Below are 60,948 nucleotides of genomic sequence, written 5' to 3'. Positions count from 1 at the left end.
TAAGATTTAGCCTTGAAGAGCCCAATAAAGATCACAAAATTATGCCCGCGCTACTGATATTGCCAGCAATATTGATGGTTCTGTGATAGGAATCTCTACGTACAGCCAAATAAGCTTCTTATTTTTATTACTCGTGTGACCTCAGTGGCACCGAGCGTTGCTGAACCAGCACTGTGTTTTTGTGGGTTTGTTTTTACAGAATGAAACGAGAGGAGGGGGAAAAAAAAAAAAAGATCACGTCAGGAAAAACTTCTGCCTGTAATTCTTGTTATAACACAAACAAGGATTCTTGTTACAGACCTTCCTCTGCCTCTGCACATTCTATTTGCAGAGGCTGGGAGCAGATGTGCAGTTTGCTGCCTGCCAACAAGAGGGAAGATGCTGAACTTTTACCTAGCAAGTTAGCTATAGCAGCCAGCACCTTAAAAGAAGGGCACTGAAATGCATGTTGGAGACCTTACCTCGAACTGTACTTACCCTAACACATTCCTGATAGCTTCTAAAACCAAGTGATGTATCGTAAGGGGGAAAAATAATTAAAAAAAAAAACACATAGAAACCCAACTTGGTTATCATCGCTGAATCAGAACAAAAACATTGCAGCAGAGTCAGTACAACCAGAATATTTCAAGTTGTGAACAACGCTGCCTAATCCCCCCCCCCCCCGTCAGTCTCTCTATCTTGTGATTTTCCAAAACCTGAGCAATTTTCTGTGCTATCTGATGCTCTTCTTGCTTACTGAGAACTGCAGCCACACATGGAACGCGTTACTCGGTTGCTCAGGCTCCACCCCAACAATTCCTGGATGCACATCCAACATTTCTTTCAGGAAAACTCCTCTGGGAAGCCAGCTTTGGCATTCTGCTCCAGCATTTTGTACGGAATATTCAGAGAGGCGAGCGTGACCAGGGCACGCTGCCCCGCTACACACCGCATACTGAACTACACCAGTGACAAGGCGGGGATGAAATATTTGTTGATAAAGCAGCTGAGGCTGCAAGCACTCCATTGCTTTGATGAAGCACATCTGAATAAACAGCCCTTCTGTCGCTTTCCAGAGATGCTGATTTCAGACGCAGACTGCAGCCCTTGCAGGCTCCCCGTGCTCTTGGCAGACCCATTCCTCCACGCACACCAGATCCTGCAGTAGCTTCCATCACAGCCACTAGCACTCACCAGGTTAGGAGTGCTAAACCAGCCACAAAGAGAACACAGCCAGAAGCTTTCTGAGGGTCTACCAGCAAGGAACTAGCCTAATAAGCATCTTATTTCAGATCTGAGTTCATCTTATTTCTGCCTTCTAGGCTGCAGGCCCGAAAGCTGTGGAGAACGGGCAAAATCCTCTCACAAGAAGCTGGTGAGGACAAAGCCACCCTTTGGATCGGTGCTACCCCACTGTCACAAGGAGCAGAGTGCTGAAAGTTTCCAGTAAACCATTCTGTTTGTTTCTGCAAGGTCCCATCCTGCAGCGTTCATTAGGTGCTTTTCTGCATTAGCAGCTTTAAAGCATCTCCTTTGCACAAAACCTGTTTCAGGTGATTATTCTGCCAAATATTGAGTTGTACTTCTTTAAGCTGCTTCTTTATACCCTGCCAATCCATAAGATTTTATCCCGCTGTCCTTTTATTTATGGAGAAAATACGTACTTGCTTGATCTCCGTTCTTTCCTCTGAATGAGCATTTGTATCAGAGGCAAGACTAATTAAGCAGAAACCAAGTTGTGTTTAGAGTTAAAGTACCTGCAGAGCAGCACGGAAAGCTTCAGCTCCTACGCAGGCGAAATACAAGAAAAGCAGCAGCAGAAATATCCTACTGATTTTCAACAGAACTCGTATGATGTGTTAGCACAAATCTCTCCACGTGCGCACATTACAAGGAGGGCAAAAAGGAATGGCACCGAGGAGGTCTGCAGACACCCTAAAAACACCGAAAAAAGCCGCAGAGCAGATGCTCAACATCAGGACTTCTTCGTTTTTGCCATCTTGCAGATTGTTTGGGCTCACAGATCATTAGACACACGGATGGGCTGGGCCTCCTGATGTAGGGCTGCATCCCTACGTGCCCTATCTCCCCCTTAAAGAGCAGCTGAGAAGAAACCCCTCTACAGAAGAGATCTAAGACACCGGGCATGCCCAAATTATTTCTTACGGCAAAGGCATAAGAAAGCGTTTAAGGCATCCACCATATTCCTCCCTGCTCAGCTGAAGATACGCACTTGAAAAGCTGAAAAACACCAACACCCCAAAGAAATAACAGAAACGTGGCTCGCCCTCAAATCTACATTTTTTTAGGAACACTGGAGTCTGAATATGCAAATGATAAGAGCATATTAATTCTCATTAGTCATTCCTTCACAAAGACTAGAACTAATTGGAGAAATAATTTGAGAAAATTGAAATACATGACAGAAAGCATTAAGATTCATTAAGTTCCAGTCCTCTGGTCTGGCAGCTTGTCAGAAGTAGATGTTTGCTATTTTGGCATTAATGGTAAAACACTACTTTCCTCATCTGTTACACAGTTTAACCCCTCCTGCAGTTTGCTTTGAGCTAACTGAAGTTGACGTGATACATTTTCTATCAAAGGCAAGATTACAAACTAGATGAAAGTTCCATCTCCATGTCTTTTAACTGATGAAACTGAACGTGCTGAGCAGGACAATGCCTGAGCCCCACGCTTCAGCAGCAGGCAGGTGGTTTGCTTTAACACGGCAAGACTCGATAAACTTAACACAGCTGGTTCAGAAAATCATATGTGCATAATAGATAACATTAATTTTACAGCTTGCAGAAAGCGATTAACTTAAAGAAAAAAAAAACTGAAGAGTCTACTTGGCAATTAAGGTTAGAACATGTTAGCCTGCAATTAAAACTTCTGTGCTTTAAGAAGTCGCGCTATTGGAATGCTTGGCATCCTCTCCAGAATTTACCTTTGCTAACGGACACGGCTCAGTCAGCTGTGCAGCCAGAGATGTGGGAAGGCAAGAACCACAGCTGCTTAAAATTCAGCACAAATTGCCTCCCTTCTGATTAGCAGCACAAAGTCTGACATGGTGATAGTCACGGAGAAGGTAAATTGCACTGGTAAAACACGAAACTTGCTTAAGATAGGCACAGCACGGACTTAAGCTCATTATATACGTGCCCCTGATTAAACTATAGGATCCGCACTGAAATATTGTTATGCTCCAAACTGCAGGGAGAATGCAACACCAAAACGGGAGCGCCAGGCAACGCCTGCACAGCAATGAGAACAGCCCCTCTGCTGTCCAGGATGGTCACCACACAGACCCGAGCTACAAGTCTGCTGTTCTGACTCAGAATACTCAAACAACCTTTGTAGTTGTTCCGTAAGCCAAGGCCAAGCAAACTCTGCAGAATTATTTTTCTCCAAGCGCAGAATTACGAGTTCACCTGTCATTTATCCTTATTAGAAACCCTAAATTTTACACTTAAAGCATCACCTGTGACTTGAAAATACACAGCCACAGGAACGACACCTCTATTCAAAAGCACTCCTGAATCCTCGGCTGCTTTTCTGTTTGCTCTGCCTAGATGCAGCAGCTCTAGCAGCAGCAGCTTCCATCAGAGCTCTGCACTCCTTCCTTCAGCTTCCACACGTGCATTTCTTCCAGCTTTCTCGGAGTGAACAGGGAGGAATCCTCAAAAAAGACGGCGTAAGGAAAAAAAATGTATTACTTGAGTGAAAAATCAGCAAAATTCGCAGAAATATCACTCAAAAATGCTGTAGTTTTAACAGTAATTAATAGTATCTCCTGTATTATCAGACCATCAGAAAGTATAAAGTTACTTCATGTATAACAGAAGTCGTTTTACCATTAATGTAATTTACTCAAATACAGAAAGTGAAGTTTGTAGCAGTGCGTGCAGTGCTCTTGTTTAAATACTGATTTTAACAAAAGCCACCTAAAACGTGGAAGAACACGAGTTTTATAAGGCCATATTCTTCCACACAAAACATACAGCATCCATGAACTTCAGCTAAGTCAAACAGGCAAGATCCTAGAAGAAACCTAAGCTTCTCATGGTAAAATTAAGAAGTTACTCAACAGCCCCAGCAGCACACAGCTGCAGCCTGGAGAAGCAGCCCATGCACACACCTTGGTTGGAACACGTCCCCCGGGGCTGCTCAGGCTGCACTCAGAAATGCTCATCTTCCAGTGGCAGTAACAGGGACTGAGCTGGCTCTACTCAGCAGGACATGAAGCCGAGCTTTCAGCAGAGCTGGCAGTGCTGCACAGTGAGAGACGCTCCTTGTCTTAGTATATTTTAAAGAAAGAGGATGCACGTGACACTTCAAATGAGAATTCTCAGAGCTGCCCAAGAAAAGCTTAGTGCTAATGTTTTAACTAAAACAAGACTGACTTGTATAGATTACACTGCTTGTATAGATTACACGCCACTGCCAGGAGCCCCACTTAAAGGTGAGTCACTGCAGAGCAACTATCAAGGGATGTAAGGCTGAGGCACACACTGAGAATCTTCCTAGAACCTACACACAGAGAAGTGGCATTCTATGCAGAGACACTCAAGACATCCCTGCAGCCCTATCTGTTACCCAAGCCATCTTGGGAAGAGCTGCAATTACCAACTGTGCTACATTCCTGGAACAGCCAGGTGACACAGGGCAGTTAATTGCATTTATCCCAATGGCCTGCGTTGCTGTATAAACAGTAACTTACCTTGGCTTCATCTTTCCCCAGAGTTCAGTGTTTCCAAATTCAAATGTGCATGCTAACAGTTCTGTGTACTTTATTAACAAAATATCTAAATGGATGAAAACCCGTGACCCCATCCATATGGATTATTCTTACATACCGCTTCATCCATATAAATGGGAGTTGCATTCCAGTGCATGTGGTCATTATAAACCTGCGTTCCATCAGCATAAAAAGGAACTGCAGGTAAAGAAAGAGTCGTCCTCTCAGAAACCACAAGCCTCATTTCATAGCACCAGCTCTCCTTCCCACTGAGCATCGGTTCTGACAGACCATGCAACGGCAGTCATTTCTCAGGCAGGCAAGTCATAAACCATCTCAAAGCGTCAACGTGGAAAAACAGTCAGTGGATTTCAGAACTAAACTGCACCAAAGACTTCCAAAAGGACAGCAGGACGTTTTACACCGGACTGATACGCAGTGCTGGTCAAATAGCTTCCCGAAAGGACAGAAAGGTCGGGAGCCATCAGGAACACGTACAGCAGGGGGAAAAAAATACAAGCCACACAGACACGTTCTGTATAAGTAACAACTTTATTGTAACTTGATGTGCTGAAATGCAAAAATATTTTCAGCAACAAGGTACAAAAAGTATTTCACCATTAACATCAGCTGATAAAAAAGGCTGGATGGTTCGATACAACTGTTTACATATCTGAATTCTCTGAATCATTTCCACCCCAAAACAGGTCCAAGTCATTTCACTGGCTTGATTTCTAAAATAGGACTCATTTATCTTAAGCCTTCAAAAAACAGGTTACAAATACAGTGAAGTTCCTTGCAAAACACTTGAAATAGTGAATTCCCTTTACAAACGTAGTCCATTTACTGTAAGCAGAAGCCAAGTTATGAAACTAAGTCAGTGTCTTGCCAGCTAACGAGCTAAGCTCTGTACTAACAGAAGCTACTAAAATCAGATAAAGAACATTCCATTTGTCAAAATAAAGTCAAGCTATTTTAACCAATTGGAAAATCCAGCATAACTCAACAATATTTCAGGCAGCAATACCTCACATTTGCAATTCACTGTCTTATGAAACACAGTTTCAAATACTGCACGTCATTTTATTCTCCCAAGGGAGAAGCCTTCCCACGAGGATTTAAAAGGAATAATCTCCACGCAGGTCTCCTACTGACCTGAAGAAAGGTGAATTTTGTACTCAACACCCACCGTTGATACAAACATCAGAACTAGAGCGACTTACAAAACTAACTTCATGTCCATGATTATCACATTTTGACACACACACTCAGCTTGTAACAGCAAATATTTTCACATTTTCACGAAATATACCATGATTCAACTTATTCCACGCTTTTTGCAGTTTCTACTGTGAAACAACAGTATCATTTCTCATGGAAACTTAACTGCAGAAGCAGGAGTCGACATGCAACACAGCTCAAAGGCATCACCTGTAACTTTTGTCTCAAGTCCCAACTGCGTATCAAATATTCTCCTTCACCTTTAAAAAATACCTTTTTAAGAAGATTTTGTTTCCTGTTAAATCTTCCCTTCACTGCAACAGTCTCCTAAAAAGGCACCACGTGTTTAATACTTCTGCATGCAGTAAATGGACTAGCAAATAAGGATTGTTTATTGAAGCCTCTTCCACCCAAAGCGTCTCCTTAGGAGAGGTTCAAATGGAAACAAAAATATATATAATACATAATAGCATCTTAACAGCAAATTGAGTCCTTGTTTTTAGAAAGTCATTCTTGACAAAAAAAAAACACCGCACAGTCATACATACACGCACGCACACGCACACAGGACACACATGCAGGGTTCTCCCCAGAAAAGTATGCAAGCGGTGGTTCACATATATCCGAGGGAGTAGTGTTGGCAAGCCAAAACGTGGCACCTTCATACAATATATTCCTTATCTGTATACAAAACTAAGAAAAAAAAATCCTAAGATTTCATCCTGGAAAAAAAAAAAAAACAACCCAAAAATCTGTCCATCGTATTACATAGTTCTCTATCTGCTGCACTTAGAACTGACAATTGATGCTTTGAAGGGCAAGTGTTTGAGATGCAGGGGATGAAAACAAGTCCGACCCCAAAGGAGAGGGTTGCAATTCACGGCCATCCCGTCCCAACAAGACAAGAGCACTGCATGGAGTTAGAGAACAGAAGAGGTGAATAATTAGTGCGCTCACTTAAGAACACAGCAACTGCTTTACCTTCTTCTTAAGAGCTGACCAAACTGAAAACTAGACACAATAAATAACCCCAATCCAAACAGATTGCTGCGTGGTTTGTTTTTCCTCTCCTGTCAGCATCATGTACGGTACGCGCTGCCTAACTTGAAAGTGGACACTTCACAACAGAGATAAGATCACAGCACGGTGTCTGACATTTTTTGGTACATGTGTGCTATTAAGCTTCCAAAAAAAAAAGTCTTCGTAAAATCCTTAAGCTTTCCATTAGATTACTGTACGTTGTTACCTTAGAACAGGCTGAAGCGGACAACCATTGCAGTCCACCTGGTGTGTTAGAGCTGCAAGTTTTCCTGGTGATGGGTACGAGGATATTTAGGTCTAACACGTTACACAGTGCAGCAAAAACGTCACTGTTTTGGAGGGAACAATTATCTTCACATCTTCGTTTGAAAAAATGCTTACGAGACCTTACTTTAGATAAATATTTAAAAATTGCTATAAGGATAAATCTCTGTAAATATATAATTTGACGCCTTACGTGCTATTAAAGTTTCTGGTTTTACACTTTCTCCATGATAAAAGATTTAGCTGGAAGGTAAGAAAACGCATGTTTGGAGATTATTTTGTTAAGAAATTGGCGTGGCCATTTTTTCCAATTTGCCTTTGCTAATGGCCAAAGTATACAAGTATACATTCTTTCCTCTAAAAACTTCATTTAGAGCAATTCCTAAGCAGCTTAATGAAATGAGGATGGGAACAGATTTTAAGGTAGTGAACCATCTGAAATTCCTCCTCTCTGCTCCCTGCATTACTTTTGTTTTTCTTTTTCAGTAGGCAAACTAAAGCCTTTATCCAAACACGATCATAAATTAGGTGAGATCTCCTCCCACTCCCCACTGCTAAACCCAAGCCTTCCCAAAGAAGAAATGCAACACGTCACTACTACGGTAAACTTAATGTAATAACTCAGGAAACGTTTTGAGTGTGCACTACTGCAAACTTCTCCTCTCAACTGTAAACAAAGCTATCAAACACTGAGGATGTTGGTATTAAAGCTAAGGTTCACGTCATAAAGAACTGGCCCGTGACAAGCGTTTTATAAACGTTTCATCCTTTTCACATTATGCAGAATTTCAATACCATCCACAATGCTAGTTCAGTAACTGAAATGCAAGACTGAGCAAGTCTCTGCTTGCCGACACATCCGACATTTCAGGGCGATATTCCTCCTGATGCGTACGAAGCTTCCCCAGGTACTAAGAGGAGCTGAGCACACACTGAGATGGGGAAAGCCTCTCCTCCCAAATGTAACCTTCCACGTGCCTTTTTCAAATAAGCCAAAATATTCTGGTGCTTCAATACGAAAGCTTGCAATAGTCACCTTCAACTGAGTCTTAAAGAGACATGCCTTTCTTTTCTAACAAAACTAAATCCCATGTGGCTGTGGGCATCTGAAAATGTATCTAAAAAGTTAAGCCACAATTACCTGTACCTCATTAAATTCATCAAAAGCAAAATATATATGTACCACACGACATACAAAAGTTACACGTTAAAAGTGCATATTAAGAATCCATTTGGCCCATTTTCTTCAATTTACATTTGGTCATTCTATGCAATCTTTACTTTTCCATGCAACCGTACACGTGGGATCTATTTTCTCCATATACAACACTTCTCTGTTTTCACATTGAACTCTTCGACTCTCGTTCAGTTCTGCATTAAATGTAAACTAGCGATGGACCACAAAGAAACACAAGCAAGAGGTTCATGTTCTGTGTTTCTTTTCACCGGTTGGACAGCTTTGACACACACACAATAAGCATTACAAACTGTAATGAAAATACATTTTCGGGCCAAACCATTGCATATTTGCCCCCACAATGAAAAATAAATTATGTTCAAAGCAGTATATTGCCATAAATAGCCTGCAGGCGTTCGCTGAAGGTAAACAGGCTCTCCCTATACATAGCACCTGTCCAGGGTACATTCGTGCCTCTGGTTCAAGCGCTTTCAACGAGAGGCTAGTTAAAACCTTCCAGTTAGCACAGGACCAAACTATAATAATCTTTTTTTTCTTCTGAAAATAATGGAAGATCCCTTTCAAAAAAATTAATCTTCAGTTATCAGCTTTACTGCATTATGGAGCTAGTGCAATCCTGCAGAGCCTAGTCAAAAAGACAAGGCACGTTAAAAAATAATAATAATAAAAAAATCAAGATACATTAAACTATATGGACTAGAGTCATTGAAGATAATTTAAGGCCTTTCAGTGAATTAATCAGTCTAATTTAAAGCTGAGGATTAAACCATAAATTATCCCTCTGAAAAGCAAACAATAGGCTTTTTCAGCTTCTGTTCTGTGGACAAGGATAACAAAAACTCTTGTTACGGTTTGTGAAAACACCTCTGGACATGGAGGAGTAGAGTCAATTCAATTTCTCTAAGTTCGTGGAAGATTTCAGGACTGTTTTAGCCGTTTGCGTGGAATGCCAAACTGTGGACACTGTGCAGACGCCAGCGCGCGAAAGGCCTCTGCTACTAAGTGAGGGTGGGAGTGGATCATGGACTTCCAGCCTGCTGTTTCCATTATGTCTGTTGCTTGGCTGAAAATAAAAGCATTGAGAATAGTCACACACTTTTACAGACCAAATGCACACACACACAGGTGGAGGAGAGCAGGCAGGGCAGGGTTACAGGAGAAGAGCAGCTAAGCATTACGAGACAAATATTACAGATACCAATTACGACACCGTTGGGAGGCAGCACCGAATGTGGGTACACTAGGACCAACGTGTGCAGTACGCAGGCTACTCATCCTGCCCTACTCAATGCCAGCCAGACCTCAGGTAGGGAACCAACACAGAGCACAGCGTAACACAACCAGCTTTAAATCACACGTGGAAAAAAAGCAAGAAAAATGTTAAGAGGATAACGGGAAGAAAAAAATCGAAGTTCATCGCTGAGAGAAGAAAACCGGGGGAAGACAAGAGAATCTCATTACACAGAAGAACACGTTCCACGTGGGGAAGAGGGAAAGATGACAAGATGAATCAGCTGAAGCTGCAGCAAAAATGAGTAGCCTGTGTACTAGAAAAAGTCAAGAAGACAGATTAGCTGGGTGACAGCAGAACCCCTCACTTAGAGATTGCAGTCTGAGTACCAGTGGATGACAGACACTCGGGGATATTCAACTCTTACTTCAGTACAAGATCCCAGGCCGCATTCAGAATAGCTTTCAGCAGCCACTGTCAATTTTTAGCAACAGATTTCAGCAAGCATCATATTGGCATTCATGAAACAATAATGTATTTTCTCAACGTATTTATATTATTTACAAAGAAGTCGATGCAATTTGTTTGGAAATAATATAAAGCAAAACCATAACATTTACTCTGCACATGGAGAATACTACGCTGGTTGAGACACGTGGACACGGGATAGATTTGTAGTTTGGAACAAACAGCTTAGACACTGATCCCAGATTTCCATTGCTGCATTTTCATCAGAATCTTCATATCGTCTCGGGAAATTGTCAGGCACAAAGTTAGCATCTGATCTCTACACTGTATAATCTCTCTCAAAAAAAAATCTTTGTGGATTTCTAACGCCAGCCTTTAATCTTCTGCTGCAAGTCAATAGAGTTAAGTGCCTTGAGCAATAACACCAAAGTTTGGACTCCTTAGTGCTCAGTCAGTTAGGCCAGGCCCTCTCAAATTACTTCAGTTAAATCATCTGCAATACATCAGGGAAATAAAGATGGCCAGCATCTTTGCTAGCAATTACCCAAGACTGAAGTAAACTAGTTAAGTTCCAAATCACAGGAAAAATAACACACTGACTAGCCCACACTGGTCATAGAGTTTTATTAGTTTTTCTACTAGTACGTCATCGTTTCCTTTCTACCCTACCCTTCCTTTTCCATACCATGCTCATTCACAACATCTGTGAAAACCAAGTTCTTCAGGGAAAACACTATTGAAGTAACTGGTATAGCACAAGCTCTTTAACTGTTCTGGAGATTCCGAGGGCAAAAAGTGAAAACCCTGCTGTCCTCTTACTACCTTTCAGCTTACCACTGTTCATTCTGAAGCCGGCTGTTTTCTATTCCACGATTTACTTGAGCTGCTCTAAGCACATACTGCAATCAGTCCTACAGTGCGAGGGACGTATTCTCAACTGATTTTTGGTGCAGGCATGAGCACTTAAAGAATCAGCTGGATCAAGGGACGTGACTGACCGGTTGTGTGGCCTCAAAAGTATGAGTGCTGGCACACGGGAAGGTTTGTTTGTAGCAACACATTGTCAGAGGCATGAAGAGAAACTGCCCTTCTGTTCTTGCTAATGGTGCAGGCTCAGACTGACCCAAGTACGTCTTGAAATCACCCCAGGTTTGCCACTGTTCCAGGCACAAACCTGGTTAGCCAAGAGAAAATTCCTTTTACTAAGGGCTGATGGCACTTTTCTCACAGCACTGGTACTTCCTAAGAAAGGGATTGAAACCAGCTGTTGTTATGAGCTCGCACCGGAGGGCAGTTAACTCCCCATATCATCTAAAAGGGAAGTCACAATCATAACTGTGGCAGTTATCTGCCAAATCCTACTTTACTTACAGTGAGTGACAGGCCTCAGTAGTGTGGAAATGAAGTAACAGTTCTTAAGATCTGCGGTCTATGTAGCAGTGTTTGTACAGAACATCAGGAAGCGGGGAAACTTACTTGCTATTCCAGTTTTTCCCATCTTTACACCCAAGTTGTCTAAGAACACTGCACCTGTAAGAGAGAAGATGGGCTAACATTGAGCGGCTACGCAAAGCGTTCAGTAAAAATATATTTAGAGTCTCATAAATATTACTTGCCTGTTAATAAAGTCTATTGCTTGTGCTTTTAACTGTTCAGCGCTGTGCAAATCTGCGAGGATAAGAATGTCAGCAACATTTTCTACTGAGAGGTTACTACAGAGTGCTTCCTCACACATGACCTTCAGCCGTTCCAGTGCATACTGATAAAAGAAAAAACTACGCTAATTATTCTTCAAACTTATTCTTTTCACCGTTAGCCCAAAAGCCAGCCCCAGCCATGAAAACACTTGTTGGCTCTCTCAAGCTTAAGAGAGCCAACAGGTAATTCAACATGCTGCATTCGAGTCTTCAAATGGTAAGGCATCAGGTTAGACATTATTAGAACTTGGATTAAAAACAACAAAATAACTCATTTAAGCGTTTTGTTTTCCTTCAGTTTGGTAAAAGAAGAAGAGCAAGGAAGACACACAGGCATTTTTATCAGAACCGTCATCAGACAGGCTTACATCTCAAAGCATGGGGCAAGAAATTAAGCAATGGAAAGCTTCATGAAACCTCTCAGAACAAAAATATACCAGCCCACTTGAAACCAGCTTGTTCTGAGGTTGTTTTTCCTCTCTCTCTGAACTTATTTTTTAGAAAGACCTTCCTATAACTTTGACAGACTACCAGAAAAGGTATGTAAAATATGTTCCCATACTATATTCTGCATGAATAAAATGTGCTTATATTTTGAAGGATGTCATACATTGAATAGGTTTCATTCAGCTGTATACACTTCTGCTGAAATCATCCCCAACCCATTTAATTTAGCAATCAGTTTTCAAGACTGAAAGGAATTTCAGATGCATAAATGGCATGTATATAGTCAACTTGCCACCTAATACATTTGTATCAGTAACTGTACCATGCAACAAACAAATGCCACTGAAGAAAAGTCAAATTCTTGGGCCAACTTTCAACGTTTCTAGACCTATGCGGTTTTCACATCCACTTTTATCACTATACTGCTCCTCAGGATACTTCTATTTCAAGAACATAAAAGTTATGTTAACTCCATACATACCAGGTAATAAAGCAGTGCAATCTCTGGTAATATGCAGAGCACTATTTTTAGATGATTGTTCCGCACTCAGAAGAAATTGAAAGATTTTAAGTGTTACAAAAAGCTGAAGGGATCTCCTAGCTCACTATCTTTATGTCCTGCTATTGCAGACTATTACGTAACTTCATCTTAAAGCATTCTCCAACATCTATCAGCGTCCTCCATAGAAGTCAGCATTCACAGAATGACACTGCTTCACCTTCCCACTGGGGTGTACAGAATTGGACAAAACACTGAGTTTCAGAAAACAAGAGGCTGGCAGTGAGATTTGAAATGAATACATGTGCTAAGTCACCAAAGCCAGGACAGTGTCAGTTCAAAAGTTCTTAAAAAAAAAAACACAATTTTAAACTGCCAAAAAACTACTGGGTTGGCTTACGTTACTGTAATACAGTTGATTTTAAGAACAGGAAGCTTTGCCACTGATGTTTTGAGCATGTACTTACAGAACCAATTTAGAAATCACCCAGGTAGTTTAAGAAATTACCATACCCTGAACTGAGAGTGAACAGGTTACAGATTATACATACTAAAGGGAATACTTTTTGAGTTCTAAGCTACTTATAACTCCTCAAGGAGACACAACTACCCATCCTCTGAAGATAGCTAACTAAAATCTCAATCTAAGCTGTGAAGCAGTGAAAAGAAGAAAGCAGGTATTGCATCAAGTGGTTATTAGAATTACCAAGTTTGTAGGGAAGACAAAGGTCAAAGTTCTGAAGTAGCAGTAACTTCAGGGAACATGGTTTATTCAAATACTTGTATAAATCCTCTTAAGGAATATACAGATCTAGGACAGATTTTAAGATACACTTTTCCAAGTCATAGCAATGGTCCCTACTTTATTTAATTAATTACCATGTATTCTATTTACTATCCATTTAAAGTCTGGAACACTTGTGGTAAAGAAAGAATTATTGACAGATTACTAAAACTTCCACTGATAAAGAATTCTTTTTCCCCTCTTTCTGTATTTCTGATGAGGTCTTTCTCACAGTATTTCAAAAGTTGAAATATATATCAAACTGAAGGAAGATTTTTTTAGAAGGATGTTCCACAAACTATCATCAGTTTTGAGACCTTAGGGGTTAGTTACTTACTTTGTCTGCAGCTGCCAACAAATTGTCGGCCATTTTTTCAAGGTTTGGTGCTTTTCCTGTGTAAATGAATCTCATCATTTCTTTAAAAACTTCAGGGTCTACATCATTTATTTCCACACGGTTCTGGTAAAGGAGAAAAATGGTTGTCAAAAACCTCTGGAATTCTGCTATGTCTTTGAAGCAAATACATCAAATATTATCTGCATGCACATCATGTTATCACTTCACACCCATCATACAAAATCCTTACACTTTTAAGCTAACATTCTACACCATTAAGCAGAAAGTAAACAGTAGTTCTTATGAGTCAGGTGGTAATCAATAAGGAAAGCTTACACAAAAAGAATTAACTGCATTTTCCTTCTAGAAATATCTAACTCTGTGGGCTGTACTGCCCAAGCTGCACCTGAAAAATCAAGGTAGTTTCAGGAATACTTAAAAGTGCTGCCGAGTTTCCAACCTGACCATGACATGCTTGGAAAATCAGAAAGCAACGCAACAGAGAACACTGAACCATTTCTTGTTCAACTTGAAGAGTCAACACAGTTTGTTTTCTTCTCAAAATCCAAAAAGCAAGCAAAGAAACATGTCATGGACACCACACACCCGAAGGCCTTCCTAAAAGAACTGTGGTATTGCATGCTCAACCCCTTACACCATCCCCTATGGGCAAATAAGGGAGTAAGAAGCAACAAAGATGCAGAAGCAAGCATTAGCCTACTGAAGCAGGTACAAAACCATCAAAGCACAGGACGATGTACAAGAGCAAGGCTGCACTGAAGATTTGCTGTTAACATAAAGCTACTCAGCAAAGCGCATTACTGAAGGTGGGACACATTCGAATTTCTTTAAATCAAGAATTCCAAGCAAGTGCTTCTTATATTCCAATTCTGCCTGAGAAGGTTTCCACACTGGGAAACTGCAAGAAGGAAAAAAATGCCACACAGTTGTATTGCACTTGATGGATTCATATGCACAAGTGCTACTACAGCAGCCTGCAAGATTAAATGATGATCATCCTGTACAATCCTTTAGCAAGCTGATCATTTCCTTGCCTCTTCATACATTCTGCCGATAACCAATCCATTTCAGATGTGCATAAAAGCAGAGGCAACTCTCTGCTAACTAAATACCTATCCATCCAAAACACTTATACAAGTCTAGTGCTTGCCAGGAATCTGAATGAAAAGCACATCACCACCTCAAGGCTTAATGTGAGTTGTAATTCACCTGCTGGTCCTTTCTGTCCTAATGACCATATAAAACTTTAATGTTTGTATTCATCAAGTCAAGTGGCTTAAACAGGAGTAAAAGCTTAAGCAAAAGGGGAAAGACTACAAGATCAATTGCATTAGTAGCTAACGTGTTAGAAAACAAAACAAAAGGCAGTCTAGGGCAGATATAAATATTTCAAAGAACAAAGTCCACCAGAATCTTCCCACAGTCAGCCCTATATGCCCTTTCTACACAAAAAAACTCCCACAGAACTCACAAATGAGACAGTGCAGGAGCAGTACTCCCTCCCATCATGCATCAGATGGTACTCACCTTCCTCTGTTAGCAACACTCGAAGCGTTCTGCAAGTTATCCCTTTCTCACAATGTACAAGTAATTACATGCAAAGTAATGCTTACCTTTTTGCTTTCTTCCATTTCGTGTTCAAACATTGCATTAAAAACTGGGGACCGTGCTAGAGCAAGAGAGGTGAATATTTATTAAATATAACCAACTTTTAAGCTTTTAGCAATTTTAGTAACAAATGAATAGCAATACAAAAGTAGAAAGTACCTGCAAGGACAGATTTATGAGCTTTGAATTCTTGTCCTCCTACATAAAAACTGCAATCTGTAAATCTTGTTGTTTCCCAGAGATTCCCTAAATCTTCTGCTAGGCGACATTCAGGTACCTTCAAAGTGTTTGTGTTAGACTGTCCTGATATATTTACTGAGTCTTGGACCACGCTTACCTAACAGAAAATCACAGCAAGACAATTCTTTCATAACCGAATGCCAACAGTAATTAAATTACAGCACCTACTGCTAGAAGTTCAGCAATTCCAAAGCAAAGCAAAACAGAGTGGTGTCTCTGGCATTAGGCCAGAACCATAAAACAGGATTTTTTTTTTTACTGTTTACTTATAAGTAACATAAAACAAATAGGATTTTACTTACAGACTAACGTCGTGCATTTATCCGACCAAAACACCACGCGATAAAAAAGCAACAGTAAGTGGAGAGATATGGTTCCTTTGACACCATAAATACACGTTAACTCTATTTCAGAGATAAACTAACAGTTCAGTCTTCACACATTTAAGTAAGATGAATGCAAAATAAAAATCTGAACGGATCAGTAGGATCACTACAGCACAGAAAAGTTTTTTTAAGAACAATCTTCAGGGATTCTAATCAGTACAGTACTCGTAATTCCAATGAGTTCATATTTAAAGTGGTGATATAAACTAAATACAAATAGCACAGCTCTTTTATTAACCCATTTTACTCTGTCACAAGCCATTGTTTCTTCAAGCAAGATTATGTCATTCTTAAAGAAGTACAAGTCAAAGGAATATAAAATGTAGTAAATAACTAAAATAATGAAATGCATACTCACACGTTTCAGGTTTTGTACAGAACTAGTTAAACTGAAATATATGCATCTGAAGTGAATACTGCCATTACTCTCCATGCTCAACTCTTTCACATAAGTTAACAGTACAGTAGCATTCTTACTTGCTTTTTTCAAATATCTTTGCAAACTAAGTCCTTTTAATCGGTCTGTTGGGAAAATAGTAGAGTTCAGCCGGCTTTATTTCTGTTGCCTGAGAATACACACCTGAGAATAAAACCTTCCTTAAACAAAACCTTCCCAAAGAAGAAAAGCTACAGGATTTTGATTACTGCAACTCTCAAATACAGAAAATTAGAATTACATATCAAGAAAGTGCTGATATTGTTAAGATCTGTGCCGTGTTGGATTTCTAGAGGCGTAGCATTTGGAATAAATCTGGCATAAAGCAAAAATAGCACAGCTAAGCTTCACAGAAAGTCAGAGCAGCACAAACCAAGCACCAGCTCAGAAGAGGATGACGATCCAATTAAGACAGCAGCTTGAGGATTTGAATCATTGACTAATTCCCTTTCATCCCATACCCCCTTGTGATGATAAAGACTTCCCTTTTATTCTTCCACCTTTAAAAATGGAATGAAAACATTTTTTTTCATTTTCACAGTAAGGCTGTATGTTTAAAACATTCCGAGATCAAAACTTCAGTTTTCACACAAGGCAATTTCAGGCAGTGTGCGTACACACAAATGGATTCTCAGCTTCACAAAGTTTATCTTTTGGCAATGGAATGAGTTTGCTCCTCGAGACTTCACCTTAACGTCCTGCTCCAAGCTGTCAGCACAGGAACCTCTTTTCTTGTTAGCTACAGACTCTTCCTTGAAAGGCCATCTACACGTTCTTTATATTTACCCAAGCTAGTCTCGTGTGTTCCAGAACGTATTTCAGAATATTTCCAATATATATTTGATGGTTGTGCAACATTCTATGAGTTATTCTTTTTAGATGCAACCTGAACAATTATTTATTTATTTATTTTTATCTCCTACAGCTGAATGACCCAGGACATATTGTACTGTCTATTAGAGGGATCTTTAAAAGTTATTACTAACTTACAGATCCAATATTTCATGTATCAATATACAGACACCATGCTTAGAATCTAAGCGGTTTTGGGTTCGTTGTAAATGAATCACTAAAATCAAGCTAGAACCCAATCACTTTAACACCACGGTCATTTTTTATTCAAACACCTTATATTAAGTATTTCCTTCAGGCACTTCACAGTGGTGTTTATAAAATAACTCGTGAGTAATGGTATTTCTTCCCTAAACTGCAGGACAAGGAGACCCTAAAACTAACAGCGAACATCTTAAAGAAGAGTAGAATCTTAGGCAGGGGATCCAAGCATTCCACAAGGTCTGATATACTTACGTCACAGAAAGCTATGCAAAGTGCAGCTTTTCATACTATAGAGAATGCACAGATCATCTTTACGTTGTATATCCTCGTGTATAAGGATATATAAGAATATATGAATTATGGTTTGTCCAAGTTCAGAAGGCAAGATGACAGCTAACATGGAAAAAGTCATCGTTTTCTTGAGTCTGAAGCTGGTGGTCCAATAGAAAATATGCTGTGATACTCTAGACTGCTCCCAATTTAAGTCACCTAAGAGCTGCAAAAGCTGTCAGTAGGAAAACACTTCTACAGATAAATTGCTGTTCCATTAGCAAATAACAACAGTTGCCAGACTTTGGAAATCTCTGATTCTATGAAAGTGAAAACTGGATCTAAAGGCTCCACAAGATAGCTATCAAGGTAGTTCAGAAGGGCTGGCAGGGGCAGCACTAGACTTAGCAAAGTGTTTGACCTAACCCTTTGGTTTTCAGTCCAAGGACATACCCAACATTTCTTGAGAACATCCTGCAACATCTTGGTACACGCTGCCTTGGAAGACCCAAGTAATCCTTTTGCAAAACCAATGGAGGGAAAGAGGAGAAAGCCAGCAGAGGTGCTATTCAGTGATCGTTACCAAACACTTGCTATGTCCAGGAAGCTTTACCAAGCCAAGCACAACACCATTTTAGGAAGGTAAGTCAGTCTTCAAACTCAGGCGCAAGTAGGAAGGTTAACACAGAAATACGCACTCCAAATTGAAAATTACGTATTTCAGATTCACATAGAGAAACAAGTCCTTCAAAGAACACCTGTTATTTCTAGTAGCTGAAGAGCACGAGCAAATAAACCAATTTTAAAGAATCTGCATCTCCAGTCTTTTTGCTTGAGTTTGAAACGAGTCGGAAGATATTCTGAAATGCTCACTGCGTACTCCTAAAATGTTGTACTTGCTGCAACACTTGCAATCAAGGTAGGTCAAACACTTCAACACTCATTAAAACTTCTTGATGTTTTGTCAGGAAACAGTTATGTTCAATTATTAGCATCAAGAAAGTATTTCAGAGGGGAACAAATATCAGCGTTTGTTCCCACTAAAGTTAAAGAGAGACAGTTCCAGAAACAAACACTAAGAGCTGTTTACAGCAAGCTATTCATAACAAGAAAAACTTGAAGTGAAGGAATACTCCTGAGTATCTCTGCAGAGCCATAAAACACTTGTTACCTTTGCTTTTATCACCAAAATAATTGTATTCATAACAAATTTATCATGCAGCTAATTTAACTTGTCTACGTGAAAATAAGATGCGCTATATTTGCAATATCTAGTCTCAGGGGCCACATTTCAATTATTCTTCCTACACAGCATAATGACATATAATTAAATTGTAATCTTGCCAAGACAATTTTACACATTTCCTGTAAATACACAGATCAAAGCAAACTTATTAGCAGTTAAAGCATCTATCATCCTCCTAAGCCACTAATCACTTAGTGGCAGCAGAGATAGCCAGTCAACATGCATTTAACATACACGGTTCTTATACTGCAGCTTTCTCTAGTTTCCATTTTTAATATGTAGTAAGCATTTTGCTGAATTTTAATATGACAACATAGGTTACCATCAAAACCAACATCATAAAAGCATCTCAGAACATAGCAGGAAGTTAAATGTATACCATAGTTTTCCTTATTTGTTCTCAGTATTAAGAGATATCCCAGGAAACTTGCGTTTGTTTAGAAAAATACAACAGCTGCTATGAAAAATCAAGTGTTTAATTTCCTTGAAAAACTGCTCACCGATTAAAAGCCACAAATAATATCATCACAATATAGATTCCAGCAATCAGTTGTCCATTTATACATTTTTTTAATGCAAACCAGCACACAGATATTTCCTTTTGCCTATCCAGTGATGAATAATTCTTTAATTCCAAAACACCACCTCTTTATTTAAAGGTGACCTCAGTAAAACACATCTCCTACAGACATCACACATCAGCCATCTTTTCATAATTCTACAGCAAATTCCAACACATTCTAGCTGATTCATGGAGTTCACAAGCAAACATTTCAGAATTACTCTGCATTTCAATATACATGTATCAAAAAAGGAAACAAAATACAACGCAGACAACACAAGTAAATGCATCTCGTGCCATATTTATGACTTACAGAAGGCAACAGTCATATTACTCTTTAAACAAACATAAAGCAGAAACCTTTTTTTTCCTTTAGGAGAACAAAAACTGAAATTATACTCACCTCACAAAATAACGTAAGCTTGTCATCCGGTAAAAGACCATTAGCTTCATCTAGTAAAAAATCTCTTCGGATAAATTTCTTAAAACCCCAATCCTTGCCTTGCACAAACCGATACGCTCTTTGGCTTTCTGATAAAAAGACAGTTACATACAAATCAAGCAAGTCAAATAGAAATATTAACAGACTTTAACACCTAAAAAGTCTATACTATCAGCAATTCAAACCACAGCATCCCTTCAGATTTACCTTCGCCACCAACCAGCAACAGAGTTTTTCAATTCAAGTTTAACCGAGCCGCAGTGTCAAAACAGAAACTGTTCATAGGGAAGTACCATCACAATGAATTTGTCATCGCAAATGCACGCTGACAACACTTCTGCAGTTGTCATAACAATCTATTTTGGCTTCTTCCTGAAACAGAAAATCTTGTTTCCCAAGCTCAAATTATTTTGGAATAGAGTAAAAGAGTGGAAAAAAAAGCGAAGCTTTCCACTATTTCTCTGGTTGCAAAAACTTCTGTTGACAATTTTTTTAATTATTTTTTGAAATGTAACAATTTGCTGTGACCACAAAGCCTTTTGTTTTCCCTGTTCTATTGTTCACAGCCCACAAAAGGATTCCCAGGGTCCTATTAGTGCAAATACATGCACTAAGGTTAGTCATTCCGCACGGCGTGTCTGCTGTAAGATGGTCATTCATTCCACAAAACGACCACAGGAAAGTACACTGTATATTTTTATTTGGAAGTAAAACATGGGAAGTTATATTTAGAAAGAGCGTTGAAAAGAAAAAGAGCAAGAGTATTTCTGAAATTATTAATATTCTGAAACTTAAAAAGACACCACACACTCTCATACGAGGAGGGACTTCAATTCCATAGAAGCTGGGTGAGTATCGTATCAATATTCACCTGCTGTATGAACCCATGTAGAACAGAGAAGCAATGGCAAATGCACTTACTGAAGTGCAGTGTGAGGCCTGGAGATGAGGGAATTAAAGTAGAAGAGTGTTCATGTTTTTAAATCTGTACGCCAAGAAAAAAAATTGTCTGCCCTTGTAAAAACACAGTTTAGGTTTCTGGCATCTCTATCGGCGTTCTCACTTTTTTTTTTTTTAAACCAAATTCCCAAAAATCTCACAAAGATCATGAAACTGAATAAGCAAACAAAATCCAAAATTTATTCTGAAGAAAAAAAAAAATCTCTAAATTCAGTCCAAAGCTTCGTTCTGCAGACTTAGATGCTACTGCTAGCAGCAAGAGCCAGCGTTAACCCTCTGAAATCACAAGATCAGATGCCATTTACACATACAAAACCGTAGAACTACAACAGCATAAAGCATCTTCTTTCTAACGAAGTCAAAATGTTAGTTTTACCTATTTTATACAAGAATTGCTCCAAGCAGCAGTCTGTGCATGAATTATCAATTAACAAAGGATGTCTAAAGTTGGGCACCACTACACGTTATATATAAAAATGGAGCATCTCCATGAGCAGATGGTAAGTGGCTAGGAAGTCTAAGAATTAAGATTTCTGTTGGTAATTTCCCAAGATGAAAAGATGTTCAACTTCTACAGTGCCAAATACAGGACTGCTTCTATTGCAGAAACTGAAGACATCTAGTCACTGTACTTTTTTTTTCTTAACACCTTGTGAATTTTAGCATTTAGAATACCACTAGGCAAATGATCTTCAGATCCCTCCATCCTACACGGAATGGCCCTCACTTAGGGCAGCTCTCACACATTTACTTTGAAAAGAGCACAACTGGGTGCCTTTCTCAAGTGCCTGCACAGTCATGCACAAAAGCATGGGGAGGTTAACAGGAGAAATATAGGCCTGTGTACAGTTGCAGGGCTCAGAACTCACTGGCCTCATGGAGGTGAGTCTTGCAAGGACTGAAGCAGTCAAACCTATCAGTGGATGAATATGGAACAAGATATTGTACATCTACTCCCAAAATTCATGCATTCAGATTTGCACTCAGCTTTGTCGATTTACATTCATGATTACAAGTGGATCTAGTCCCATTAGGAGAAAGTAGCACGGAATTGCCTTCTTCAACCAAAACATTAAGACCCAATATGCAAAGAAATAAAGGCAAATTAGAGATTGAAAGCTACAGAGCTACACAAAAACATTAACTAAAAAACCCCAAACAAAACAAACCCTCCTGAAGACTTTGAAGGTAAGTACTGAAGAATGACAGATGTTCAAAAAAAAAAAAGCCTTGCAGTACAAGAGGGGAAAGAAAACTTGCATTAAATTGTTGACCTACATCAGACTTGCAGGTCAGACTGAAGATGGTAGAGTTGAGCATTACCTCGTGTTCTGGCAAGCAGACTAGAAGATAGCTTCTCTGTTCAGCTACTATTTAATGCCCCACAGCATTCATACATCCTGCTAGCTCCAGGTAATTATGCAATTTTTGCTTTGAAAAATAGGTAGCACCTGAAAGGTGACAGGGGACTTACACTTTCATTTCAAGAGGCTCAAAAAAAGAAAGTTTACTCAAATTTATTCAACAGCAGGGAGAGGGAATGAGATGAGACAATCTTTTTCATATCCTACATCTGGCTGAAGGGTACCGTACTGAAGTCATACTGCCATCTAAGTATATGATTTTTCTTATCACACACTAGAATATTGTACTAAATGCTCAGTCTGAAGTGTCCATAGCCTGCTACACTACAGGGACCTTATAGTGCTTAGCATTAAGAAAAGTCCAACTTTCAGAAACATTTTCATAAGAACTCCAGCTTTATCAAAAAGCATTTCCAGTGAAGGCTGTGCTTGTAAGTTCGAAAATACGAAGGCAATTAAATCAAATCATCAATTATTACAGTGTCTTCGAGTTCCTTGGGTACTTGACTCATGTTTTTAAACTAATTATAGTGCAAATCAGATGAAGTACATGAAAACATTGTAAAGGAGCATCTAAAAAAAGTTTACCATAACATAATCTGGAAGTCAAACACTAACTTTCATTGTAGTTAGAAAAAAGCAAAAAACAACTCTACTAACAGGAACCAAGAATAACCTGCTAGCAAAGTTAGGTTACAAGAATCCACAGCGATGGAAATTAGTAATGCACTGCAATCTATGCTGCTCAGGATAGAATTAACATAGCTCAGCGATTAGAACTGTGCGAAACAAGATTTTTAATTAAGTTTCTAAAAGGATCTTAAAGAAGAAATGTTCAAGTTTCCTCGGAGTTAAATTCTGTTCAACAATTCAAAACTAAATTACTAAGCTAACCGTCTGTGGAATGTTCTTATAGATCTTCATGCACTACATTAAGATTCTCTTACCCATTGCTTTAGTTTCTTCTCTTTTTGCATTCAGGAGTGAAAATTTGAATTTTGCTCTGACTTCGCTTTTTGGACAACTGACTAAAAGCAAGTATAATGACAAGTAGTCTTTGCTCTCATCATCTAATCCCTTTGGATTCACTCTCAGGCACCTGAAAGAAATGCAGAAAAATGTGCCTTTTATAATCATACACAGAATATTTTCAAGTCTATAGATACTTTTTTTTTTTTTAGGATAGAACGACATATGCTATTAAAACAAGTGTTTCCCTAGTGACTGTTGAAACTATGAAACTAGAAGCAACCTGTACTTGCAATGAAACATCAAGAACAAAGTTTTGATACTTGTTTGCAATTTTAATCTGCAACTTTCGCTAGTAAATATTAAAAAAAAACAGTTGCCAGAATGAAGACCTTACCACTTCATTTTGTCATTTGGCCCAGATGAAAACGTAGAACTCTTTAAAACTTCACCCATCTCTTCTCGGCAGAAACTGAAGTTATTAATGGTCCACATGTAGGAAAATTTTACTACTTTAACCTGAACAAAAGATGTAGAAAATTCCGATCAATTGCAGCTTGCATATCAACCATCAGCTGTGAAAATACTAAACTGCCAGCACAGTTCAGTGTTCTTAGAGTTTTTTTGGTTAATGGTAATTATGAATAGAAAATAAAACTATTGGAATTCACGCAATTTACCTGTGTGTAACACCAGCTTTCAGCCACAGGTCCGCTGGACATCTCCCCAGGAGGAGGTGGGGTGGGAACCCTTGACATTGCCACTTATTGCAGATTATAGTATCTGAATAGCAATTCAAACTTCAGTAATTCTTCTAAAATAAAAAAAAAATAAAACAAGTAATGAATATATATTTATTTGGTCGCTTTCTGTAACTATGGGGGAAAAAAAGATCATGTTTTGATCCTCAGTGGATGGTCTCTTTTGTGTCCTTCTGGTACCTCTCCTACTACATGAATTACTCTCGTACATTAAAGCCTGCTGGCATGAGAATCACTCTGGATGATGCACGGATAAAACCTTCAGGGAAAAACACAATTCTCAGCTTTCATCGGATGAGGAAGCAGATGCTATAATCAGCTCTCTTTACAGAACTCAGTGAACAAACCAACTACAAAAAGACAAAAAAAACCACACTGGATAAGTCTCCAGCAAGATACGGATCACCAAGATGTTCAAGTGTAATCAAAAATACAATTCAGCAGGCCTCCCGTAAGCAGCAGAACTTCTCTTTCCAAATAAAACTTGCCCTTATTTATGGCAGCCCTCAGTATTTAATTAGTGCTTTCCACAAACAGTAACTGGTGACAATCAGTCACTGAAAATTTAAGATAATGGAACTTGTGTTTTTTTTTGTTTCCTTTTAAAGTAGGAATCACATGTATTGCATAAGCTGTGTCTACACAGATTTTGTTTACGCATTCATAATTTGTTTTCATATTGTAGACAGAGCCATCCAGAAAAAAAATCCTTGAAAGGATATGTAACATTCCCCTTACATAAAGCAAGCGTTTCAGTACTTATATCACCTTAATTCAGGAAGCACATCCTACTTAGCTGTAACAACCAATGCTATTACCCTAAGATGGACTTTCTGTAGAACTATACCCTGAATTTGTTTAGAGTTCACTTCAGCTTCACTCAACCTGTCTGCTCTTCCATTCTCCACAGTTAATGAAAGAAGGAACAAGAAGAAATACAGACCATTCCTCATTGTCAGATGCACAGGACTGACCCAGTTCTAGTATGCTCCCTAATTCTTTCAGTACTTTAGGCCAGGTAGCTCCTAGAAGTCCCATAATCTTGCAGGAAGCTTTGAAGGGTTCCCTTCATGGAAAAGAGCCTCAAGTACGTGCCGTATTGTAGCCTCTCTAGCAAGCACCCAGTAACCTCACGCCAGCTACTGGTAGTTACCTGCTTCCTCCTGTCTCAGCCAAATCAGCCTGACAAACTGAGAACTGACATCTGAGATTTTACACTGACAGCTGGACTAGATGATCCTAGAGGTCTTTTCCAATCCTAATGATTCGACGAACTCCATCACGGGTATCCAATCTTTTGGTTTGCCTGGGCCACATGGAGTGAAGATGAATCGGCTCAGGCTGAATATAAAATAAAGAATATAGTTTATGTATATAAGTAACTAAAGTTTTTTTTTTTATTAAAACCCTAAAAAAGCACAACAAAAACATAAAACTAGTGGGTAGGACACGTATGGTCTAAGTAAAGGTGGTTAACTGTCACTCCATCACTTCCAGGTCAGTCTGTCACTGCGTCTGGTTCTACATTGGGCATTTGTGCTTCAGGGACTGCTCCAACCTGCTGTGTGGCTTTTGTTATTTACTACAGCTTCTGACAGAAGCCATGACTAAGTACATTTTTCAAGTCATTCACAAATTTCAGCTCTACGTAAAGTTTCTAATTACTGCATAAGCGGTAGGCAACTGACTTCCCTGAGCTCCTGACATGCCTTTGCAGAACAGAAAATAAGAATTTTGAATAGGCTGATATACCGGAGTCCAAGTTTAGGAGTGTGGATTGTTTTTTATTTGGTTTTGTTCTGTTTTTAAATATGCCTGAGTGCATAATTTTGAAGAAGAAAAACCAAGCCCAGCAAACTGAACTATGGAGATGCTCTGGCAAGCCATACCCAAGGACTGCCAGAGAACAGTGGGAAGCCATCGGCAGTACTGATTATCTTCTTTAATTAACTTTATCTAACTGATTAATCAGGATTTGGAGGTGGTGGTAGGGATATTTACCAAAACTACAAGCTGAAAGCAACGAGCCACAGGAATGCTATCCTGACATACCGAGATGTCTGGAAAGGGGGAAGGATTTCCTCCCTCCATGTGCTGGTACCCAAGTGGCCACACGCTCCTCACCCACTGATAGTGACACCAGGACCAAGAGAGGACCTTGCAAGGACAGACTGAAGGTGAGAAATAAAAAGATGCACCTACACGCTCACCCTTTGTTCCACGTACCACACTTTGCTTGGGGAAGACTAAATACTACCTTGAAGAAAGTGTTTATGAATCATTGATTAGCCATTGTCATCAGCTCAAAGAGGTTTCCAAGAACTAATTCCCCCTCACAGCCTATTAGATCAAATGGCTGCGAACAGACAGAGCTGTTGTTCACGAAAGCTGTCAGAGAATTACGAGGTGGAATTAAATCAATAAAGTGCAGGAAGACAGGCTTGTTATCTGCGGGATGAAACCATTTACTCAAAGGGACAATTTTCACACTGGAATCTGCGTTTACTCCTCTGCGCGTAATCCTGAACAAAGCATCAAAGGTGATAGGACATTACCATGTAACGCTCTTCAAAAGTTTTCAGGCAATGTTATAGCTGTCTGGACAAGGCTTAACAAACCAGTTCCATTTTGCTAGGAAGACTTCCCCAGCCACTGGAAGAAACATGCACGATTACACTCACTTGGAAGCATGAAAAAGTTTTAGGGAACAAGGACAAAAATTTCTGGCTTTAAAAAAAAAATAGAAAATAGGTATATTTCTGATATGCATCAAGGAGCTTACTTTTTTAAAATAAAGTTACATACCCATACTTGATGCCATGCAGCAGTCATTGATGACTCTTATTCTGAGAGTTTACTTTCTCTTACTTCACAACAAGGGAAGAGATGTTCAAAAATATGTTACTTAACCTGTACTCTTACATCCCAAACATAACGAGCTTCTCGCTTCTCCTGGCCTCTTAAGGTACTGATGGCAACTGCTAATCATTCTGTCAAATAAACCAGTCTCTCTAAAACCCAGAACTCCACAGAGCTCAGCACTACTTGCAGAGCATTAAAGGGCAAGTGAGCAGAGGAAAAAAAAAGTGATTCCTCAAAGCACATTTAGCGATTGAAGTACTTGCCTACTCAAAGAAATACCTGTATTGAGCTTCAAGCTATCTGAAGCTGACAACCATTATTATTTGCCCACGGAGTGTAAATGAAATACAGACTGACTATCCTCCATAAAAATTACTTACACTGAATTTCATTAAAAACTGTATCAGCTCTTCTTTCTTCCTGTAACTTCTAAGAAGACACCTTCAAAGATGCCCAGAGAGGCTGTGGATGCCCCATCAAGGGGGTTCAAGGCCAGGCTGGATGGGGCCCTGGGCAGCCTGGTCTAGCATGAGATGTGGAGGTTGGTGGCCCTGCCTGCAGCAGAGGGGTTGGAGCTTGATGATCCTTGAGGTCCCTTCCAACCCAAGCCATTCTATGATTCTATGCCTTATATGCAAATGTCATGTTAAATTTCAAGCATTCTGTCATGTTTCCCTTGCCAAAGTTGTATTCATAAATTCACTATTTATGAACATTATCCTAGATAAAGTTACTTTTCAACTTCTGATCTACAAAACAACACATTCAGTCTTACACCTCATTCAGGAACCAATAGCTTTTATGCTGGAAAAGTGACTAATACATTAAGAAAGCTCTAGAAAAATATCAGTAGAGGATTTCTCTAATCCCTCAATAATAAATCCACAAAACACTTCAAAACTCACTTGAAAAATTGTCTTAAGCATTTAACACGATCTTTTGCCAGCTCTCACAAGTAACAGTGGGAGCTCAGTGTAAGTACTGTGCCCTAATATTTCTTTCATCAGAGTAGTTGTAGTAGTAACATGTGCTTGTGTGCACCTGTTGCACAAGTAGCGACAACAGCAATGTTTTATCTTTCTATTTCAATAAAGTATTAGCCAACAAATTACTGGCAGAACTGGACAGACAAACTGCTTTCCACAGGGCATCCAACAGACGCTAGAATTCTACCCTGCCTGCCAGAACCTAACCACAGATCAGTTCACCAAACAAATTGATGACTCCATCTCCTGGTGGAAAGCACACTGTGAGCTGGAAGGGCAATCCTTCCCTGGCTCTTCTTTGCTATTCCTTCTGGCAAAGGTTTCGGCCTCCAGGACCAAAGCACTTCCCTCCCCGGCTGCATTTTGGCATATGACAAGACTTCAGCACTCAGCGCATGATAGAGCTGAGCACGAGCTGGTCAGGGACAGTATGAGCTTCTTCTCAAGTCCTGTCCAGTGACCGAAGAACAATGCAACATTTAACAGGAAAGTCACGGTGCACTCCCAAACCACCATGGGACAGAGTTTCCACAATGCCCCACAAAGAGGCCAAGGAGCCTGCTCTGCCAGAAACAAATATCTCTAGCCAAACTACTTCAAGCATTCAATAGCTAACAGAAATTAGAGTTACTTTCTGTCTCAGAGTGACCAACATTAGGATTATTTAGCAATCACTAAGGAAAGTCTAATAAATGAGCATGCCAACAAATCCCACATCCATCTCTTGAATGTTTTATTTGAATGGCCAGTCTTTCCTGTGAGAGGCTGAACTTCTCAAGGAATGCAAAGCTGTGATGAACTTCCCCCCCTTTGGAAATACTGATATTTCATCATTGACTGATTTAAAAAAAAAAAAAGCAAACACCCTACTTTCTGAAGGTTAGCTGCTGAATAACACAATGTTCCTCCAACGTTTTATTCCAAGTAAATAGGTAGTTCAGAATCCGCATATAATTTGTCTACTCCTACCACCAAAATTGTGCGGTTTTCTTGTTTTTATTTAATTTAAGGTGGCAAGTCTTCTAATCAATAAAATCAGCTTCCAGAAACCCATTCAAAAATCATAGAATGGTTTGGGTTGGAAGGGACCTTTAAGGTCATCTAGTTCCAACCCCCTGCTATAGGCAGGGACACCTCCCTCTAGACCAGGCTGCTCACAGCCCCTTCCAGCCTGGCCTTGAATGCTTCCAGGGAGGGGGCATCCACAACCTCCCTGGGCAACTTGGTCAGCGTCTCACCACCCTCACGGTAAAGAATTTCTTTCTAATATCTAATCTAAATAAACCTGCTCTAGCTACAGAGATACTACTTTCAGTTTAATTTGAGGAAATATCACCAGTGAATAAGGAGTTCCTAGGATTCATTTTTCAAGAGACACTTTTTCAATTTGAAGGGAAATCCATGGGAACATATCAAATTGCATTAACATTCACTCTAGCAGTACTTGGGTAAGAGAAAATACAAACCCGGACTCAAAGGTGGAAGAAACAGAAATGAACCAAAGCGGAACAGTCACATCTGAAGGGAAAGACTTTTTAAGGCCCCAGACGAAGTACTGTTTGAATTTCCATCTGATTCCCTGGTCTGATGCTCCAGACGACTCTCACAATTCTATCAACTTAAAAACCAAAGGATGCGGCCACCTGGCCAGGTATATCAGGGTTACAACTGATAGAGCCATGCTCCCTCCAGCTCGGTGCATAAGTACTGGTGTAAGAACCTCGATCAGCTGGGTAGAGGCTTATCCCAGTGAGGCATGGAACTCCTGGAGCTGCTTCGCTGGCTTGAACACCACTCAAATCCACAAGAAACATCTTCCTCTCCAGATCTCAGAGACTTAAAAGTATCATTCAGTGGAAGAGAGAATATATATTTTTTTTTTCCTGTGTAAGAGTTGTACTTGTAAGCTGATTATGCTTAGGAAAATTCATAAGACATTAGAAGTAGAAAGAAAACTTGGTAAAAGACAGAATTGTTCTTAATTGGCAGGATTTGCAATTCCTCACGATTGAGCATTATAAAAGATTGCTACATATTTCCTATACAGCTAACTGTACTGTATAACCAAATTTTCTGCTGGATGATACACAGCACAATAACAGACACTTGAAGGATCTATTTAGCTTAGGCAGTTTTCCAATTTATTCAGTGTCATCATTTACGTCTCTGAAAATAGACTCAGGATATACCTAGAAGATTATTTAAATATAGTGTTTAATATTTATTGAATCTAATCTCTATCACTGCTGCATTTGAGTGCACAGAATTTCTAATACTTAGCTGCAGGTTTTTTGATATACATACATATATACACACACACGTTAATGTGTATGTACGCATTTATATATTCCCACCTCCTTCACATCGAAGCTGTCAATGGAGCATATACTAGATCTTACGTTGTTTGTAGCAATTCTAACACACAAGTTTCCTTTTCAGGGCAAGCAGAAGGGAACAGCAGCTGGGTTACACACAGAGAAACCCTATGGAGACTTACTGAAGAAGTGCAAGGTCTTAACAGTTAGAAGGAAGAGGGTTTATAGAACACAATACTAGAAATGCTTACTTTAAGCATGTATTTACTCACAAATCACACAAGCCTAAACCAGCTTAGGGGCATGAATCACAAGCTCTAGCTGCTTTGGTGTAAGGTCTCACCACCACCATCCACCAGTACCCACACCATGAGCTGACCGGTAACTCCAGAGAGAAAAACCAGTGCCCTGGCCAGGCTTGTGACAGCTGAGAAACCACATATACATCCCCCTGCTACCCTATGCCAGGGACACTCAACTCCAGCAAAGAAAGAGGACAGACAGCTGGGGTCAGAAACATCTTAAAATAGCCTCAGCTGAGACATCAGAGTTTAAAAGCACATCCTCGAGGTGGCTACAGCAGAAGCCCCAGCAAGGCGAAACCGAGCACATGCAACACACACAGCTCCGCTAGAGGATGGTTTTGCAACTGTGAATGACAGTACTGAAGACGGCAGTTCAAATTTCACAGGATTATACTATTAGTTGTAAAAACTAAAGCTGAGTAGGTGTCACTTACAGGCTTTGCCTCTGAAGTTTCTTTCTCTGCTTAAGCTTCTGAAATATACAGATGATTTTCCTTCAGCCACAAGGAAACAGTACCCAGCAGAGTTTGAACTCTGTCTAGTTTACATCAGCCAAGCTTATAAATAAAAATCCCTCAGCATTAGTCTTGCGTTACTGTTCCACAATATAGGAAACCAACAGTGTTCCATATTAGATAACCTAGACTATTCCCTGCAGGACTCATCTATACGTTTCCCTGGAGAAGAAATGCAAAAATGTTTCTTACAGCACTTCAGTTTCATTTTAGTCTAGTTTTATGGCATCCAAAATACTGGCATTTCCACCACTCCTCCTCTCGGGAAGGTATTCTATTCCAATAATCTACTGCTGTCACTTTTTCCCCCCATGGTATACAGCCAAAGAGATCTTTCTCCTTTAGTTTCACTCCATTTCTCTTACTTAAATCACCGGCACGTGAAAGCACATTAAAAGAAGAATTACTATTTTTTCCAGATACCTCAGTTAGACGCAATCAAGAATTTACCAAATTGAATGCAGTAACCTCGATTTTCTTTCTTGGATAACAAAAGCAGCCTCCTTTGGAAGATTTAGTTCGTTAAGGGTCAAGGATGGGGAGGGTGTCTTTTTTTCGATTAAGTGGATGAGCACAAAGCATTGTACTCCACACTTTGGAGACAGGTGCTTTCATTTGCTACAGAGGAGTTGTACAGAGCAACAGCAGCCTAACGCTCTGCTCACTAACCTCTGCAGATTGTTACTACCTGGAAAATTCACACCGAGATACTAACAATTGCTTTCAGTAGCCAAAAGCTTATGCTTACAAATGTTATCAGATGGGGTTTTTGATCATTCACTTCCCTGTTACCTATCGCAGCAAAAAGCGAACAGATCTGCATACACAGCTGTACCGCGGAAATGCTCGAAGAGGCACAGCTCATCTCATACCAAAGCAGTCACAAAGAATATTACGTTCTGTGGAAAGAGCAACAACTTACATTTATATGCTAGGAAACTGAACAAAAAACCCCAACACGTTGACTTCCAAACACCAAAAGAAAATTCTGTCAGAGAACTAGACTGCACTTGATGCTAGCTCACCTAAACAGCCTCGAAATAGAATTAATTTCAGCGGACTGGCTATCAGAAGTCACCCACAGCATCTGATTAGGCAGCACCACAGCAAAGGCAGGCAGCTCAAGAGGAGAGATGCACATTCACTTGCCCTGGTGACTACGAAGTAGAAATCTCTGAAAGCATAGCAGTGTGGACACATCTGGTGAAAGACATCATTACCAACAGAACTTGAAACAGTCTGAGACAGATGTCAACATGATCACACAGCTAAAAAAATCCTACAAGTTCTTAACCTGTGGAGGCTGGTTCCCAAAGCTCAAATACAAGTACACAATCTTCCCTACTCAGCTGTTTCAGAAACAACCTGATTAATTGCTGTTTCGCAAAGCAGCATTCACTTTTTCTTTTCCCTCACAAGGGTTATTTCTTTAAAAGTTGCTAGAATTTTCCTACAGCTTTCAATTTCCATTGAGCCATTTGCAGCCTCACAAGAAATGACCACTTAACAACAACTGCTCGGGCTTTACAACACTGAGCCCCATGGCTTCTCCAGCTGCAGGCCACTTATCTAGGGCTGAGGGAAAGGAAGCAGGGGACAGCCCAGATCAGTCTCTCCTGCTAGAGAACCCTCCCCCCAGAAGGCTAAAACATCATCTGCTCAATTGAAGAAAATCTCTGCAAGATATTTGAGGATTAGAACTGAAGCCTAGGACTACATTCAGAGCAATAGGAAAAACGCTGTCTTGCAAAAAGCCCTAGTGACTGAAGTGTGAATACATTAGATCTTACTCACCCCTTGCTAAGCAGGATGTTTGCTCGCTTTTTTTCACCTCCTCACACCATCATTTGTTCCCCTACACAGATTGTTTTCCTGATGGTTAAAAGCAGCAATAAGGCACACAACAAAGGCTGCTTCAGAGCCGCTGGGGTGGCGGGGCTTATCCGGGCATGGTGAAGCAGATCTCAGTTTGACAAGAGCAACTGGGACGACAAAAGGCAGCAAGTTCAATCAGATCAAGCTTGCTCACTTATCGAAAACATCTTCAGCTGCCTTTGCGAAGCTGCTGTGGGAAACATGCTCATTCAGAACGCTGCTAACTACCACTGCGGCCAGCTGCACTGCTGGAGGCATGGCTTCTGGCCAGCAGGCTGCCGACCTGGACACAATGGCCCTCTAACTCACCTGAAGTCAAATCCCCCTTCTTGCTCGACTCTCACCCTCGAACAGCTGGGCCTAAGAAGGCCTCCACAAGTCTCAACAAGTCGGTTTGCTTCCATCTTCACAAAGGCTGGAAGCAAAGCTGCCTTCTGCCTATCCACGCCTGAGGTAACCCCACCCTGAGTCACCCAAACAGGCCTCCTCAACCACCCAGCAACTCCACAAAACTGCTTTCACAGAAAAGGAAAACACGGCATTTGCTACCAGGAGATCAAGAAGTCAGCTAAGATCAACATAGACACCTTGCAAATAGACACATTTTGCCATAAACATTACAAGAGCTTCTCCGGGACGTTACAGTATAAATATTTGCCGTACCTCTTTTCTCAGGTCAACCACATGCCCAGCGCTTTTGGATTTTTAATTTAAAAAAAATAATAATTACACAAATGGTATCAACCATTCCAACATAAAGATTCTTCCTTTTTAACACCAGAAGTTCATTTCCTACATGCACAGAACTACCAAAGCCTACACTGGCAGATTCTGCACAGATCAAAACTAGGTTACACTCAATCTATTCCTCTGAAACCACATACACCAAACACACCACCAGCCCTAACAGTAAGCTCACATCAACTTCAATGCTCACTACAGCAGTGTGCTTGCTATGCATCAACCCACAATTACCCAAAGAAGCTAAGTAGAGATTTCAGATAATTTGGTTTCTGGTCTAACATTTGATTGATACCACTTCAGTTTTGGAAGTCTTTAAATGAGTTAATGCAGTGCAAACAGAAGTTTCTGACTGCATAGGAAAAAAACACCTAAAATTAGGTGTTTTTAGATTAGATGACAATATAAATGTAGTTGTATGCAATTAACTGCTGGAATTATCTTCCCACACATCAGAGACATGACATGAGTTGGAAGGACTATATTTTGTCCTCTTTCACAAGAACAGTTATTCAGTTTGATATGTAAGTCTCAGTGTGGCCAGTAAACATGATGCTCACTAAAAGCAGTTAAAGATGTTTAATGTTATATTACTCCAGCCCAGAAGTTAAGGCAAACTATATTAAGCACTTGTTTGTTAAATTCATTACAAAACAGTTCTACTGATTTTTATCTCCAAGAGTTTCGATTACAAACAATTGACTGAAAATAAACCTAGTTACCAAAGAATCCATCTGTTTGGTGCTACTTTCTTCAGTTTTAAAAGAGAACTGTTTTGTTGCTGAGGTAATGTCTACAGATGAAGCAATTCAGAGCCTTACTGTGTTAAACGCTGTGGACAGTCAACAAGTCCTTGCTCCAAAGAATTTTAAGAAATCATTAGCTAATACGAATCATTGCACCCATACACTAAGTGCTCAAAACAACAAATGACTCTTATTCCAAATGCTTTTCAACTGAAAGCAGTGGGTTTTTGTTTTTGTTTTTTTTTTTAATAATATTGCAAGCGATCATCCTTCAGAGGCTACAGGCAATGCTAATGGAGAAAACAGATCCGTCAATTAGAAACTGAATACAAATAAAGCAAGCCAGGAATAAAACTGCTGGGAAATGTAGTTTTCCAAAGAAGAAGTCAACATGGAACAGAGAATCAGAAAGTATGACACCAGAGGAGAAAGTTACAGCAGCTATTCCTCAGGCCAGAAAGAGTTGTTTCTACATGAAATTTCAGCTGTTCAGGAAGCAACAGCTGAGTTTAAGGCAACTAACCTCAAACCCTTCAACACCCAAACATAATTAATTTCCCAAACATTTAATACACAACAGAACAAGGCATTTCAAATAAATCAAGTGCAAGTTATTGCTTCCCCCCGATTCCCTTCATCTCCATTTGTAGCCTTGCATACCAACTGACTTGCAAGTGACTTGACCAACTGGTATGAGAGCTCCTGGGAGGGGATAAGCATTAAAGCAGCAGTCAGGAAGAAGGAAAAGAGAAAGCCTGGCTCCCAAGTTTCATCCAGAGATCCTCTCCACAGCACAACACAGGCTGGTACAACAAGATGTTCCAACCCCGCGAACTTTGGAAGTTTCCCAACTGCTGGAGACATTCCCTCCACAAGCAGCACTGCCTTAGCCAGGAGCTACTCTAACGCATTCTCCCTGGCACACAATTACTTTTTCATTCTATAAAGCAGCAAGTTTAAATGACATGTCAAATGATAAATTCAAGTTTGAGTTACTCAAGAAGGTAGGTCACAATATAGTGCAGAGAGCAAACATGACTGCCATGAAAGTGGATGGGACTTAACACCAACTGTTCAATATTGAACCCACAAAGTACCACTAATTAAAGGCCAAGCAGTTGTGTATTCTAAAGCAATCATATAGCAAGAGAACAGATCAAACCTGAGCTTCAAATGCTGCTTACTAGCTAAGCAAGCTAAAGCTTTTTACCGAGATACATTCCCAGAAAGTATATCATGATTTTGCAAGTGTTCATAAAACCTGCCAGCTTTATTCTGTATATTTAGCAATGAAATCAAGGAAGAGCACATTAGATATTTCTATTGCTAAAAAAAAAAAAAGAGGATAAAAGTATCTAAGTATGTACAAGAGCCTCTTCTATAAAGACTCACCAGAGAAAACTTCTTCCCTGCTCACCTAGCATTCACCTTTACGCAAAGTCCACTTAACATCATTTAATTTATCTTTAACATCTGAACAAGCAGCATGGAAAAGAAGACAGCTTTTTTCCACTGAAGCAACTGGCAGATTCTCCGACTGTGAAGCAGGACAACATACTAAATTTGGTTTGTGTCACTTTTGTTGAGGACTTCCACAGAAAGAAAGAGAGTAATAACCAATGAAGAACAGCAAACGTAACATTTTTCACAAAAAATGATAAATGGCTTTTGGGAGATGCAAGGTAGCATCACAAGTAAGTAACTCAGGTAATTCAGGGAATACGTATGTGTGATCTCTCTAGATTATTCCATGCTAATGAGTCTGTGAAAGAGCAGGAGTATCTCACTTTCTGTTACATTTCCTAAATGCTTCATGCAAACACTGGTAAAAGAACATTGAGAGATACAAGGAATCTCTTTGCAAGCATGCAGACAAAGAACATATAAAAACCTTTATAACCGACAAACAATAAATTTAAACCCGGTTACCAAAACCACAGAGGCGAGCTATTAAACAAGTAAAACAGTATCATGAAAGTTGAGGGCTTTTTCACTCAAGTTTGTTCCAATACTGAACACAGTCCTGCCAAAGTTCAGCCAAACCACACAGGTTGAACAGCTAAAAGCATGACGAAAACTGAAGCCTTTTTACACCACAATACACGCACTATATAACATAGTACACATGCTACTTAAAGCCACTGAACAATGGCAAGGGGCCACCCTCTCTCAGAAACTATGATAAGAAAACTGCCATTATGAACCTTCCTCCCCACCTCACATAGCTGCACCAGTTCTCTCCTTAATTAATCAAGCACAAACTACACAGAGATTTCCTCTTTTCATTTGAAGGTAGGGTTCCAGTGAAATTCCTTTTGGGATGGGTGGGACAAAGAGCCATATGGAAACAGACTGGGAAGTTTCTCAAGAAACCAAAGCAGAAAAAGAAATCTGTTGTGAATACATCGGTACTTTAAAGAGGGAGGAAAGAACCACAAGCAGTGATATGGAAACCTCTTGAAAAGCCATCTCTGACAGGATGAAGCAGAACTGTATCGCAACCTCAAGCCAGGAACAACAGTACCAAAATATCAGATAACCAGTAAGGCAAGGGTCTCCTACTTTACCCTCAAAAACAGGGAATGGAAGACATGACCAAACAGAGTGTTTTGTTATTGGGTTTTACTTCCTCTTCAGCATGAAGATCCCTGCAGAGTTAGGAGAGGGCTGCATGTCCCTCCAACTTCACTGCAATAATGGACTTCCAAAACCATGCAATTCACACAAGTTGATATATCAGTGTATTGTTACACTACCCCATCATTGACTGTGCAGCCCATTAGCTGATTTGGTGCTTCCTTAACCACCTCCACCAACTGCGATTCCCAAGAAGACAAAGTACTTTAGTGCATGTAGTGACTTAAAAAGACATGTAGGAGAGAATGACACGACACTGACGTTTTTCACAGTATTCTGTGCCCATAAAATCTTCAAGTATCAGGTTGATACTCTAATTAAAAGCAATCATCTCATTTTGACTTTACCTCTCTAGAGCAAATAGCCAATTAGGGAAGGTACAGAGGGCACACGCTGGAAATCCTTCACAAGCATCCAGGTTTGTCCCAGTTATACATGCCAGAAGGACCAGGTAGAGAAACCAAGTAAAATACTTCACGGTATTTTAAAGTACTTTTACTTTACAGATACAGCAAGGATTGGTAACAGTATGCCTTTATAAAGGGATTTTTTTTTTTTTTACTTCCAGAAATAAAAATTTCAGTAGAAACTGAAAAATGAAGAAATTTGGTGGTGTTTGTCCCAAAGCAGTGAAACAAAGCACCTGAGCAGCCATACAAAGAGCTCAGCTCCAGCACTGCTGTGGCACCAACTCCCAACCATATGGAATAGCTATCAAAATAATGCGTTCTGCAGAACTGATAAGAACAAGGAACGACCCAGCTGGAGTCCCACAGCGCTTCCTGGCAGGAGGCTGGAAACAATCCTTTTTGTTCAAACGCTATTTCTGCACCTCCTAACACTGTGTCAGAAGTTAAGGACATCTTCCTGAAGCGCAGCCACCTTTTTAATTGCACAACTGTGCCTGCTACGCTGCGGCTGAGGGCTGAGCGCCGCAGGAGCGCTGTGCTGTTTTGTTTCAGTTCTGCCTCCTCGTTTCCCTCCTCTGCTCCTCTTACGCTCAGCGTCCAGATGATGCACTGATTCACCGGAGCCCGGCGGATTTCAGAAGATGACATCACCAGGTGAAACCCAGCCCCGCTCATCCGCACTTCCTGCCCATGTGTAAGACGGGGCACGCCGCACCGCCGGGTCAACCTTCGCTGTTATTCATCTGCACAAGTTTTTCAGCACCCCAACCCCAGCTGTTGCTGCAAGACGGGAACTTCCCGGCAGGACGGCTTCGCACCGCACGCCGGGAGGGGGCCCGCATTCACGCCACAACCTCACGCACGGATCCCATAGGTGCACACACAAAGCCAGCACGGGGCGCTCCGCGGGGCCGGACCGGAGCCCCTCTTCCCCGCACCGCCCCGGGGAGGCCCCGCTGCGGCGGAGGGGCCGCTCCTTCAGGCCCGCAGGCCGCTGCCCCGGGGCAGGGGGACGGGCCCGCCCCTCCACAGCCCGGGCTGCGCAACAAAGGCCTCCCCTCCTCTCGCCGCCCCGCTCCCTCCCGACGCTGAGACGCTACGTACCGGAGCGCGGCGCTGGCTGGGAGGCGCGGCGGCTCTCATAGCGCCGGGGCGGGGGAAGGCGTGCCGGTCACCGACGGCCGGCGGCGGGCGGAAGCGGCGAGGCCGGGCGGGAGCGGAGCCGCATCGCTGCCCGCACCGAACCGCGCCGCGCCGAGCTCACCGCCGGTACTGCTCCCGTACAGCCCCGCCGCTGGCCGCTGCTCCTGCCCCGCTGCCGCCGCACTTCCGGGCAGGGAGGGGTCACGCGGCGCCGCGCCGCTTCCATCCGGGTCCTCGCGCGACGCCACGCCCCTCCCCCTCCATTTCCCCCCCCGCGGTGCGCGGGGCGGAGCGCGAGGCGGCCGTTGGGACGGGGTGGCGGGAGCGGTGGTGTTGCTGTGTGAAGTGCAGGGGTGAGGGGACGCGCTGCAGCTGCCGTGGAGCCCAAGGGGCCGTGGTGTGAAGCAGCTTCCCATTCACTGTCCCTGCTCGCTGCGCGGCACGCTTGGAGCTTCCCAGGACGTTTTTTTGTCAGTTTGTTTGTTTCCACTTGAAGTTCACCTGAAAATTACACTCGTTAGGCTACCAGGCGTTAGCAGCTGATCCAGCCAGCCCTGCTAGCTGCGCCGGGTTGCAGCCTGATGCCGAGCTCTCAGCAACACCTCGGTCACACACGCATCGCTGCGTGCTGACACAGCCCTCGCCTTCCTGTCCCTCAGCTCAGCTCCTGACACGGCTGCTTTAATTAATTCCCTCCCGCTCACTCGCAGCACCCAGCAGTTGCACGAGGAGCTGTTTGCCACAGTCTCGGTGGAATAGATTGCTCCAAGTCATTGGCATATCTTTCTAATTGCTCGTAAACATAAAGGGAAGTTAGAATCGTAAATGCCACATGCAGTGCCGCAAACGAATGTCTGCTATGGGCACAGCTACGATTCGCTGACACCTCGATTCCCTCCCTTGAGAATGAGTGCTAAAATACGTTTGCACTGTGCGGCGTGAGGACACCCAAGCCAGCACGGTCTCCAGATCAATACAACTGCATTAGTGAGGCACATGGCTCTGATAATTCATCCTGCAGAAGAAAGCTGTGCTGGTGAGGCCCTGCTGCTTCTGGGATTAGTAGTTCCCTCAGAACTATTTCAAGAAGACGTCCAACATGGCGCTGTGTTTTTGGATGGATCAGCATTTTTGATTGATCGGGGTCTTCTTCATATCAGTCCTTGTAGGAAGTAGTTCCAGAGCCACAGTGAGGGCTTATTCCATTTAGCTGGAGAGGACATTCTGAGGAGGACTAGGCCAGTATCTTTTGTAAAGCTCGCTATGAAGAGAACACGACTTACCTTTCTGTGAGACACGAGCAGAACAGACTGCCAGCCGTGGTTCTTGCTGTGAGCTGAGGAGTTCGGTGCTTGGGGCATCTGCCACGAAGGAGAAGTAAAACAGGTCCGCTCTTTCAGAAGACAGAATGAGGTCTGCTTTACTAGAAATCAAGGCTGCCTTCCTGCTTCTAACTGAAATGCCTGTATGGGGATCTTAAGATTTAGCACATCGGAAAAGCAGTGGGCTAAGATATTTTTGTAGGTAGTAACTAACTACCATCTCCCTCAAATCTCACTTTAGAGAAAGTCTGCAAGGGTGGATCATTAACAGAACCTGTGAAGAACGCATGCATATTTGTCAGCAGACAAAAAGTGAGATTACAGCTCAGAAGTTTTTTGGCTGCCACCAATGCATACATCCATTGGCCTACAAACTTCTTTTGCTCGCCCTCAGATATTCTTTTGTGTGGGCAAATGCCACAGATGGGCGTGTAAATGGTTGCCAAGTGAAGCAGCTAGCACTTTCCAGATCTGAGTCTCCCGTAGGTCTTAGAGAAACTGAATTTATTTTCCTGTACTTTTTTTTTTTTTTCAGCAACTGCTTGGTCCTATTCCCTGTTATTCGCGTTTTCATATCCTAAATTTGTTTCTCCTCTCTGCCAAATTAGAGTGCACCACGCAGTACCAGCCTCTTGCATCACCTTAAGGTGAAATACTGTCAAGTCTGAACGCATCATTATTTGCATTTTAGCAGCACTTAGTAGGTCAATTGAGATAAGTGGCCGTTTATGCCAGACGTTTTACAAAACATATGAGACAAAAGGAGAGTTTAAATTCTAATTACAAAGGACATAAAATGGTAGATAAGACGGAATGAAATGATCAACTACACTTACAAAACAAAGATTCCAGCAGAGACCAGAGGGAAAACTAAACTTTTCTGGATCCAGAGTGAATGCCCTAGCTTGAACTTTCCCAAATCAGGCAGGAGGCTCCGCAGGAATATATGCATACAGTATACACTTATTTCTGGCAGAAATTCTAGTTTTGTTTGTTTGTTTTAACTACTATCATCTTTATCAAAGCTTTTCAGGGAAAGGTGTCGTGTTATTTTACTGCCTATAAAGAGGTAATAGCCAAAAAGAAGAAAAACAGCTCTGTAGATGTTCTTTCTTCTCATCTTCCACTGGGGCAGTGCGATATTTCCACTGCACTGAGGTGCTGCCATCCTTCTCTGTGAAGTTCTTGTATTCCTCTGTGGACGTTTTCTTGAGGGTGGACTTTTTTAATCACCATGCCTAGCAATTCTTAACAGAATCATTTTATTTAAGAATGCTCCTACAAGGAATAAGGAAGCACTTTGTTTGGAGATGTGAAGTGCTGTGATGTGGGCAGACAATAGAAACTTTTGTCTTTCCAGGGTAATCAAGTTTCAGGCTGTTGGGACTTTCACCTTAGACAAACCCTTCAGCATAACGACCCTGTCTGCCTGTGCAATTTGAAATAGACAATGTAGTCCAAGTTACTGACCAGATTTCCTCACCCTTGTTGTGTGATTTGAGGTGGACTGTATGAATGTGCTGTACACGATGATGTCAACGCTGAGAGTGTTTTAAACAGACTTTTCGGTGGTAGGCGTCTGAGCAGGCCCACAGATTTAAGGGAAGAAGTTGCATATGTAAAGATGCATTTCAGTGATTTGCAAGTTGAAGTTACAAGTGGAAGTAATTCTCTACTCAATAGGTAACGGCATTTCAATAGTGAAATTATGCATTCTCATTTCTCATTCATTATAAAACTCTCTGAGATCTCTTTGGTGAAAGGAAGCATTTAACACACACATGCAAACACGTTGTTTTCCAGATTGAACGCAAGATTAAATCACTAAAATCAGCTTTCCGAGTGAAAGTCAAAACACGAGTAGTAATTTTGTCTAATTTCTTAAGCAAATTAATCATTTTTATTAACTGATACTAGAAACATCAATGGGAGGCAACTCATGATACTGTTAGTGTCACATGCTTTCTGTTTTACTTTCATATCTGTAGTCCAAATGAAGAAACTTTCTGAGGGAATCATTATAAATCTGTAATATATTTTTGTTCTACCCTATTTATTTTTAAAAGAACAACATTTCAAAAATACTGCCAAGGTGTATGTTTGGTTTTGCATTAAATAAATTCGAAGCCTTCTTTGGCTGATATGAGTCCCAATTTTATGCTCAGTTTTAAAAGGGTATAAAATTTTATCAAAGAAGTTCTTTAGTCTTTTTATAACGTAGCAATTCAAATTTGAATTGCTTTTTGGAATTAGAAATTCCAGGGTATTAAGGCATTCGTTACCAACTTACATTGACTTTACCACCTTACCTTCTTTGTATATTTTGCCTCTAGGTATTCTTTGTAAAACGGAAAATAATCTTATTAAGCTGCAACAAACAACTAATTTCTTACATGTTAGTGAAACAGCTCTAAAATTAATCAGTAACATTTCAACAAAATGGTCCTTCACTTGAAAAGGTCAAAGTGTTGAAACCGGCACTCTTCACTGGAAAACATATTCTATCTTTGGTAGAAAGGTTTTAGCAAGCATGCAATTTCTTCTGAGGGAGATTATCGAATAGACAGCTGCTATTCCACTGACTATCATGAAGAGCCTAACAGTGTTGGTGCGTCAGATTTAAGTCTCAGTTTTTCCCTGTTCAGGTGAGAGTTTTGATCTCCTGTCTTTTACATCACAGATAAGACTTTAACTGCCAAGCTACTGGCTGATAGGAAGTAGGAATTTTACCCATTCTTCCCTGCTTATACTATGTTAAATAAACATTAATTTTAGTAGAAACTTGAACTTGGGGCTTCTAAGCTTTGCCTGAGCTCAGCAGCTGCTCTGTGTGTGCTTCCCTTTCTTCTTGCATTAAAAACAAACACATCAAAGATTTTCATCCAAAATGTGAAACAGGAAATCACTGAGTTTTGCTTTGTTCAGATTTCTTTAGAAATATAGTTTCCCAGGTTGTAACTTGGAAACTAAATACGGTCCTGGATGCGGTAGAATTTTTATAACATTCTCAAGTGGGAAAGATGATAAGAGTTTTTGTTGAATTTTATAGAAGCCTTGCTAAAGGATGAGAAAGCCTCCTTTAATTTTTCTTTTTTTTTTTTTTTTTTGCAAATCAGCATTCCTCTCCCAAAGAAAAGTGCAATCAAAATCTATACTTTTAAATGTAATACGGAAACTTTCTTCCTGCTCTCCTGCTCTCTGAAATGAACACAGAAAAGACCATACACTTTGACACTTCTTATACTGAAAAAAAAAACAATAAATAGCAAATTTTGCAAATTTGTGGCTTATATTCATGAATTTGATAGTGAACCCAAGTGCATAGTAACTATTAAAATGCCTTTAAAAGTAACTTTCAAAGAGAGAAGCATGTGTGAAGATCTGCATTTTGTATAGTCCCCAAACATCATCATTTAGAAACGCAAATGAACTTAAAATCTGAGCATAATTCATTTGGCTCTATTTGTATTCACAAATAGATTCACAGAAGATTCAATAGATTCTTCACTGGATCACTTTGCTAAGTCACATTTAGAGAGGAAAAAACTACACCTAATTTCAGAATGTAAGGAAGACAAGTTGTTTTGAACTCTATTACTTTTTTGAGATTTCTGTGGTATTGCCTCTTGAAACTGCCTCCTGCTTTGTATCTGATAAAATCCTTAATTGTACTCCTCATAAGAGTGCTTTTCAATATCAATATTCCCAAAGTCTCTACAGCTCCATGCCAGGGCTTGGCTCAGTTGTCTCTATTCATAGTAAAAGCCCAATACTTCTTTTAATTTAGTATTTTAGGACTGAGCTCTTCTGTAATGTTTTGAAAAACAAATATTTGTAGCATGGAGCGGTAAATATGTTGCATATAATAATGACTAAAATAAATGTGGACTGTCATTTCAGTAAATGTCTGTTTTTGTATACAAAACAGGTAGCTGCATCTCCAAGAAATACTGAAGATTTGTATGGCATAGGAATCACTTCATTATGAGCAGAAGCAAGTCTTGAATAGTAAGGAAAAAGAAATTAAAACACATTTTGGATTTATATGAAGGATACCAATAAAAATGCTGAATACAAAGTTGAGAACACAGAACATTGTGATTTCTAATAGGATTGTGCTTGACACAACATTTTAAAGTAGCAAACTTTTTCATTTTAAGATAAATCAGTGTTTTGTTATCCATTTTTATTTACCTTGGTGCTTATTTAGACTTAACAACTTTTTACGTAACAGTGCTCGCTCTAAGTTCTGTAGTTCTCATTAGCACAGATTTTGCACAGCTGATGATTTCATCTAGTTCAGTCCTCCTTGCTGACGAGCGTTTTGTCTCAAGACATCATGATTCATAAACTTCCTTTTGCTCTGGGATTTGAGAGACCAGCATGGGAGTATCCTATTCCTACAGCAAAAGCTCAGATGAATAATGTAGTATGAGTAAAATGTATCAGTCAGTGATGGAGATATTCTGTATGTATAGGTAGCTTAGAACTGCTAGAAAGGAAAAGGTAGATTGAAGCAGATAATAGTCTTCTGAGCCAGATTTTGTATGATATAGGAAACGTAGTGATAAAACAGTCATTTTGCAGTACTGTAATTGGATACAAACATCATTTGAGATTTTATCTTTCCACTGCTTTACCAAATTTACATAAGACAAATGCTAGTTGGTGAAGAGCATTATACATTCACATTATGCTCTGAGAAGTTTAGGATTCCACTGCTATCAAAATGTAAAAGTCACTTTTAAAAAAAAATTTCTATTGACACCATTGATTTGGAAAATGTGAGATCTGCAGTAATTATTCATCGTGACAGCATATTTGCATGCAGATTTCATTCTATACCTATTTGTATTAATTAAAGAATAATTTTGAATAGTTCTCCCATATGTATTTTAAAAGACCAATTTTCTCACAACTCAAAGTTGATTTGTTTAATTTCTTTTGTCTTCTTTTTTTGCACCTCCACCATTTTACTTGAAATAATTGAAGCTCAGAATCTGATATTTTCATATATCTGTTTTATACCCGAGTATCTCTGTTGGTTCAGTAATGATCACATCCTAAAAGCAGGAGCTGACCATGGAACAATTGCAACACAGTGTATTTAAGTTCAGAACAAATAAATAATAGTTCCCTAGTGTGTTCTGATGTTAAAGACCAGATAAATAACAGAATGGACAGAGTTCTTGCACTTCACTAGCTGTATAATTAAGAACTGGAATGTAATATATCTTCTTGAGTTTCGGTTTTTCAAGATGTATTTACAGGCGTGTGAGGTAGTTAAAAAAAAGCTGAAGGTGTTCATCTTGGATGACTACCTTGAACTGCCTTTGAGTGCCACCATACACTTGAAGTGTGTTACCTCAAATTCTCAGCAGTCAGATGAAATTCTAAAAAATATCCTCTGAGAACGCAGTCGGAGTTTGGATTTGTCATCTAAAACATCTGTTCTGTTCTATGAGTTTTAAGGTAACAAAAGATGACAGCAGCATATCCTCAAAATGAATAGATTCAAAGGAAGTCATGATCTCATAAACACAGAATAGCTTGAGGCTATCCAAGGTTCTCTGAGTCATATTTCCTTAATGATAATTTTAAGGTCACTGCTGAATATGATCAGTTTATTTTGAGAGACAAGAAATAAATCAGAAGCCATACCTGGCAAGAAAGAAACAGAGATCAATTGGCACAATACATAACTTGAGCTCAGTTAATCAAAATGCCTTTTGAAATACTTTTGATTTGTAGCTTTGGTATTCTGTTGTTCTAGAAATCTGTTTTAATTTTTCATCCTGCACTCTGTGAAGGAGTCTATGAATTCCATAATGTCTGGATAGAGAACAGTTTGGTTTTAGTACTTTGATCAGTCTTTGTTGACAGAGTAAGCTTTATCAACCATTACTGAGATTAATTTTTCCTATGTATTATCATCAGTCTGTCTTCTCTAAAACCTATTTTGAGTGCCTGTATGTAAGTAGTTAATTTGCATCAACGGGGAAAAAAAAAAAAGGTCAAAATACACTGGAGAAAAACTTCATACCTGCATTTTTAAAGAGAACATGCCTGTCAGCTGTGCTGAAAACAGTTTATGGTGGCATGTCAGTCAATTACTGATTTATGCAATTTGGGATCTGACATGGAACATCACCCTCTGAAGAATTCCGACCACTGGTTTTCTAGACATTAGATCCTTTATAAACTCATGGTATGCCATCCTTACCCTTGTAAGCTCAAAACTTCAGTCCAAGGAAAAGCTGTTAATGTCCAGCCCTGAAGTTAACAGAGTTAACTCTGCTTTTAATTCATTTGTTCTGTCTGCTTCAGGTAAACTGAGTTTCAAAATATCTAACAAAAGCTCATTCTAGGCAAACTTTAAATAATTACCCATTTTAAGACTAGTTTTCATTAGTTAATCCCAGCTATTAACAGCGCAACCTCTTTTCCAGGGAAGGGAAAGAATTCCGTTGGATGTGCAAGCTGTTTATTTCAGTTAAGCCTTTCACTTACTTCCCAGAATTCCTCAACTACTCAAGTGCACAGAATTGAATAGGCCTTTTCTCGTAACTGTGCACCTTGTCTCTAATGCTTTTACTGGGGCTTGAATGTTTGATTTTTCTCCATCTAGATGAACAATCACAAACTTAAAAGCAACTAGTTCATAGGAGCTCCCCATCAGCATGAGATATATTTTCTTGTAAAACCTGTGGATAGAGAGATGTTTCTGTTGGCTTGTGTAAAAAGATAAGGCTACCAACTTTTTAAAAACAAATATTGACAATTGTTTTGCACTCTTTATCAGAGTATTTCAATTATTTTATGGTCATTACTCTTGTTCTTCTTTCTGTGCAGTGAGTAATGGAGTACAGATAGGCAACAGGACCTTCAGAAAAAGTACACAAGAGCAGAAGCTTAGGCAAACACATTTGTACAGGTAAGGAGTGGCCCAGATGACTTGGCCCCAGAACTCCAGAGTACAGAGCTGCAAGAATTGTTTCCAAGAGCAGTTAGAGTCAATAATGAAAACAAAAATTCAGTGCTGCTGTTAGTACAACATTTTAGTTCATAGCAGAATTGCAATTATATGACAATGGCATGCTGGTTAATAAGACCTTAATTAGGTCTTCTTTGACCCAGTGCAGTCTTAGAAGTGGGGGGACCATTTTATGTGCTATTGCAGACCTTTGTGTCTTGCCTGAAATAAAGCTAATTGAGAATGGCATTAATGCCAGCAATGAAGATGAGGCTTGGGCTGAACATTAACAATAGTTGAAGAGCTTCAGCATTTAGGATTTTGAAATTTTAAATAAGGAGTCTTCTTTGGAAGTAGTAAGTCGGATAGCACATGTCTGAGAAGCATAAATGGCAAGGAAGAAGCAGATGGATAAGATGTCACAAATCTATATGCATGTGACTCAGACATTTGCCATAGTTCTAGGATTCCTGTTCTTCTAGGATAAAGAACAATTTGATTATAAATCTTGAGCTGTTAATATTCAGCACTCCTTAGATGGAATTTCATGTCAGTGAACAGATTCATGGCACCTACAAAATGTCAGAAAAAGCGACTAACAAGATGGTAATGCAACACCTACAGACAGCCCATCTGCTCACCTAGGTATCCAGGCCAAAAAGAACTTGGGCAACATCAAAAACAAGAATTAAGTCTTCCCATAAACTTGCCTGATCATGAAAACTGTGATAAGAAAATGAAGACAAAGTTGGGATTTTCTGTTTTCTTTTTGTATTTTCCCATTGGGAAGCAAAGACAGAAAATGACTGACACTGTTACAGGGAATAACTCTTGAAATACTGGAATGGTAATAAGTGCCTGATGAGAATAAAGACCTGAGGCAGAATGAGGCTGTTCAGTGGGAAGGATCAAAACAGCAGTGGCCATTAACGCCGAACAAATACAAAAGTTCAAGCTAAAGGAACCTGGAAACAGAGTAGTCAGACACCATACGAGAAAGCAGACATTGTGGTTCAACATATCCGCAAGAGGAAGAAAAATGTTTAGCCTGAAAATATTGCTGAGAGTTGCGTGGACAAAGTATCCCAGTGTTTGTTCTCTAAAGAAAATGAAAGTTGAAGTACTTACAATCACATACAGCGACTACAAATGAAAGAAGAACCGACAGTGTGTGACAAGATTCTCTCCAGTGTTCTCCATGGGCACATTTAATATCCAGAAAAAGCTGACTGCTGCTTTTGCCACTCTGCTCTTAGACCGGTGGCCAGCTGGGTTCTGCTCGCTGGCAGAGCTGCAATTTTACTCCAGCATCACTGATACTCAACTGTATTTGAAAGGAGATAGGTGACTCTGAGAAGAGAACTTTAGCTTTTTGAGACCGGTGGATAATTACTGGCTTTCAAAACATTCTTCGCAAGAAGATGTATTGTTGACTGAATTTTTTAACAAGTGGCACAGAAGAGCCCTGCCTTCCAGGAAATCTACCTCTCGAAACAGCTGAGTAAGGATCTCAGATGAGCCAACAGATTGACTCATCGTAGAAATGTTTTGCTTTTTTTTCCTGAATAAAGTTACATAATTTCCTTTTCTTTTTAATTTTAAAATGACCCCTAAAATATTTCCTAATGAAAAGTCAAAACCAAACATTTGTGTAATGTAGAAACAGAATTTTTCCTCTGTTCCCAAACAGGTTAACTTCTCACATTACCTGCCTTTTTTTCAGACATGCCTAGACAAAATTTGACATAAAATCACTAACTTTGGTTTTGTTCAGCGTTTTGGTAGATAGTGAGTATTTGGCCAAGGGAATCAGGAAAAGTGCCACAATAATGAAAAATGTGCCTTGATAGTGAGAAGAGGATGGAACTTACCGCTCTGGAATAAGGAAAGGACTCCACTTTCCACATGAGAGAGCCACGACAAAGCCTGTGTTGTATAAGCTGTTTAGGAGAACCTGAGAGCTTTTAAGTCCTCTGTTTTTAAAAATTTATGAAAACAAAACTCTCTCTGAATGACTGTTACTTTCACACTTCATAGTTTTACAAACCCTGGTCTTTGATCTAACAAAATCTCACAAGTGTCACAATTATAAAAGTAGAATGACAAACATTCAAACTGAGAGGATGTAAAGTGTTCTCAGTTCTGTAAACTCAATATAAACTTGAAGCAAAGAAGATGGCACATGTTTCCTCACTTGAAGAACTTCACCCAGAGTCTTCTTTCAGGGACAGCTTGAAAAAACAAATTGTACTGTAGTTTTGCAATCTGTCACAGTAGAGGACAGCTTCTCAGCTGCAGATGCCTTCAAATGAATCATATATCATTTTATCTGAGAATTTATAAACCTTTCTAGTTCAGTTCGTTTTTTTTTCTTTCTCAATATAGGAAACACTCCATCCAGCTCTAATCCAGTACATACTACAAAAACAGCCATACAAATCCAAACCAAGTGTTGGAGCACCCTATAATTTTGTATATTCTTTTTTTTCCTTATTTTCTCTTCAAAATTAAAATGTCACAATAGAGCGAAGTGAAGAAGCATCTGTTATTTAATGGGAGCTCCAGGCTGAGCATGATGGCCTGTACTTAGTGAAGCTGAAATCCAGGCTTAGTGGATGTCATTAATATCAAACTACAGTACAGCTGAGAGGCTATTGTCTCTCTCTTGAGAAGAGAGAATATGAATAAGACCCTATGCAATAGGTTAGTTTTAAGGTTCATGAAAACTCTGCCAACCTCAGATTTGAAATATGTTAATTCAACCTTGGAGTTTTCCCTGTTTATGAGAAATCTGCCTCAGTGCACAACAGCTGATAGAATCTGGTCATGCTCTGGCACAATGCACACAAAATTCAAGAAGAACACAGAATTTCCTGATCTAGTGGTACAGTACAAACATAACTTCCTCGGTGGCTGCGTATTCACTATTCATCTGTGATCATATGTAGAGTAAGACTGTACTTTAATATGAACTCTTTTCTAACACATTCTCGGAGGTGATAGCCTTTGAAGTTTGACAAAGCCCTTAAAAATATTTTACAACTAATTTTCTTGTTATAATTCCTCATCAGGAACTTTTCTAACTGCAGTTTTTATTTTCTCTTTCCTTGAGTACAGTTCATATATTTTACTTTTCAGTTAAGCATTTTGATTAACTGAATTGCTAAGATTTTTTTTGTGAAGTAAATGACTAATGATATTCATGTTTTATAAACGTGGAAGAATAGAGAAAGAAAGAGACTGTCATGATGAATGGCACGGTCAGTGCCAGGGATGGGAATAGAAACCTAAGATCTTTACTTCCAATTCCACTCTAGCTGATGTTCCACAGGTGACATCTCCACATCCACATACAGAAATGCATAAAAACAGTTTCAGCAGAACAAAATCAAGCATTCACAAGATAGGAGTGACAAAATAAGAATACTTATATAACTTCCAGTTCTGGTCTAAAGGTACTTGTTCTGTGCAGTTTGTATCTATGACTGATTTGAAACAAATCTGCATGGCAAAATGCTTTGCTACTGTACAGATATGGTGTTAATGTTTGTGGAGTCATGGCTGGAGTCAGAATAGTAATAACAAATCTGGAAAGAATCCCAATGTCATCATGATCTTGCCATTGTAAAAGTCTCTTCCAGACAAGGTTCTGTTTCCATGCCCTTTGCGGCTCATTCCTTTGACCTGTCTATCTCTGAAAAGTTTTTTGAATATATCCCCAGGTTATCCCTTAGTCCATCTAGGTTGCTGAGACTTGCTCTGTTCCTGGTTGTTCATCTGTTCTTGCTTCTCTTTTCTCAGTCTCATTCTCAATAGACATGCTGTGTTTGTACCTTCTGCCCGCTATAAGATCATTTCATCTCAAAAACCTGTAGGCCAGTAGGATCCTTATTTAAGGTGATAGGTAGAACTAAGTTCCTCATTGTGGAGACAGGCAAATAAGAAGTCAGTACATTTCTGGGGATAGTCTCTGACTGTTGTTAAAAGTTTTAACCAGAGGAGCTACTTCCTGAGCTCTGACCCCATCTGCTCTTGGGCAGGTTTGGGTGATACTTTCAGAAATATACTCTTGCAGTTTTCCCACCAGACAGCAGAGCTTACCGATCCTTTATCAGCACACTAGGTTGATGAACCCAATCTAGCACTTTTTATTGGTGTTTGCGGGAGGGAGTGGGCTGGGTTGTGCAGAAAAGCTGCATGAAATAAGCTAAGAAGTTAACTAACAAGTTTGAGTTCACAGTAAGATTTTTATGCATGAATTATAAACCTCCTATAATAGAAACCGTAAAGGAAATTCAAATAGACTATTAATTGTAGCAACGCCAATATATTAAGATGAATAAGATTTTCTATAGATATAAACTAAGCAATTTCAGTTCCTTTTATTCACTTCATTAGAACTGAATTCTTTGTAGGTGCATTTTCAATACGTGTGTGTGCTAATTTAAGAGCTCCTGCATTAGAGTCACTCACCTCAGCCGAGGCTCAGAAAACTCCGTGCTCATCATGCCACCAGAGTTATACTGCCATTACATGCTCCAGTATGCCTCTGGCTTTGCATATTCTTCATCTGACCTGTGGTAAATCCATGATGACTATTCTCACCTTCAAGGAAATTAAGTGAGATTAAGGCTTCTAAAGGCATAAGCTTTTGAAAATTAACCTCATATGCCTAAAACTTCTTGTCTGTTTCAGAACATGATATAGTTCAGCTGGTCATGATATTTTGTTCACTTGACAAAACTGTTCTGAGGAAATGCTGAAACTTCTCCATTGAGAAGGGCAGTTTCAGTTTTCTCGTGCAATCTGAAATCCCAGATGAAATGTCAAAGCCAGACAGAGAGAATCTATCCAGTACTGTCTATGGCATGGTGGCTGTGTCATGCAGTGAGGAAGTAGGCTGGTGGTTTAAGTTCCTTTTCTGCCTGGTTCACATCAAAGATTTCAGTCTCAGTTGAGACTCTTGTCATAGCACCCACTTCACCTAATCCTTTTTTTTTTCCCATTACTATTATAATTTATATAAGCTAGAACAGTTCTTAGAAAATATGTTGAAAAATGGTAATGAGAGTTGACTTTATAAACTAGTTAAAAAATTCTGTGAGTGCAAACTCTCTTACCTAGCATTCATTCTGCAGAAATAAATAGGTTGATTGAAGTTTACAATGCACAGAGTTGATACATATAAATATGGTAACTAGAAATAATAATAAAAGAAAAAACAGAGAAGACAGCATAAAGTAATATTCCTAAATGTACTTACAATGAATACACAACAGGATTGTAAACTGAATAAAGAACTGTCTATGAAAGCCAGTCTTGTGAGTGGAAGTAGAGAATAATTACGTTTCAGAGAGTAATCTTCTGGAATGGGTTCTTTCCAGATGTGAATGAGGTAATAAGGTTGTTTTACTCCATCATTTGTTCTCCTGTGTTGTTACTATGCCATGCCTCTGCATATGTCATTGTAAACAGAAATTTTTAATTACATCATCATAAAGTATCTTTGATGATTGTATATGTGGCTACTTAAGTGTTTTTGTGGAACAGGCACAGCCGCCAGAAACAACAGTGAAAAATATGCATCAGCTTAAATGGTTTCATGTTTTTCCTGGATAATCTTATTCTCATGGGAAGTATAATGACAGACTTCCTTTAAAGGAATGAAATGCTTGGATGACATAGATGGACAAAACCAATTTCTTCTTACTAAGCATCCCTAAATGATTTAACACCATTTTCAGAATACATGAAAATATTCACTACATTTGACTTGTTCTGTAAAGTCCCAGGTCTCTTTTCTGTAGAGATCCAAAGGCTGAAAAAAACAAACAGTGCTTTATAGACCCTGGGTTCCCAGAATCAATGAAGATATTCTAATCCATCCAAGCTGAGGGCCTGGCCTGTGAGGGGCAGCAGTGCCCATCAATGCAGTGTACTTGCACCAGACATGCTGCCTCCACTTTGTTTCTTGCTCATTTTCTCTGCATTGAAATCACAGAACTTTTCTCTTAACTGTTCATTACAGTTCTTTCCTGGAAAAATACCAGTAATTTAAAGGTTAATAGAATGCTGAATTCACTGTAATTAGAGCAGAGGAAAAGCATTTCTGTAATTGCTGTTAAAGCTTTCATGCCACTCGGCCAATAAGATATGGCTCCCAGTCTGATTCAGAAGGTGGGCGTAGAGATCTGTGTGAGCGAGAACTTGTGGCAGGGCAATCAGACTAGTGCAGAGATGATGTCTGAGTCACTTTGGAGCATGCTGGAAATCCGTTGTTAGGCAACCCACTTGGGAAAAATAGAAGCCAAAATGTCAAGGATGAGAACATCCTAAAAATGTATTTGATGGAACTGGCTACCCTGGAAAAAAAGTCAAGACACGCTGTTAATCAGAATATTTCTTTGTTTTATTTTCTTTTCAATACACTGTATTATAGATCAGCTCTTTACTTTAGGAGGTTTACATTTCCAAAAACTGTGGTACTGCAGAGCTGTACGTACAAAGGAGCCTGAATCGGTCTCACCCGGACCTTTATTCCCAAAGTGGTCAGTTGATGCTGTGCCTGGTCACATGCGTGGCACGTGCTGGAGTGAGTTAGTGCCATGCAGTGCATGACGAGGTGGAAGCGGTGTGTTAAAGCTCCGTGCATTAGCTGTGAGCAAACAGAGTAGCTGAGCTGTCCTGCTGTTGGGAGACCTCTGCACTGTTTCTGTGAAAGAAGGAAAAACCTACTTCAGAAGAGTCTGTTAATTTAGAAGTCTTGCCGTTTTGACTTCTGAGTCACCCACTTCTGAGTAATTTACGCCCTTGATTTTTTTCAGCGTGGAATATATTTTTGAGCACAAGCAAACTGTTTATTTTTTATACATGTGTGTCTATATATATATTTACTGGATGGAAATTTAAAATTGGTGCGGTTTCTTATGAGATAAAGTACACGTCTGCACACACCTAAGACCTTAAGAAAAAAATACCCACAAAAAAGTCTTTATATGAATGTTGCTAACTTTAGTGGAGAAGCATTTGCACAATTGCTCGTGAAATGTCCCTCTCTGATGGATATAGAAATCACCATGCCACCACTGAGCCAGCGATAGGGCAGAGTGCAGCACTGTGTAGATGTACTAACTTCTTTCTGTAAAGCAATGGAACGCTGTTAGCAAGGCACTGTGCTTGGGCTAATTAGCTCAGTCCTGCAGAGCTTACTCATTTGGTAGTAGCTCAGGTGTCTCTGTGTCATGTAGTACTGTACAATGCAGACATGCCCTGAGAAACCAATCAGTGAAGAGCAGAAAAGACGAATAAAACTTAAAAGAAGCCATTGCTATTTTTACTGTCACACATTTCCCAAGTTCCCTTTGGTAGACCTGTTATTAGTCACCTCATAGCTTACATGTGTCACAGCAGATGCGGATTTTTAAAAAGGAGTTTGCAAAGAAACAGCTATGTTTCATTTCAGAGCTGGAATTCCCTGGAGGAACTTGGAACGAGAGAAGCAGCAAGTGCAGGTGAAGGTCAGAAACACTGGAGAGGAACTGGATCATGCAGTAATAGACAGGAGCAAATAACAGTAAAAGTTCCATAGTAAAGGGAACAAGCATGCTAGATTCGGAGGAAGATAAATAGGCCTTTGAAACTTCAAATCTTCTCCTTTCCAATTTAACATATGAAAGTGAATTATATCTGAATACTTATGGGGATCTCATTCTGAAAAATAGCCAAGGTTCTTTCTTTTTTTACAGTCTTCCAGTGGCTCAGTTTTCACTTTGAAACCCAGGTGGGAAGCAAAATTCTCATAATGTGATCTGCACACTTTAGAAAGACAAGTTCTCCAGAGATGGTAATTACAACAGCAAGTACTGCTTTTTTGTATTGTCACTGCAGTGATCAGGACTCTTGTACGGACTCTCAGAATGTTGTACCAAACTGCTCCTAAGTGACTTCATTGATTTGGAGTTGTAAATAGATATACTTCAGCAGCACTAGGTCAAATGTAATACCAAAACTGCATCCTTGAGTATAATGCTGTACTACTCTTAAGTAGACTAAGCTGTTCAATTTCTCCTGGTGTCGTATCTGTAGTCTGCATTAAAATGTGATTAAAAATCTGAGAGACCAGAGACCTTCATGGCCTCAGGCTTAGTGCAGGCTTTTTTAATATAGGCAAAACTGATTTGGAAGAATTATAATATCGGAGTACTTACTAAGTTTACCATCTCTTCTTCTTCTGAATCTTTGTTTTGACCAAATGTAACATGGAGTAGGAACCAAACAGACTGGATATTTCAAACAAAAACAGAAATTGGAGGAGCCATATTTCATCCCTCTTTTTTTTTAATAGAAGGGTTTTTGACGATTTCGGTAACAAATGCATGGAAGAATTAATTCTGTCATGTTTATCTGAACCAAACTAGAATTTTCAGAAACCAGGACGGTGAACTCAATCCCACACTTTTAGGCTCAATTTCCAGCTCCAGTTTTTCTAGCTATCAATTCTGTTTAGACCACATCAGGCTAAACTGAAAATAATTATAGGTATGTAATGTGGCAAATTTGCTTAAGCAGAAATTACTGCTCTTCACTCCTTCTTTCCATAGGACTAGGTCCTAACACTGTGCCTGTTCAACCAGACTCTGGCAGGGAGGTTGATTAATGGTCTTGAACTTACTATTTTTCTCATTAGGGGCAAGACATCTAATGGCAGACAGATGGGCAAGGCTGTAACCAGAAACTGGAACTGTCATGTTAGATAATCAGCATTCTTTACATTGCTGTAAAATTTAAGGGAGTGATGGGCGTGAAGAGGTCCTCCTGGCAGGGAGCATTTTCAGAGGACCTGTGGCTTGCTCAGATTTGTAGGAAGGTGATGCTTTCTTCCATCTCCAAGTTAACAACCCTCGGAAATGGAGAATGCTTATTTGGATTGTGGATGGAGCTCCCGAGAAAGGCTGCCATCATTGTGAAGGCCATCTCTCTACAACAAGGATGGCCAGTGGGAACAGTTATCTAGAGAATAAATCACAGCCTTGTACATACTTCTGAAGGACAGTTTAACAGTAAGCTGGAGGTTACGGTATCAGTGCCTAAGAGCTCTTATACCTTGTTGAATCTTTCTTTAAGACACATTTCTCCTCTTCTTAATACTGTTGTCCTTTGGTTCTTGTACTACTTACTTCTGTAACCACAGACTTGTGAAAACTGGGAAAATAGGCAACTAAAGGTTCTCTGTCAAGCCCTTGCAAACAGTGTATTACTGTCTAGTTCTGATTATGAGATATTTCATTTTAATTTGCTACAGTAAGTAGTAGGAAATGTACAGATTCTGTATTAACTGACATAAACTTCTTAGAGGAAAATCTGTAATGGATTTAATGCACATGTTGATGGAAAGCAACATTTCATTTTGTCGAATTTACAGCTAATGACACTCTCACAGAGTTCTGTGAGCCACTTGAACAACGAAATAGTTCTGTAAAAGAAATTACATGAGCTAAATCACCAGGTAAGTATAAAACCAGTGAGAGTTCTTTACTGCTCATTATCTGAACCTCTGAATAACATTTTAACTTCATTTTTAAATGCCCATACTACAAGATTATTTCAGCATCTTCATGTGCAGCTTTTTTATCTAGCAGAAAGAGGGATAATTTGCCCACACAAGCTTTGCAGTTTCATGGTAAGAACAGCAGTAAGAATAGTTTTGCTACTGCAATTAAAGGTGACAATTATTTCTTTTAAATTTGCAAATGTTTTCAGTTGATACTGGGCATAAAATTACAGACAGCTATATAATCATTTATAGTATCTGCATGAGTATTCAAAGGTCCAAATACTAGCATAAAAAAGGAAAATGAGATGTAACTTGCTTCGCTTCTATAATGCGTAATTTCTCAAGACTCCTATCAACAGCTTTGGTTTTATGATGAGGAGAATTCTCAAAAAAGGCAAAAAGATTTGGTACCTTTTATTGTTATCTGAAATTAATCTTCATAGATATTTTTACATGCACGTTTGTTAAATGCAATAGTCACCTCAGCTGAAATGATTTTCTCCTTTACCTACCCCATATATCTAAGCAGCTAAGGAAAAATGTTTTCATTTGTTTCTGTCTTAGCACAGTAGTTGCACAATATTTTTCATGCCAAAAACTCCCAGAGCTCTCGGTAATTTATTTAAAAAAAGAGGAACGCAGTCCAAAGAGAGAAAATTTAGCAAAAAATATTGGATAAAAACCTGTTAATAATGTTTCTGCTGTGAAGTGATGCCTTCTGTGCCTTTCAGCTGACACTACTTCCCTTGCCAAATGACTGCTCTGTTTGCATGTGCTGGCTTTCACCTCTTTTGATATAAAATACTGCTGTGGTTGTATTAATAGTGCAGTCAAATGGTTTAATCTCAGGAAGGGACAAGAAGTTTTCATGTAATTGGATAAGAGTATCTTCCCCTGGCTGAAAGTTTAGGTCGTAGCCATTTATAACTTTCTATTTTCAGCTGAAATCTGAATCCTTGCTCTCTGCATGGAGAATGTTGTTTTCTGTTAATATTCCCCTGTAATTGAGATGGGAAGTTGAATTATGGATCAATATCAGGCCTCTACATTTCTCAGGGTTACATTCACTTATATCAATTTTTTTTCCCGGAAAATACTGAAGATGTTCCGTATGTCTATAAACCCTTTAATATGACTTTGCTGTCTAGCAGCGATCCATAGATCACACTTCATGAACCTGAAACCAAAAGATTGTATGAAATGCAGCATATTTAGTAGGAATTTCTGCTACAGGTGTATTAAGTTGTTAAGTAAGTACTGTAGTATCATGCTGTTTCTGGATCCCAGAATTTACTTATCTGTAAAATAATAGTAGAAATGGTGAGTACACTCACTGTATTTGAAATTAATATTTTCCTCTGCATGCATCATCGTTATACAAGAAAAATGAAGAGCTATTTCTTACTTTTCTGAGCACCGGTAGATGTTACTTTCCATGCTTTTCACTGCAGGGAAATGATTCTTTCCTGCTACATATAACAAAATATATTTATGTTCCTAGTGTGCTTGATTATTATATAAACAATGTTCAATAGATGTCATGAAATCACATCTTCTTTCTCTCCTCACTTTAATTCAGCTAAAAAGGGGCAATTAAACTGAGGTAATAAACGTGTATTTCACAAGAAACCACAGCAACCTGAAATGCCTTCTGTTCTCTGTTCACAATCTCATAAGGGAAACGTGTTTTCATTTAGGGAGTCTGAAAGTTTACACTGGATGCACAGCGTGAGTCTATCTCATACTTGAGACCCCTTGTTAGTAAAGATAGCTCTTGTGTAAATACCCTTCAGTATTAAGACAGGGAGAAAAGTATAAAACCCAGGAACAAATTGTGCTAAATGGCTTCCTGCTGCTATTTAAGCTATGAGGACTGTGGCTAGTTATATATTTTGATGGACATAATGTATATTCTGTGTTTTGCATGTAGCACAGCCTGAAGCAAGAGAACTTATTGCAAGACCTAAGTATTACACATGAAACTGTCTTGTCCTTTATTTTAGGAGCAATTTTGTCATTACTTTTCCTGTGCAAAAATGTGCAGGTTCTGCCAGCTGAGTTTTAACATGAATTGAAACAGGTTCTTGGGTACAGATTTGCTTTACCCATCACTTTCATTCTCTTCTTGTGTATGTAGTGGGCTGCATTTCTTTTTAATGACACTTGGCTACATCTGTCACTAGGCATTTAACCTTTTTTGAAAATAGATGTATGAGAAGACCTTTACTGAGCTAGCAGAGCTTGCTTTCAAAACTCAGTGAGTTCCAGTCATACAAGCCCTCCGCAAGATTAATTCAAGTCAATAGAGGATTTAAAAGTGAAAGGGGAGAAAAATCAGGTCAGCAAGAAATATGAATAGAATGATTAAATCAGTGGGAAATGCTGTGGTAAAAGACAGAGGATTCCAATTCCAGTTATTATAGATTGGAAGGCTGAGATGCTTAATAGCAAGGAAGGAGAGGATTGCTTGAGAATTGGATTGAATAGGCAGAGTACATCCAATCAGTCCACTTCTAATAGATTGGTTGAATACGTAATATAACATGATAAAAGTGTTTGGTCTCTTTGCTTTTTAGTAGGACTTCTGTGAATGTAGTCCAGATAAAAAGATCATTTATGTTTCCTCTCACCAAAGGGATGAAGTATCTCTGCATGCATTTGATACTGTGAATTTTTGCGGTTTCTGTTTTATAACAATGCTTGCAAAAATGGAGTGAAGCTCATTCATCATGTCCTACTTAGGAAGATGAAGATTAATGCCTGATCTGATGGTTAGTGCCAGAGTCCATATCCCCAGTTATCCCTTGCTATCGATATTTTCAAGAAGATGGTTTGCTATCTTTAAGTCCTAGATCTTACCATAGCTACAGCTTTCTCAATGGCACTGAAAATGGATACAGATGGGAAGAAGTGCAATTTAGGTATTCCAGGATGAATTGAATTTGGAATGAAAATCATCACTTGTCTTAGCATCTGTATATAAGAGAAATTCCCAGTCTTGCTAAAGAGTGCTGTCATCTGGGTTTTATCTCATGAGATGTAAATATTCCCAAGAGGTTTGGATCAGATAAACATTTTAGGGCTGGGCATGACTTCTTCCAGACTTGCATGAAATTACAAACACAATGGAATCCCAGGCATCGCTGGAGAATCTCATCACTACCTCAGTATAAATATGCAGCAGTGGGGATGAGACAGGCTTTCTCACAATGGCATTACAGATGCACCCAGTCTGATGGCATTTTAATTCTGTTCTGAGGTGGTGGTGTACTGTCACCCTGTAGAAACTAGAGATTAGAAAGTCTGTGTCAGCCTGTACGTTCCCCATGCTGCATGGAGGAGAAGCTATCTGAAATAACTGAGGGCACAGAAGGAACAGTGAATTCCTAGATTAAAGTTTAATGACAAAGGCACACATACCATGAAGATCTGACTTGTATCACTGTCATCTGACAATTCCCAGTGCTGTTCAGCAGTGTGAATCTATGACATGCTGTTTACACCTCCTGATGCTAACTCCCTTTGTGGGCATGATTTGTGTGTGTATTTATATATATGTATGTATATAGACTTGGCTATCATCGCTGCATGGGGCATGAGTGCAGAGCAGCCAGAGATCCAGAAATATTTAGCCCAGTCTCTTGTACACAACCTTCCTTATGCAGAGAGGCCCTGCTCCAGTCAAACTGAAGCCATTGCAAGTGTGAATGAGTGTCTATGGAGAAGTGCCACCGGTTAAATAAATCTGAGTGAAGTGTTAATTTTCTCCTTTGTCCCCTTGTACGTGAGCCCATAATATTTTTGCCAATTTTTTTCTAATGGCCTTGACAACTACTTCATGAGTCCAGTTACCTGATGTCAGAACAGGATGGGATCTGTGACCCTCATCAAAGTAAACTTGTGGGGTTTTTCTTTGCTGTACTTTTCATAGTTACAGATGCTAAGCTTCAATAATGTGCTTAGCACTGTAAGAGGCAGAAAGAATGACACTTCCTGGCCCTAGGAGTGCGCAATCTAACAATAGACAGACAGCACAAACTGTGCTGGGAGACCTGGGAAAGGTGCTTCTTAGAGAAACATATCTTCTTCTAAATATGGTTGGGTGCCTGACAACATTTACATTAACATTGATTAGTATTCATGGCTTCAAGATAGATGAGAGTTTCGAGAAGGGATTTGCCTCTTCTGCAGATTTCATTCTACCACATGCAGAGGGATCGGATCACCCTGCCACTGATGCTATAGTCATATAGGCTCCTTTCTTCCTTCTTTTTTTTTTTTTCCTATCTTTTAAAGTGCTGTTTGAGCTTGCTTGTTGATCTGTGCTCTTTACATTT

General features: G+C 39.7%; 1 protein-coding gene and 1 long non-coding RNA gene across 2 annotated transcripts; one reads left to right on the top strand and one right to left on the bottom strand.

Moving 5' to 3' along the window:
- On the bottom strand, positions 5,254 to 38,880 carry SPOPL (speckle type BTB/POZ protein like). Its single transcript, XM_021398454.1, has 11 exons — positions 38,725 to 38,880; positions 24,148 to 24,281; positions 23,865 to 23,986; positions 23,446 to 23,597; positions 20,136 to 20,263; positions 15,696 to 15,873; positions 15,542 to 15,597; positions 13,908 to 14,030; positions 11,760 to 11,902; positions 11,620 to 11,673; positions 5,254 to 9,507 (listed from the first exon to the last, which is right to left on the bottom strand). Exons 2-11 carry the CDS (start codon positions 24,223 to 24,225, stop codon positions 9,363 to 9,365), a joined length of 1,179 nt encoding a protein of 392 aa, XP_021254129.1. The 5' UTR covers positions 24,226 to 24,281; positions 38,725 to 38,880; the 3' UTR covers positions 5,254 to 9,362.
- On the top strand, positions 39,072 to 48,619 carry LOC110399548. Its single transcript, XR_002439271.1, has 4 exons — positions 39,072 to 40,397; positions 44,014 to 44,093; positions 46,938 to 47,019; positions 47,613 to 48,619. It is a non-coding gene; the product is annotated as an uncharacterized LOC110399548 (long non-coding RNA).

Source organism: Numida meleagris, chromosome 5 (genome assembly GCF_002078875.1).
Source record: "Numida meleagris isolate 19003 breed g44 Domestic line chromosome 5, NumMel1.0, whole genome shotgun sequence".
NCBI lineage: Eukaryota > Metazoa > Chordata > Aves > Galliformes > Numididae > Numida > Numida meleagris.
Note: the sequence above shows the minus strand (reverse complement) of the source record. Positions and strands in the feature narration are given on the sequence as shown.

Coding starts and splice junctions, on each gene's coding strand:
- SPOPL (XM_021398454.1), bottom strand. CDS start 24,225: ATGTCAAGGGTTCCCACCCCACCTCCTCCTGGGGAGATGTCCAGCGGA. Junction 23,987..24,147: donor AAAGCTGGTGTTACACACAG/GTAAATTGCGTG, acceptor TCTTTTGTTCAG/GTTAAAGTAGTAAAATTTTC. Junction 9,508..11,619: donor GGGAAAAACTGGAATAGCAA/GTAAGTTTCCCC, acceptor TTTTATTTTCAG/CCAAGCAACAGACATAATGG.